Here is a 71,075-nt window from a genome sequence, read left to right as displayed (position 1 = left end):
ATAAGCTCGTTAAATTGGCTTATAAACACTTTTTGGCTTATCTACGCGTTTGGTAAACACCCAAAGTGCTTATAAGCTAAAATCATCCATAAGTGATAAGCTGGTCACCCCTAATTTTAAGCACTTTTAGTTTGATAATCACTTTTACTAATTTATCTTTATTAATATTTTCTAATTCACAAAATACTTCTTCCAAAATAAATTTTTTGACTTTCTCTTCATTCCATATTTGTTGTTAATTATTTTTTTTACAAAGAAATTTTTTAATTTAGAATCTTTTGAAAAAAATTCAAGGGTATTTTAGTCATTTTAACAAGAGAATAGCTTATCAACACTTTTTTATCAAACACATCAACTGCTTATTATAGTTTCAGCACTTTTATCCAAATACATAAATCAACTTATTTTAAAAATTAGTTTCAGCATTTAAAAAAACTTTTCAGCACTTCAAGCTTATCAGCTATTGACAATTAGCTAATCCAAACGGGCTATATAGTAACAAAAATACCTACAAAAAGACAATTTAAGTATTTTCTCTGCCAACTTATATAACTAAATAATTATTTTAATATGACTCTTGGTGTCTTTTAAAATAGTATTAGAAGGTCTAATAAAAAAAGTCTGCTAAATTTCCAATTAATCATATGTTAAATAATTCAAAACAAGGAAAGCAGCCAAGTTTGTTAAACTGTCACAGGTTGCGTTCTTAGCTACTTCCTTGTTAGAGCACGGTTAGTTTCTTAAAATAATATTTATTGCCAATTTGTCAATCGACATTTCTGGTCAAATGATATTCCATACCAGCTAGCAGCTAGAGATGTCCTTATATATATAGTTGAAAATCCTCATTTCACATTCCCCATGCATTTTAAGCATACTTAGTTAGGCTCTTTTGAAGAAAAAGAGTATTATAATATTATGATGAGTAGAGAGACGATGGCTGATGTTGATGAAGCTAGCTCTTTACCGAGCTCGTTACCGATAACGCCACGGGCGGTAACGTTAGCTCCAACGTTTCATTTTGATGATCAATTTGGCTCTTTACCCATAACTCCACGGACGGCGTCAGTAGCTCAAACGCCGTCCGTAGTATCTTTACCGATAACACCACGGACTGCGTCAGTAGCACCAACGCCGTCCATAGTATCGTTACCTCCTTCACAATTTCACTCTCCATCGCTTTCTCGATCACCGTTACTTAACGTGGGAGATCATGCTGCAAATCGAACCAGTAAAACCCCAAGATCACGAGGATTAACGCCGCGTTTCATCACTCCTTTGGGAAGTCCTCTTAGAAAGGCACTTAAAATGACAAGATTAGACCCACAAGATGCTTGGCTACCCATCACTGAGTCACGAAATGGAAACGCATATTACGCTGCGTTTCATACACTTTGTTCTGGGATTGGTATTCAAGCCCTTGTCTTACCTGTTGCCTTTACTATCCTTGGCTGGTAATTTCATTTACATACATATATACCAACTTTTGGTCAATAAACTTCTTATGTTATGATCGACTAACCTAATATATATGATGTGTTTTTGTAATTGTTGCAGGGCTTGGGGTATCATTAGCTTAACGGTAGCATTTGTATGGCAGCTCTACACACTTTATTTAATGGTTCAACTTCATGAAAATTATGAAACAGGAATACGTTACAGCAGATACCTGCAACTGGCATGCGCAACATTCGGTAAGCATCAATATAGATTCTTCATCAAATTTGAACGGGTTAAAACGGATCAAATTAATAAAAGGGGTATGACCCGATTCATCCAAAATTTGCTGCGGTTAAAATAGGTTGGTCAGTCCTGAAAAAAGAAAAATAGGTTGGGTCATGGTTGCCTCTTTGAGCCGAGGGTCTCCTGGAAACAGTCTCTCTGCCCCTGGGGTAGAGGTAAGGTCTGCGTACATATTACCCTCCCCAGACCCCACTTGTGCGATTACACTGGGTTGTTGTTGTTGTTGTAGGTTAGGTCATGGTCCATAATGGGTCATAGCAACTTGTCCCACATGATCCAATCTTCGGTCCTTTTTTATTTTGTTTTTAAAAGTAATTATTGAAATCTGGAATATTTTTCCTAAATTATTAGCTTAAGGTGCAGTCTCTAAATTTCTTTTGGATTTTTTGATTTAGTTGCATTTTTGACCCGGGTGAATACACTGAGTCATTTCTGATTCAATGTTGGGTCAAGTCAACAAGCTGATCATGATCCTAACTCGTTTAAATTTGGGTGGGCTAATAAAATATATTATGGGTTGATTTTGCCCCCTCTGTTGCAACATAATGAATTAAATACAAGGAGTAAGTACGTACTTGGACGGTTGAATAATTTTGTATAAATTTATATTTTGGTTCAGGTGACAACTTAGGCAAACTATGTGCAGCGTTTCCTATCGGATATCTCTCAGCGGGTACATGTTGTGCGCTGATTATAATAGGAGGTTCAACAGCAAAGCTATTGTATCAGACTTTGTGTGGAGCAACATGTAGTAATCCAAAGCCATTAACAACGGTGGAATGGTACTTGGTTTTCACTTGTGTTGCAGTGGTTTTAGCACAGTTGCCAAACTTGAATTCTATTGCTGGAATTTCCTTAGTTGGTGCTCTTACCGCCGTTGGATATTGTACAGCATTATGGACAGTTTCAGTTGCTGAGGGTAGACTTCCTAATGTGTCATATGATCCAGTTAGGAAGGGAACTCAAGTTGCTAGGATCTTTGATCTTCTTAATGCTCTTGGTATTATTGCTTTTGCTTTCAGAGGCCACAATCTCATACTTGAAATTCAGGTAATCATCGTCTTCTCCTTTCTTTCATTTCTTTTCCTTATAATAAGCTTAATTTCGTTGAATTCTAACAAAAAAAGGAAAGAACGGAAACACAAAAGCTTGTTTTGTTTCACACTCTATCTTGAAAAGACAAACTTCAGTTTTCACGTTAGAGCTGAACACGAAAATGATACAGGATTTAGCTTAAAAGGGTAGCCACTAAGCTCCCACTACGAGCGAGGTTCGAGGAAGTGTCGGACCATAACGGTCTCTTGTACGCAACCTTACCTTACATTTCTGCAAGAGGCTTATTTCTACAGCTCGAATCCGTGACCTCTTGGTCACATGACAACAACTTTACCAGTTACGCCAAAGCTTCCCTTTAGGATTTAGCTTATATATAATTAATAAATTTTATAAATTGACTAATTTAACTTATTATAGAAAGTAATTTGTCTTATTATGGAGTATCTTATTTTTGAAGATAGTAACATGCAGTTATTTTTTTGGTGATCTAATATGAAAAAATTCTTTTATAATACTATTAGTTGACATAAGATAAAAAAAATAAAAATAAAAAATAAAAATTGAAGATTAAAATTGATTGTTGATTAGGATTGAAGAGGTCACCTAATTAAGCCTAAAAGTAGTCGTAATAATAAGAATACATTTTTACTACTCTACATGTACGGTAAAAACTTATCCACACCGAGTGTTTACATCAAACTAATAAATACATGACTGTGTCTTGCATATGAACCTCAATCATTTAACCATGGTAAATTATATGTATTTTTATCTAATTAAATTAATTAACCATAGTGAATTAATATAGTTTGGTGTAAACACTCGGAGGTGGGTAAGTATTTACCCTGCATGTAGTTAGGTACCTCCGCATTGAAAAGCAAACAGAACAAGTTTGTTGTTGACTTTGACTTTCGCTGACCTTTTTAGTCCGACACTTTGATAGTTGTCACCAACTTTTGATTAAAAAAATTAAATTAAATCCAGCATGTCAAAAATAAATTGATAACTTTTGTTGTGACTTTAATAGATAATATTTTTGTTATTGGATGAACGCAGGCCACAATGCCTTCAAGTGAGAAGCACCCATCGCGTGTGCCTATGTGGAGGGGTGTACAATTCTCATATTTACTCATAGCAATGTGCTTATTCCCACTAGCAATTTGTGGCTATTGGGCTTACGGTCATTTGGTATGATCCCTTTCCCACTTTCAACTCTTTTATAAATTATGATACAACGTATACTTTGTAATTAATTAACTTTTAAATAATCGAAATAAGAATCTTAATATTCATCTCACACAATTTTATTTCAGATTCCAGCAAATGGAAGCATGTTAACCGCATTGTTTGCATTCCATAGCCAAGACGTTTCACGATCAGTGTTAGCTCTGATAAGTATTTTTGTGATAATAAACGCGGTGAGTTCCTTTCAAATCTATGGAATGCCAATGTTTGATGATATGGAATCAGCATACACAACTAGGAGCAAAAAAGCATGTCCGTGGTGGCTCCGTTCGATATTCCGGGCAATTTTCGGGTTCGTGTGCTTCTTTATAGCCGTAGCAATTCCATTCTTGGGTAGTTTTGCTGGGCTTATTGGAGGAATTGCACTGCCTGTTACTTTTGCTTATCCATGTTTCATGTGGCTTAAAGTCAAGAAACCCCACAAATATTCTTTAAGTTGGTGGGTAAATTGGGGACTTGGTCTATTGGGAATGGGGTTAAGTGGGATCTTGGTTGCTGCTGGTTTGTATGTTGTCATTGACACTGGTGTTAAAATTAGCTTCTTTAATCCTCAGTGAGTATAGTTTTCTGCAACAAAAAAGTATGGAGAAAACTGTTACTAGTATGAACATACTGGCCAACTTGGTGAAATATTGAAAAGGTTGGTGGGAGTAGGTTTAAGAAAGAATTTAATTTGTTGGTAGGTAGATTTTTTGTATTTCTTTATGGAAATTCAAAGGAATAAGTTGGTGAGATGATCTTTATTCCACGTGGACGGGTTCGAATACTTGCAGTTTTTGTTTGAAAATAGGTCCAAACTTCAAATGCAAAATTCATGGACATGATTATGAAGTAAAATCATCAACATCCTTAACTGGTTAATAGCCGACCTAACTCATGGATTGGTATAGTGATTAATGTATATTAGTATGGAATCACATATGTATGGAAATAAACATTAAGACTAATTACAGAAATTAGCGTATAAGCCATATCTATTACAGCCCATTGAGTAAGGCTCTGCCATTTCATGATCGTCCCGATTCTTGAAATAAATAAATAAACTTATCAGAGAAAAAGACTTTGGTGAAATTGTCTACTTGTTGTTTAAATTCTTAAAAATAGTGTATAATAACATTTTAATGAAATTGGGTAGAACGTACATCAAAAGAAAAAGAATGTCCTACGATTTTTTTTTTCTTTCTTTTGCGGTCAAAAGCAGAATTTTAATTAAAAACATAGAAGGCTTAAATATTTGTGACATTAACAAAAGTGATGCAAATTGAAAAACATAACATTATGTGAATTGGATTAAAGAAATATGACTACCTTGATTCTTCAATTTGGGGAGTTGTGTTACTCTAGTGGTCACCGGTTAGGTTCTATTTTTGTAGCAAGGGGGTAAGACCTGCAGTCGCTTCAATCGCCTCCTTCCGGGTGAGTACTTTGTACACTGGATAAAGTTTTCTTGTGTAATAGCCTGCAAATCACACGAGGGACGTAAACTGCACTAGGTAAGGTTCTATTTTACAAAGATAATTTACTGACTTTTAATACAAACATCAAATTAATGAGCGACACATGGCTTCCAATTTTAGATCCAATATTCTTCATCAACCAGTAGTATCAATGAATGAGGGGGAAAACTTAACTCCCAAAAGCCATTTTATTAATCTCTCTTTTTTCCCTTGTTTCCAAGCAAAAAATCTCATTCAAATCTTCAACAATATTAAAATGTGAAGCCGAGTCGCCCAATACATTGTAATTGTTTGAACCATTGAATGTGTTCCCAGTCCCAACTCTCAATTCCCAACCTGGTCGGTGCAAAGATTCTTTAAATTTCTTCATCCAATAAGCATTATTCCATAATTACTAGGTGACCTCAAGATTGTTACACTTAATACTATTTCTTAAGCAAATCTAAAAGGCTTTTGCTTTACACAATATACGACCTGTCATCGGGACGGAGCTAGAGAGCTGAGAGCGAATTCGATCGAACCTAGTAGCTTTGGTTCGAATCCTGTATTTATCTTAAAAAATCGATTGAATAAGTATAAATTATTAATCTAGAACCCACTAACTTCAAACGATTAGAATCCCGAACTCATAAGCTTCAAATCCTAGATGCACCTTTGCCTGTTATTACATAAATCTCAAAATCACTAAGAACACTGAACACTAAGATAACATCTCAGTTTGCGTAAACCGTCCAAACCGACATTTCAGTACTTTCCTAGTACCAATAGCCGACACATGAACACATAGCTCGCCAATCTCCAAATCTCATTTCCGCACAATCCTAGTATTTGTTTCACCTATATAAACAGAGTGTAGAACAAGGCTATAAGCACAAAAATTCACTAAAAGCACGAGCATTTTAAAAACTTAGCTTAAGTTTCATATATATACTACTTGTACTTGTTAATTCTATAAGATGGCAGAGCAACAAAGTCAGTCACAGGAGAATGTTAACAAAGGTGCAGCTCCAGAGAGTAGTGACCGTGGATGTGGATTGTTCAATTTCATGGGAAAGAAAGAAGAGAATAAGTCCCAAGATGACACTGTCATGATTGATGTTGTTGACACTACTACTCCCAATCCCAATGTAGAACCACCAAAGGAGAAGAAAGTAGAGGAGGAGAAGCACACTAGTCTTATGGACAAACTTCACCGCACTCACAGCAATTCAAGCTCGGTAAGCTACTTAATTAATTGCTCCTTATTTACTTAGCGGAAAAGGTCAAATATACCTCTGTACTATTACAAAAGATTTAAATATACCTCTCGTTATACTTTGAATCCATATATACCTTGTCGTTATACTATTGGTTCAAATATAATTATTTTCCGTTAAGTTTGTCCAAAATGGACATTCAATCCTACGTGACACTGGCATCTGATGAGGTGGATGTCACATGGCTTGCTACCTCAGCGCCCCTACCCCATTTTACGCTTCCCTTCTATTTTTTTTCCACCGCTAAGATTTACTTTCCCTCCACCACTATTGCCATCATTATCGCTATCATAAAAAATATTGTATTTCAAATTTTAGTCTTTTATATATGGATTAGGGGCGCTGAGGTGGCATGCCATGTGACATCCACCTCATCAAATACCAGTACCACGTATGATTGGATGTCTGCCTTCGATAAAAAAAAATTCTCACTGGTGTTGTTACAATTTTCTTTGTTTCGCTTCTAATTATTTCAGTCAAGCGATGAGGAAGTGGACGAGGTAACTGGAGAGAAGAAAAGGAAGAAGAAGGGACTGAAAGAGAAGATCAAGGAAAAGATTTCAGGTGATCATAAGGAAAATAGTGAGCAAAAAGTTGAAATGGAGAACTGCAGTACTGGTCATGTGGCTGGAAATGCAAATTATGCAGCAGGAACACAGGAAGATCAAGAAAAGAAAGGAATAATGGACAAGATAAAGGACAAACTTCCAGGTCACCACAACAAGACTGATCAAGAATTCCATCCCACTACTCATGCTACTGCAGATGAGCAAGTCCATGGAGGTGATCAAACAAAAGAGAAGAAAGGATTACTTGACAAAATCAAGGAGAAATTGCCTGGACATGGCCACAAGAATACTGAGGACCATGAGGAGAAGCACAAGTCCAACTGAAAATCATGAGAATCACCCTAGAGATCTGTCGGCATGCTGACCAAACTTGTTTGGTACGGAGGCGTAGTAATTATTATTGTTGTACTTTGTATGAATTTGCTTTTAATTAATATTTGTTCATTTGCTTAGTCTTGTTTGGAGTAGTGATGTGATCCTTGTAATTGGCATCACGTGCCATTGCTTTTTTATAATTATTGTATGTTATTTGAGTTCCTTTCATATTTTCCTTCGTTTTCTTAGTGAAACTCTGTTGCATGTTTTGGTCAAAACTAGCCATTGTCTTGGTGTCTGTTTGTTAGAGCAACTTAATCCATGAAAATGGAACTCCAAAAATTTAAATGGATATCTTTAAATTTAAGATAGCTGCAAAATCATGTTGCATGCTAGAGGTATGTCATATACGCAATTTACAGGATAGGTGTAGAATACAGTGACCTTTCTTAAGCATGTAACGGATTGCCCTCTTTGTCCTAGTAGTAATGCTGAGTATTTTTTTTCTTTTTAGAACCGATATATGTGTACCTAGGGGTGTACAAAAGAAACCGACAAATCCCACCAACCCGATAATCCGAATCAAACCGAGAAAAAAAATCCAACTATGGTTTGGTTTGATTTGGTTTGGTGTTGGAAAAAAAAACCGACCTTAATTGATTTGGTTTGGTTTTAACTAATGAAAGTCAAACCGAAACCAAACCAACCCGACATTACATATATAGAAATTTTAGATATATTTAATATATAAATATACTTATTTTTAATTTATAAATATTTCTTAGAAAAATTCATAATTTTATCTTTTAAGGTATTATTTCAAGGTTGGACTTAGAACTTTTGAATGTTCCAATAAGTTTTATAGCCATTAACATTAGTAAATTAAATAATGCTAACAAAAGCCCAAACCAAAATTAAATCAATAATAATGCTAAAAAAAGACATTCAATTCAATACTACAAACGGGAATATATTGAATATCTATTTTTTGTTTTGCAATAATTTAGATAAAAATGCATACCTTTTTTTTTCGCATTTAGTCATGTAACTAATACTCCCTTATTAATCTACTTATTTTAGCATGACTTAGTACTTTTAGATTATGTTTATTTTTATTATGGCTTTTTAATTAGTAATATTTATATTACATAATTTTATTGTCTTTATTGTTGAATATTTTAGGATAATGCCATGAAACATCTCATATTTTGTATTATTTTCTTGTAAAATGCTTTATATAATTGTATCTTACTAGGATTAAAGAAATATTTTGAGCACAATTTATATATTTTGTTCTACGAAGATTTTACCGGGGAAAAACCCCCCGAAAAAACCCGAATAACCCGAAAATCCGAGAAAATCCGAGAGCGAAAAATCTGAGTTTTATTGGTTTGGTTTGGTCTTTAAATTTAATAACCCGATACAATTGGTTTGGTTTGGTAATTGTAAAATCCGGACTAACTCGACCTATGTACACCCCTATGTACGTTTCATTGTGAAGTGAAATTGTATAGAAGTTAAACTTTTTGATATCCTCACAACGCAGGAGTAAGATCTGCATATACATTACTCTTCCCAGACTCTACGGTGTGAAATAATACTAGGTATATTTTTTGTTGTTGTTGTGTTGTTGTTGTTTTTAAACTTTTTGATAAAACTTGAAAATATATGATTCTCTAAGATACTATTTTGGGTGGGTAATCTGAAATTCTGAAGCCTATGGATAACGGTCCAAATATCCCTTTTTATGATCACTATTTAAATGTGATCTCTGTTTTAAAAGGTTGCAAATATAGTCCTCAAAAGTCCTCAAATATGTGATCTCTAATATTTACACATGTAATTTTCAGTTTGCTCACAAAATATTGGATAGTAGTCTAAATTTGCAGCAACTAACATAATTTTAGATCGTAATCTAACGTTTTCTTGTAAGGTTTTCAATTTGGTCCAAGAAAATCTTTGGACGAGGGGTAAAAGGTCTATTAATTGCAAAAGAAATAATAAAAGGGTCATTTTTGAAAAAACTGATGCAAAAAGAGAGGGGGAAGTGCACGGTTGGTCACTAATAACACATGTATTTACCTTTAAGTCACCGTTTAAAATGTCTTTAGTCTTTAGCCACTGCTTTAATAAACTTTAACTGCCCGGACGAAATAACACGAGCAGAAGCTCATGTCCTTAATTTTTGTACTTAACTTCAGGACTACATATCCTTAACTTTTGAACTTGTAACTCTAAGTTCAGGACTTCAAGGTTACATGTCCTTAACTTTTGAACTTGGAACTCAAACTTCACCAAGCGTCCTTAACTTTTGAACTTGTAAGTCTTGTCCTTAACTTTTGAACGTGTAACTGTAAGTTAAGGACTGTTTGTCCTTAACTTTTGAACTTGGAAATCAAAGTTAAGGACAATAGTCCTTAACTTTTAAACTTGTAACTGTAAGTTAAGGATTGTCTGTCCTTAACTTTTGAACTTGTAACTATAAGTTCAGGACTGTCTGTCCTTAACTTTAGAACTAGTAACTGTTAGTTAAGGACTGTCTGTCTTTAACTTTTGAACTTGTGTCCTTAACTTTAGGACTTCGGGACTGCATTTCCTTAACTTTTGAACTTGAAACTCTAAATTCAGGACAATGTCCTTAACTTTTGAATTTAACTTTAGGACTTCAGGACTACATGTCCTTAACACAATTATCTTTGTCCTCAACTTTTTGGCTTTTTACCATATTTTTCCTACTTATCAGTTGTTTAAGAAAATCTATAAGTCACTTCTTTTAGAAAACCAAAAGTCACGTCCTCCCACGTCTGTGATTATTATGAGTGAAACCAAGCAATTCAACTCCTGAAAGCAGACACAAAAGAAAATGAGAGGCTTATAAAATTTATATGATTAATGTATTTCGTTTCTTCTGTTCAAAATTGGGTTTCATATATGAAAATAATGGAAACACTCATACGGACCCCAGAACGCCATTGCAGAAGGAGAAGTGGAGCTGTAAGGAATGGATCTGAAAATGGCGTATTTCTGTTTGGGAAGGAAAGGGTAATACTGCCTTTTCATATTAATTTTAATAGACTAGTGGCTACTTTTGCTCAGCATTAAAAATGTTGGATAAAAAGTAAATACCACTTTAAAAAGTGGCTACCCCACACAATTTTTACAAAAAGATAGAACTAACGAAAATTTCACTATCCCTCCATTCACTAGCCCACTGACTTATGAGCTGATAAATAATGGTCTGGACCATCATCTAATTTTAGCTAAATCGTGAGAGGCTCAGACGACCTTGCAACAGAGTGGTCCAAACTTAAGTCCGTTATTAGCCTCTTAAACTGGTTTCAGTAGGCCGATGGCCCAATTATTCATAGGCCGGACCATCAAAAACTTTTCCTTCTTCAAGATAATAATCCTTCAACGAGAATTTTCTGTTGAAATTCAAAAATAGCTAAATTTACAAGTGGTAATTGAAAAATAGCCATAATTTTAGAAATAATCGAAATTTAGCCACTTTCCATGGAAAGATAAATTTGAACGAAAATACTAAATCTGAAAAATATTCCAGCATAATTGTAACACCCCATAAATCCGGATTAGTTGTGGATGTGTTAGATGACTATTTATGTGATCTTTTAGACATGTGAAGCCCTATCAAGATGAGTATGGGTAATGTAATACTCCGTAAATATGAATCAACTGTGTACGGACAAGGACTATTTATGTAATACCCCGTAATTTGAATCGGTTATGGATGTATTAAACGAGTATTAGCGTGATGGTAATTGAGTGGTTATGTTAATAAGTGTATAAGTTATGTTAGAGGTGAATTGGAGTCTAAGGAGAGGCCTAAGTCTAAGCCAAGTTGGAAAATTTCAAAATGGACTAAAGCTGTGAATGAATACGCACATGACCTCACTTTGAACGATCATATCTCTGGTTGTGTAACGAGTTGTGTGATGCATAACCTATCAAATTAAATCCCTTTGAGTCTAGTTTCCAACGCAACAAACCGTTTGTCATTTGGAGGTGTATACATAAAGTTATGACTATTTTACTGGGCAGGTGTCACTAGCGCGAAGTCGCGCACGAAGTCGCGCGTTTTTGCTGAGTATTCTGCCTCGCGAGCGAACAAGGGCGTGAACAAGCGCGCGAACTCGCGCGTCTGGAAGGTTTTAAATACTTTAAAGGCAGGAAATAATAGAAATTGAGTCACTTCTCAAGCTTAGGGTTTCCTCTACACCCCAACTCGACCAAGGCATCCAATTGCACACCTAAGGTGAGTTTTTAAGTGTGTTTTCATGGTGATTTCACTTCTCAATCACTAGTTACAACATGATTTTGATTGGGTTTCATAGGATTTCTTCAAAATCTCAAGAACACCCCAAAAGTTGTCTTTCAAGATTTGGTCTACAAGAGATAATCCTACACCCTTAGACTTACATATATGGTGTTATTATGGAATCATGAGTATAAATCAAGTATTACAACTTATGGTATGGTGATTGGAAGCCATAAATTTCCAATTTAAATACATGATCATGGTAGGGATTTAAGGGTGATTATTTGATAGGATTTGTTGGTTGGGTGTGAATGGATGGTCATATACGTGATGTTGAAAGTTATAAATTGGTTAATCATGATGGTAGGATAAATTGTTGATGAATGGTGGTAATTAGATGAACTAATTATATGGTGATGAGATGTAGAGGTTTATGCCTACAAGGTGTTTGATAATATGCCTAAATGGCTTAAGTTATGGAATTTGTTACTAATATTGGTTCCATTGGATATTGCTATTGTAGATTGAAGGTTCTTAGTGTTGTGGATCATTGTAGTATCACTAAGGGGCGACATTGAGGTATGTGAGGCTAACTCTCTATGTTTGAGAATGTTAAAGATCCTCCCTACACTACGTTTCTTTTACGACGTATCAATTGCCTCAGAAATATAGTTAAGCCTAGTTCCTTGAGTAGTTGTAGAGCTTCTATTCTCTAGCTTCATAACTCGTTCATAAATTTCATTCCGAACGATGTGAGCTCAGTTCGTATTCAATATAGACTTGGGTTTGATGTCCCTAAGTCTCAGTATGGCTTACTCAACATGTCATAAACAGTTGAAGTTTCGGTGTTCATAATCAGTTCAAGAATACATATCTCATTTTAGTCCTATTCAGTATTCCAGTATTATATAGCTCAGTATGATTCAGTATTCTAGTATTATGTACTCAGTATGACCCAGTATCATGTAACTCAGCGTGATTCAGTATTTCACTATTATGTATTGCAGTATGATTCTCAGTTCCTGATTTTAAAATCCCTGAATGTTGAACACCTGTATTTGGGCCTGAGGCCGCAGTTTATGATTTATGCATCTTTGGGCCTGAGGCCGCAGTTTATGCTTTATGCATTTTGGACCTGAGGTCGCAGTTATGTATACGTATACTTGGGCCCGAGGTCGCAGTTTGTGCACATATATATATATTGGGCCTGAGGCTGCAGTTTATTATTCAGATAAACAGGTTGTTCATCATTCAGGAGAGGGAGTATTCATATCCTTACTTCCTTTGTTCAGTTCAATTATTAGTTACCATTTAGTTGCCAGTTATCAGTTTAGTTATCAGTTATCAGTTCAGCTATCAATTATCAGTTACCAGTTCAGCTATCAGATATCAGTTCAGTTATCAGTTATCATTTCAATTTCAGTTTCAATAGTTATCATTTCAGTTATCAATTATCAAATCTCAATTATCAGCTTAATTTTAGTTTCAGCATTTATAATTCTTTCTTTCAGTTGCTTTACATACCAGTACAATTCAAATGTACTGACGTCCCTTTTGCCCGGGGCCTGCATTTCACAATGCAGGTAATGATTTACAGGTTGATGATTCTGAGCGCTAGGATTCTCGTACCACCTATTTGGTGATCCCAGTTCTTTCGGGGTATTTTCATTACCTTACAGTCTTCAGTATTTTTTTGTTACAGTCAGTGTTTTCAGTACTTTTTAGAGGCTTCATAGACTAGAGTAACAGTTAGACAAAGTCACGGGCTGTTCATATTAAGCTATGTTGGCTACAAATATGTTTTAGAATTGTATTAGTATTTCCGCACTTTGATTTATATCATCCAGACTTTCAGTATATCAGCATGTGTTAGTTTATCTTCCGCATTTAGTATGTTATGATACCACATGTTGATTCAGCCAGCCAGTTGGTTCGCTCGGTCACATGTAGTCAGGCACCGAGTGTCGTGTTACGTCCAGGCCCAGGTTCGGGGCATGACAATAATATACTGGAATTCAAATTTTTTACATGTGAAATCCAGCATACTGGAGTTCCAGTATATTATGCTGGAACTCCAGTATATTATGCTGGAACTCCAGTATATTATGATGGAGCTCCAGTATATTTATACTGGAGCTCCATCATAATATACTGGAGTTCCAGCGTAATATACTGGTCCAGCATAATATGCTGGAAGTTCATACACAGGTGCTCCAATCTCCAGTATATTATGATGTGTTGTAAAATAGTGGCTATTTTTTATTATATTTGATCGCTCGATCAAAATACTTACAACTGTTAGTCAATATGCATAATTATAGTCGGCTAACTTTTCTGGCAGACATCTTTTTAAGTTAACTTCTCAATTTTCTCCGGCATGTATAACTCACACTACTAGAAATCCGAAAAAAGTGACCACACAAAGCGACCAAAGTTGGTCGCTTATTGGCCAAAAAGCGACCAAAAAGGCCTGGTCGATAGTCCCTTTACCTTAGAGACCAAAGTTGGTTGCTAATTAGCGACCAACTTTGGTCTCTAAGGTAAAAGGACCAAATATTTCTGTAAAGAAAATAGCGACCAATGTTGGTCGCTATATTATTTTAATAATATAATTTTGGCGACCAACATTGGTCTCCACATGTAAATTACGTTTTTTTATTTATTATTAATCATAAAAAAGCGACCAACTTTGGTCCTTAAAGAAAATATTATATTTTAAAATCTGGAAAATAGAGACCAAAGTTGATCGCTTTATTATTAATTTTTATAAAAAAATTTTAAATAAGCGACCATGGTTGGTCGCAAACTTCAAGAATTAATTTTTTTTTAAATTATAAGCGACCAACTTTGGTCGCCATATTTCCAAAAATTATTTTTTTTAAATGAAATAGCAACCAAAGTTGGTCGCTTTTGAGAAATCTGGGTTAAATAGCGACTAAGGTTGGTCGCTATTGCCCAGAAAATTATTTTTTTTAAGTGAAAAGCGACCAACTAGAATCCAAAGTTGGTCGCTTTTCTTGGTATATTTTTGGCAAAAACTGTCTGTTTTGGCAGCTACACCACCTGCCAGCTTACCAAAAATCCTAACAACAACAACAATAAACAACAACAACAACAAAAAGCAACAAAGTATAAAGTTTATTAGAACTAACACATTAAGCTAACAAAACCAAGTTAACGCTTATTACAAGCCCATTCGAAAACTGGTTCTATTGTCTAGTTCAAAGTATATAAAGTACTCAAGGAGTGTTCTTTCAGCATCCTCGTCCGAAAGTTGGATTGCCTCGCCCGATTCATTAGGTGGCTGACTGCGTATGAATTCCCCCACATCAGCTGTGAAGCGAATCTATAAGAAAACTTATATTGAATTAGTATTTCAAAATTTATATAAAAGTAAATCAAAATACTTAATGAAAAGTAAAAAACTTACATGTATAGGTCGAGGCTCGACCCTCGACCCACCTTTCTAGATCAGTCTTTTTCTTCTTCTTTACAATACGAGTCTCATTGAATAGCTCATCTTGCTTCATTGGCATCATAAAGCTGTCTGTGGCTTTGGTGATTATCCTCGTGGTACTATTACTCGGGATGAACTTGGATACAGAGAATAGCTTGGATACAGTACCTGACAGGGTGTGTCTTTGGTCAATTATTATTCTCATTAGCGACAGTGATGATGAGAAGGTAATGGCATGTATTTCAAACAGTGATGGTGTAGGTAGGAATTTAACATTTCCTAAGTAGATAAAAGAAGAGGTTATAGAGGAATTCTCTACTTCATTTTCCAAGATCGGAAAAGAAGTTTAATTGAGAGTGACAAGGTTGATGGTAATGGAAAGTTGTCCGTTGCTCATGGCAGTTCCCATAAAACGGGGATCATAAGACTCTATGATGACAAAGACGAAAGGAAGTTTTATTCTCAACTTTCTTCCAAATCTGATCCATACAAGCTTAATGAGATTGGTGATATTTATTCGCATTCAGACAATGATTTGAGTGACAAAAGTATGGAAATGCTAATAAAAAGAATTAAAGGTAAAACGATTTTCTTGGAAGAGAAGGATGCTGAACTCTGCATGAACGTTTTTCTTGGAAGAGAAGTTTGACCAGTCGCTAATCTGAGTATTTCTTTGACCAAGCAAGTTTGACCAGTCCGGTCAACAGTTTAACGAAATTATTGACCAAGTAGCGACCAGCCTTGGTCGCTAATGTATTTAAAATTATTATTTTATTATTTTCACCAATTTAGCGACCAACGTTGGTCGCTTTTTACGGGAATTCTAGTCGTGTCAGTTTTGATCCATCCGTGACTTAATGAATCTTATGACCAACTAGAACTGTAAATGGTTAGTAATGGGTTAATTTTATTTTTCCTATATTATGTCTTCCACATTTATTAACGAGAAAATTCAACATGGAAAAACAAATATCAACAATAAATTTAAGGTTTATACATATTAAGTTACAAGAAAGTGCTATACTTAACCAAAAAGTCAAAAGTCTAAAACAGCTCGAATTGAAGTCGACTTCACTTCACCATAGTGTTAAATTGAATCATTAGAATTCAGAAGTGTTATATATACAATGCCTAAGGACCAAAAAAAAGAACAAAAAATTAAAGGCAGCAATAGCAAAAGAAGAAGAGAGGAAGGGAGAAGCTTCCCATGTATTAATAGTACTCTAATGTACGAATATATGACGAATAGAATACCAACCCAACTTCTCAAACATGAAAAACAGTTGTAGTATTGTTGAAAATAAATATAAAATTACAGAGGCGCAAAAATTCCGTGTGTCCCGTCAATAATCACGGATACACCGAAGTAACCAGCCTAAAAGAAAATTAAAATAAAGCAAATTTACGAGTACAATTCAACACGCTCAGGATTTAGAAATAATGAAATTAAAAATAAATAAATAAGGTTGCCAGCTATATGTTGATTTGTATGGAAAGTTACGTGTCCAAAGCAGTAAAAGATAATTAACAAAGGCAATATTTGTCATGAAGGGGTCGATACTCATGCGCAAATTGCACAAGTTTTATAAATTACTCTATTTTATGAATTCCCTAATTAATAAGTTAGCTTGACGCAGTCCTAAAAATTTCCTTCAAAGATATGAATGTATTTTGTAATTATGCAAAGTCACTCAAGCTCCACTTTAGGATAACGCACTGTCGCGGTTTTATACTTTTCTTTTTTTTGGATGTGGGTTTAGCTTTTACTCATATAAATAATGTAAAGGATTTCTTCTTTTTTTTATTATACATCTAGCAAGCTAATAATAATAATAATAATAATAATAATAATAATAATAATAATAATTACATAAGCATATAATAGAGAGAGAAGACATCTATTGGTAAACTAACTCATATGTCTGAAGAGTTGTGTCACTTCATAAAGACATAAAGGAGTTCTAATGTTTTTAGGAACTCTTAAGTCCTAAATTATATTAAACCCATTGTTTTTCACCTACAAATTGAAGAATAAAACGAGAACTTAACCATCTCTCTCGAAGAAAAAGGACTCCTAAAGAGAAAGAAGCAAGCAATTATCTTCTACTGGATACGAGAACAATCTTTTATAACTAAGGTGCGATTTAAATAATAAATTTTTTCTTTTTGCAGTCGACGTTCATATATGTGATTTTATTCATGATTAGTGAAACAAATTAATGAAGTAAGACTTCATGAACGCATAAATTGACGTTTCAAGTTGTAGTTTCTCGAAACTTAATTATTGCGCAGTCACACCCTCATCGGTAAAAAGAAGCTTGAGAATGTTTTGTCCTTTCATCTTTTACATAATTTTTTGGTTATACTTCACATAAGAATTTTGGATTAGTAGTTTTAGACAAAGTCATAAGTCTAAATATTAGAGAAGTTGGTCCCACTAGCACTTAGACTAGGGGATAGTTCTATGAAATTCACAAGTGGAGGGTGTAGGATCTTAATTTTACATATATAAACCAGCATGACAAAGTTCCCTTTTACGGCTCTTTTTTTGTATAGTTATCTTAATTATAAGTATTCACACTATTGGCAACCTGCTGGCATATACCACGGAGTCACGGATGCGTGTTTTTCTGTTGCTAACAACAATTATTCATACTTTTACGACGCTTCCTTTGTTTTTCCTTCAATTCACTTCCACCTACCTATATATACAACTCTCTTATCCCTCTGTGCATTTCATATTCTAATATACCAATATATATATACATACATACATCAAAATTCTTCTCCATCAGATACTACTAACTTATTTATTTATTTATTCGTTAATTAAGAATGAGGTTGCTATGGGAAAATGGAAGAAGAGGGTGTTGGTTATTTGCGGTTGTAGCGCTCTACATGCAGACAGTTTGTAGAGTAGTAGTTGCTGAAGATCCATACAGATACTTCGACTGGAGAATCAGTTATGGCGATATATATCCTCTTGGCGTCCGCCAACAGGTACCTACATATATATATATATTCAGGATGTGTTTAGTACGTCGAACGTTAATTTATTTTATCAAAATTCTAATGTTTTATGTTGGATGATGGGCACAGGGAATTCTGATAAATGGACAATTTCCGGGTCCGGATATAATCAGCGTTACGAATGACAACCTTATCATTAACGTCCATAATGACTTGCCTGAGCCATTTCTTCTTACCTGGTATATCTCGTTTTTTTTTTTGTCTGTTTGCATGCATTTACTTAACTGATATAAATTTTCTTTCTTACATTCTAATAATGAGTATATAGCCTAGTACATGTATGGGTCAAAATATGTCTAAGGATGATCGACACGAAGTGATATTATCAAAAGTGACACATAGTTTAGTAGCAGGATCTTTAAAAGAAATATTCTATGTGCTTGCACTTTTAGGGTTAATGGGGGCATGTCCCTTATTGGGGGTAGGTAACATTATCTAATAAGAATACTCTATGAAAAACAACTTTCTCTAGATAAAATACAAGCATTACCTTTCTAAATAGATTCGATCTTCTATTATTCAATACCTTTTCCACCAGATACGAGAAGGGTCCCAATATTCTGATATTTGTCTATTATTTATCATTGTCAGAAGGAGAAATCATATACACCTCATTCTATATTAGGTTAAACATTCTCCTTATTTACTCTAATGCCGTTTATTGTTATTTATTGCGTTATATTCCCTCCTCATTAATGGTCTTAAAACATTGAATGCACCTTGCACTGAATCTTCTTTTATCGATTGCTTTACATTATCCACATTAATCGGTTACAAATCTAAAGTTATTATTATTAACTAGGTTTAACCCCTTATTATATACCTTTAATTGGTTTAATCAAAGATCCATATTTTTTGGTCAAACAAGAGTGTGTAGTTCATCGTTTTTCTCTCTTTTTTATCATCTGTAATAGTATTACACAGTATATATATGGTTAAAAACTTGTTACCTTCTGACCATGCATGAAATAAACTTTTGTTTTTTCAAGAATTCCCTACTTGACCACGACTTAGTTCCAGTAATACGCAACTAATAAATGAAACATATAAATCATTCATTCAGTGATGTGGTTTGTTAGAAAAGTAGTCCAAGACGAAACACCAACAGCATAAATGAAGAAACAAAAGAGAACCACCTTTTCATCTGTCCGTTTATCTCGAATTTTCCTTCAATATCTACTACTCTCCGCGTTTCATATTAGATGAGATATTTTGTTTTTTAGTTTGTTCCAAAATAAATGACACATTTCTAAATTTGGAAATAATTCAACTTTAAACTTTTTATTTTACCCTTAATGAAAAGTTTTTATAACCACACAAATATTATGGCTATACAAAACTTTTACCCATTAAGCTTTTAAGACCACAAGTTTCAAAAGTCTTCTTTTTTTTTTACTTAAACTTCATGCCGAGTCAAACTATCTCATCTAAATACGTGACTTCCTCTTTTTCTTTGGCTTATTGTTGGGTCATTTTCATTCTCCTTCAACTCCCTTCACCTGAATTTTTTTAGTTTTGTTGCTCGTATGGTACGTTAATTAATTTGATCCAATTATCCCAAATGATTTTTTTTTTTTGGATTAGTAGAAAAAGTACTCCCAAAATGCTTAACTTAGACATACCAAAATGCTTAACAAAATTGTATTTGACTTTTCCAAAAAAAATAGGGGAGAAGTTAATTAATGAGTAATAAAGGGATGCCAAGAATGAAAGTCAAAATGGGACAACTATAATAAAATATGTCAAATTATTCAACATAAATAAACATGTTTTAGACCGTCTTTTTTCTTGATAACTAAATCAAGATTCATAAACTTGTATCCGCAGAGAGCACTGATAATATGTTAACAGTGTGTAAATTACTGGAAATTTACAATGCAGGAATGGGCTCCAACAAAGGAAAAATTCGTTTGAAGACGGTGTATATGGAACAACATGTCCCATCCCTCCTGGAAAAAATTTCACATACATAATGCAAGTGAAAGATCAAATAGGAAGTTTCTTCTATTTTCCATCTCTCAAATTCCATAAAGCCGCTGGTGGATTTGGAGGAATTAGGATTCTCAGTAGGCCAAGAATTCCAGTCCCTTTCCCTGAACCTGCTGGAGATTTCACCATTCTTATTGGAGATTGGTACAAAACTAATCACAAGGTAATTAATCCAACATCGTGTTATTTCAGTCTCATTCTTAGCAGAATTACTTATTAATTATCACAAGTAGTGCTGGAAAATGTGCGTGTTAGATCAAACTTATTCGTGTCAATTGTAAAAATACATAAAATCAATAAATGGGTCATGACTTAACCATCCAAAATTTGGTTGTGTCAAAATGGGTTGGCTAAGATGAGTCAAATACTTGGTGCTAATCCAACCCGCCCAATATGATTCAACCTGCCATCCTTTTAACTTTGTTTCTTGAAAAAAATAAGTGAGGACTAATTTTTTTAGCTTTAATTTTCCATAATTACAAAAATTCTCAATCTCCATATTTTATTTTGTATGTTCAGTTTGGGTTACATTTTGAGTTTTTGAAACGATAGTTTGATAGGTCATTTCGGGTTCAGCTTGTTGAGTCAAGTCAAAAGACCAATTACTACATAACCTGTTTAAATTTGGAATAGTTTGGCGGGTTCCTAAAAAATGAGTTTATTTTGTTGCTTATGATGTTGATTTTGGATTTCCAGGCATTACAAACAATTTTAGACCGTGGAAAGATGCTTAAATTCCCTGATGGCATTCAGATCAATGGCCTTGGTCGTGACGGTGCAAAATTCACGGTTGAATCAGGTATACATTATAACAAAATGGACCTGTTTCGTTTTCAAGAACTATTTGTTACAAGTAATAACCTGAAATGGGTAATATTCCTTGCAATTTTCCAGGGAAAACATATAGGTTAAGAATATCCAATGTGGGACTTCAGAATTCATTGAACTTTAGAATTCAGGGACACAAAATGAAGTTGGTTGAAGTTGAAGGAACTCATACAATACAAACTACATTGTCTTCTCTTGATGTACATGTTGGTCAGTCCTACTCAGTGTTGGTCACTGCAGATCAGCCTGCTCAAGACTATTACATTGCTATTTCCAGCCGCTTCACTACTCAAATTCTCAATTCCACAGCCATTCTTCACTACAGCAACTCGAGAAAACCGGTTTCAGGACCACCTCCTCCAGGGCCAACCACTGGCATTTCTTGGTCCTTAAATCAGGCTCGTTCTATCCGGTATGATACCTTTTTTGAATTTTGCATTAAGGTGTGTGATTATCTCAACTAAAAGCTTAAATTGTTAGACAAAAAACACGTTTAATTACTTAACTATAGAATGTCTCAACACGCCCACGCGTGTGGACCTCATTCTTTCAAGGGCCACACATTGATTTTTTTTGGAAGTGAGATTTGAACTCAGGATCTCTGCCTGCTCTGATATCATATTGACTTATGTGATTATCTCATCCACAAGCTTAATGAAGTAATACAAAGTTCTCTCGAAGAACTTAAACTTTTAGATGAGACGATCATGCACTTCAACATTGTTTCAATAATGCGTGTATTTGCTTTATTCTTGACATAGAAGTACAATATGAGACGGATTCTTCTATAATTTCCAGGACAAATCTTACAGCCAGTGGGCCAAGACCAAACCCCCAAGGCTCCTACCATTATGGCCAAATCAATGTCACTAGAACAATAAGACTAGCAAATTCTGCTGGCTTAGTTGATAGAAAACAAAGATATGCAGTTAATGGCGTGTCCTTCATTCCTGCTGATACGCCGCTTAAGCTAGCAGACTATTACAATATCACAGGAGTATTCGAAGTTGGAAGCATCGCTGATCAGCCTACAGGTCGACACATACACCTTGACACGGCAGTTATGGGAGCAGACTACAGAGCATTTGTGGAGATTGTTTTTGAGAACAGAGAGAACATTATGCAAAGCTGGCATCTTGATGGTTACTCTTTCTTTGTCGTCGGGTAATTACTCCTTAACATCTCATTCTATTCATAAAAAGCCACATGCTTTAATTACTTAGTTAAATAATGATGTTTTTTTAATTTTTCACAGAATGGATAAAGGTAGATGGAGTCCTGAGAGTAAAAAACAATATAACCTTATCGACGCAGTTTCACGTTGTACCACACAGGTTAGAATTTAATGATGAACTTATTACCCAATGTCATTTTGCTACTGTTGAATATGAAGTACAAAATGTGATGCCTGGTGAATTTTGGTATTGGCTTTGACAGGTTTATCCAAGATCATGGACAGCAATATATATACCCCTGGATAATGTAGGAATGTGGAACCTGAGGACTCAATTCTGGGCAAGGCAATACCTCGGGCAACAATTTTATCTGCGAGTATATACACCAGTTCAATCATATCGCGACGAATATCCTATTCCAAAGAATGCTTTGCACTGTGGCAAGGCCAGGGGTAGAGCCATAAGAACATAATAGTTCTATCAAGACACCAGGAAGCTGAAGAGGAAGAAGACTGACTTCTCGTCATCTTTTTCTTGCTGCTAATCATTTCCAATTGTTTTACTAATTCAACCCCATTCTTTATTGCTTATTAGGGATGTATTTTGGTTTAGTATTCATATTCCAGTCACTAATTATGTACTATAACAGATGGTTTAAAGTTACCAATTACAATTAACACACTCAGAGAATTTATACATGTCGTTTTCCCCGTTAAGAATCCTAAATTGGTCCATAGCATTGGTCACTGTCACAAATATAATTAAGGGCGTTTTGTTTGACTCCTTTTACGAAGGGGCCCACACGGTGATACAGATTACATGATCATTTCTTGGAAACCTCCCAAACAAATTTTTTTTCTATGAAACAGTGTCTACCGTGTTTATTATCGATTTGTTAAATTGATTCCTGTCACAGGAAGTACATGAATAGACTGATTATATTTACCGTTTTTGAGAGGGCAATTTTATTTTTATGATAGTTTCTGATTATTATTAAATAGGCATGCTTTCTGACTTGTCCCCAATTAAAAACGGTTGTGGTTAAGAATTATTACTCATTGAGCTAGCGACTTACTCCCCGCTTTTTTTTTTACAGAGACAGCAGTCGACGCGAACGAGAATTTTGTTAATTAGAATACACAATTTGATAGTTTCTGGTGAGCCCCGTACTTGTTCGCGTGGGCAAAGAGTTTATTTATTTGTTATCGTCTTTTCTCATGGACTCTTAGAGTCGCTCCATAGTCATTTTTATTAGTGTCATGGGCATTCATTCGTTATATTGGACTAGTTACTAGTATTGTACTTCTTTCCGTATTTTTGATATGAGTTTAGTATTATTATGTTAATAAGGTTGGTAATATTGGTGAAGACTCATTTTTGGTTAGTTGGTAAATATTATGATTGATTTAAGTGAATATGGGTTGGTTGTTATTTGTTTATGAAAAAGAAAATTTTTTGGATAGTCCTAAATAAGGGAAAACTTCGTTCAATTTTCTGTAAAATACCGATGAGGCTTACTTGGGGGCAGTTGCTCTCAAGCGCCGATCATGATCCTAAATTGGGCCGTGACAAAGTTGGTAACAAAGCCCTAGGTTATTCTTGTGACTAATGGAGCACATGTCGGTAGTAGAATCTCAATTATGGTTATGTAGCCAGCCATTCCCATAATCGTGATTCTGCGAAGGCGTGATAGGGTGTGTCTTATTTTTCTTCTTATTCCTCCTTACGTGTGTTGGATTAGTGTCAGATAACTCAATATGTCACCTTTTATCTTGTTCCGATTTGGCTAGGACCAATCATCCAATAATAGAATTTGGCTAAAGGTTCAAAGACACATGTATTGCCGGTGAACAATTAATCATCTCCGAGCAAAGAAAAGTGACAGAACTAATAGAAAGACCAATAAAAAGGGCTATTGTACCGCAACAAGGGGCTTTCATACTCCTAATATGTGTAATAGACTACATTTTAAAAAATAACACTAGTTCACTATTATAACAGTTGAATAGAGTCATCACAAGTTACTTACCATCATGTAATGTAATGGATATAATGGATAAATAAGAGAAGGATGGAAAGAAACTGAAGCTTTAGAGGCCTTAGACACCTAAATTGGTAAAGATTATAAAAAATAAAGATGTATGCTTAATAAAGTTCCTAAAGTTGAAACTGCCAAGTTTAACATTTCTGATAGTTTGGAGGATCCTCAGATAATTTAAGGATTTTTTTTAGCGTTATGGGCTCTAGAATATACTAGCAAAAGGTCTGTTTAGGTAGAGTTTACAGACCGGAGAACTAGCCAATTAGTGGTATAATATCGTATTATTTAGGAACATCGATAGGAGCAACACATTTTACTTGGGAATGAGTTCTCTAAACTATTTATGAATCGCTTCCTTCATGTAAGCCAAAAGCGTGAATCTACTAGGTAAGAAATTGGTTAACATAATAGAAGTACTGATATATGTCATTAGACTTCCTCAGCTTGCTAAATACACGTTATCTAAAGTTTAAGGAATTGTCTAAGGGGTGATTAACTTTTTAAATAAGGCAATAATCTCATATCCGAAGAGTATGATCTATTTTATGGTAATTGAGCTTGCTAAAAGATTGAAAACATGGGTGTGATAGATATGCAACAAAAAATTTATGAGGGAAGCACAAATTGGGGAATTCATTAGGTGAGCATTTTAGAGGGGGTCAAATAATTGGAAATATGGACTATGAGATGTTGAATGATCCCTTTGGGTTTTTACTCATGTGGGAGGATTTAAGTTAACTGAATATATTTAACGAGCTTGCCAAATTTAAGTTGAACATAGGGATATCTTAGTCGACTTGATATTAGTAATATGGGCTACTTGAAATGGATTGGTTATCTTCTTGCCATGCCACCCTCGATTACATGAAAAGGAAGTTGAGTTTGAAATACTGAACTAACCCAATTTTGTCCTAAGAGGAGAACAATTTCCAAAAATAAATAAGGTTATATCATGTATCAAGGCTCAATGTTACTAAAGAAAAATTGTTGGGGTCCTAGCTATGATAAGATACATAAAGAGACAAGACACCTAACTCGGAAAAAGGTACCAATAGCTAGAAAATTCTTTGATATATTTTTGAGAATTTACCAGGACTAGCTAATACGAGAATAGCCTTTGGTATCGATTTGAAACCTAACATGCAACCCATATCGAAACCCCCTATTGTATAAAACCAGTGGAGCTAGATAGAGATAAAGGAATAGTTGCAAGACCTACTGATAAGAATTTTATCAAATCAAGTATATATTCATGGGGTGCGCCAATACTGTTTGCGAAAAAGAAAGACGAGACCAAAAAAAAGAAAGTTGTGCATAAACTACATACTCTTAACAAGGCATAAACATATAATAAATATTCATTGTCTCGTATAGATGGCTTGTTTGATCTGTTACAAAAAAGCCATTGATCTTCAATCTGGCTATCATCAGCTTAGAATAAGAAAGGAATATATTTTTATGTCCGCCTGTAGAACTCGGTACATACATTAAGAGTTACTTGTGATACATTTTAGACTAGTCAATGCTCCAGCTATATTGATGTACATAATGGATAAGGTTTTCAAGTTGGCTTTTTGGAGGAAAAAGAAAATTTCATAGTTCTTAAAAGCGATATTCTTGTATATTCTCGTAACCAGGAAGAACATGAGGATCACTTGAAAAATGTGTTAAAGACGCTGGAGAAAATCAGCTTTTTACCAAGTTCTCGAAGCATGAATTTTGGCTAGACTCAGTGGCATTCCTCGGGCATATTGTAACTAAGGATATGAGTACGGTAGATCCCAATAGGATAGAAGTAGTTAAAAGGTGGCAAGGATCAACTATTTCTATGGAGATTCATAACCTCTTGGGCTAGGGAGGCTACTACAAGATATTTCTATAGAATTATTTATAGTAGCGGCGCCATTTACCAAGTTAACATAGAAAAAAAAACATCAAAGTTTCAATGGACGAAAAAATGTGACCAGAGCTTTTCGAAGCTCAAGACATGCTTGACCACTAACAATATTAGCCTTACCATCATATTCTAGAGGATTTACAGTATTATGTAATGCTTCGAATGTCAGATTAGGATATGTTCTTATGTAGACTGATCATGTGATAGCTTATGCTTCAACACAGCTAAAGAGGTACAATCCCATATATGATTTGAAGATTTCCGTAATTGTATTTCTTTGAAGATTTAGAGACACTACTTGTACCCTGAAACTTGCGAGATTTTATAGACCACAAGAGACTGAAATACGCCTTCTAGCAGAGACATTTGAATTTTTAGCAAGGTAGATAGATAAAACTATTTAATTACTATGATTATTGCACTATTCTATATCATCTCGGAAATGCCATTGTTGTGGCCAACGCATTAGGTAAAAAAAATAAAAATTGTGGGGTAGTTCAGCACATGTAGCTCCTATAGCGAGACTTTTGGCTAAGAATGTGCATAAACTAAATGGTACAAGTGTCAGATTTAGTGTGAAAAATTTCAGAGCCATTGTTGGCTTGTGATCAATTAAAGTCTTCATTAGCAAAATGCATAAAGGCCACTAAATATATAGATGAGCGATTATGTAAATGTCGAGATGAGGTTCTAGCTAGTAAAAGAATGATATAACTATTGACAGAAATTGTATTCTCGACTAGGTGACTAATTATGTGTACTAGATGTAGATGTGTTAAGACGAGTTATTCTTGAAGAGTTCATAATCCTAGATACGTTGTACAACCGGAGTCTAGTAAAATGTACCATGACTAGAAGAAAATTATATTTGTACAAAAAGAAAGGGGGAACATTAACTTAACCTTGTTTCTAAAAGTTTAAACTTGTTAGCATGTCAGCATTTGTGACTCGCATGCACGCTACAATAACTCGAGATTCCAAAGTGAATAAAATAGAATCAAAGTGAATTTTATGACAAAACAACCTTAAACAATTAGAAGTTATAATTATATGTGGGTAATTGAAATTGGCTTACATGGTATGCACACTTTTACCAGTCAAAACTTTACACACTAAGGATAAATATACTCAAATATACATGAATGGAAAATTATCGAACTATACAGGGTCTATTGCCCATCATTTCTGATAGAAGATCATAATTTACTACATGATTTTGACGATCTTTCCAAGAAACATTGGTTACATGAGTAGATAGATCTTAGTACCCTATTTTATCAGCCGACAAGCGGTCAGTCTGAACGTACTATGCAAATCTTGAAGTATATGTAGATAGTTTACATTTTAAGTTTGGAGATAACTTGTACTCTTATATATCTATAGCTGAATTTGCCTACAATGATGGCTTTTAGTCTAGTATTTAGGTGGCATCATATGAAGCCTTGTATAGTATATGATGTTGTTCTCCTATCGGATGATTTGAAACCAATGAGACTAACTTATTAGGACCTCACTTAGTACAAGAAGCTATTGAAAAGGTCCAGTGATCAGATTTCTCATAGCTCATAATAGGCAAAAGTTTTATGCGGATCAGAGGAGAATGGACTTAGTTTTTACAATTGGGGTAGAGTGTCCCTACGAGTTTTCCCTATGAAAGGTGTAATGTGATTAAAAAAAAAAGAGGTAAGTTGAGCCCGAGGTTTAAAGGGTCGTACGAAATACTAGACCAAGTGTGAGTCGTGGCATATTGTTTGGCACTTCCTCCCGAATTGTCTTTCATAAATCAAGTATTTTATGTTTTTGTGCTAAGAAAATGTGGAGCAAGACTCCTATCATGTGATTGAAGTACCGATTATAGAGTTAAATGGAAACTTATTATACGAGGAGTCGGTAGTTATTGTTGATAGAAAAGTAAGAAAGTTGTGGTCAAAACAAATTGTGTTCGTTAAAGTTTTATGGAGGAATCATACCATTGAAGAAGCTACTTGGGAAGTAGAAAAAGATATGCAAACGAAGTATACCCATTTATTTCAGTCTACAGGTACGTACTAGAGTTAAATTCGGGGACCAAATTTCATAAGGTGGGAAGGATGTAATACCCCAATATTTTAAGTGAGGACATATTGGACATTTAGAAAATAATTTAAGTCCAAAGAAAGAAAAAAAGGGAAAAAAACTAATAAAACAAAACAAAAAGAAGAAACCTAGTCAAATTAAAAGAAGGAGCAAAGCCCACTGGAACTAAAAGAAAAGGGAAAAGGGGGAATGCAACAAGCTGCGGCTAAGACAAAGCAAAAAAGGGGGGTTGAAAAATAAGAGGACATCCCCTTTTGGCTAACACTCAACGGAAAAGAAAAAAAACGAAAAGGGGAAAAAGTTTTTTGGTGTTGCCTCGTACAAAATACTGTTTCCATTCAAACCATTGGCATATAATCTTATCTCAACGATAAGCCCCAGGTAATTACATATATTTTCCTTCTTTCTGAAATAATAGTAATTTATATATATGATTCCTCGCGAGACTAAGTAAATATAATGTGAGATTTGATTCTGAGTTAGAAGAGGAGGTTAGGAAACTGAGAGAAATCCATAAGCCTTTTCATGAATTAAGCAGGTATACTATATGGATACGCTAAAAAGTTATTGATTATGGACTAATTGAATTACTCATAGTATGGGTAAACACAATTCAGCAATTATGGTCAAACATGAACCTCTGAGGGTTAATATATTTTAAATTTGTTATGAATTAGTTTAAACTAGAAAATTGACACGAGATTGATATGACATGATTATAGATTGATCGGAGGAAGTTGTACAGATCGCTCGAGGTGGCGAGTTTGGTATTTGACACGAATACTGTGAGTAATAATCGTACCGCAATTTGTATTTTCATAACTTGCATGGTTTATACATTATTTTGAAAATAAATGTGTTACCGAATGTTTGAAATTGCATGTGGGACAAGTCCTTTACTTGATATCGTACTGAATAGTATACTTGAGATGTTTACGATTATTTAATATGTTCTCGCTGTTACTAGACATGTTTTACTATGATTTGAGATATGATTACCGTTACCGAAATTGGATTGCATGATTTGATAAGAATTGAAATGCCCTGTACTATTTTGAAAATGCTTTCATATGAATATTTACTAGTTACGAGAAAAAATATAAATGAGAGGAGATTTTGAAGGATCACGTAGCTAACGGCGGGTGCGTTAGACCTGATGCACCTTGTACATACAGATTACAGATTACAGTTATAGCCCGCGCTAGTGGGAAGGTAGAACTAACATACAGTTACAATTTTCCCTCGAGTAGGGACCTACAAGTTTTATTTGACTCCTTTTACGAAGGGACCCACACAGTGATACAGATTATATGATCCTTTCTTGGAAACCTCCCAAACATAAAGATTTTCTATGAGACAGTGTTTATTATCGATTTGTTAAATTGATTTCTGTCACAGGAAGTATATGAATAGACTGATTATATTTACCATTTTTGAGAGGGCATCTTATTTTTATGATAGTTTCTGATTATTATTAAACAGGCATGCTTTTAACTTGTCCCCAATTAAAAATGGTTGTGGTTAAGAATTATTACTCACTGAGCTAGCGACTCACTCTCGACTTTTTTTTTTACAGAGACAGCAGTTGACGCGAGCGAGAATTTTGTTTATTAGAATACACGATTTGATAGTTCCTGGTGAGCCCTGTGCTTGTTCGTGTAGGCAAAGAGTTTATTTATTTGTTATCGTCTTTTCTTATGAACTCTTAGAGTCGCTATATAGTCATTTTTATAAGTGTCATGGGCATTCATTCGTTATATTGGACTAGTTACTAGTATTGTACTTCTTTCCGTATTTTTGAGATGAGTTTAGTATTATTATGTTGATAAGGTTGGTAATTTGGTGAAGACTCATTTTTTGTTAGTTGGTGAATATTGTGATTGATTTAGGTGAATATGGGTTGGTTGTTATTTGTTTATGAGAAAGGAAAATTTTTGGATAGTCCTAAATAAGGGAAAACTTTGTCTGATTTTCTGTAAAATATCGATAAGGCTTACTTGGGGGCAGTTACTCTCAAGCGCCGGTCATGATCCTAAATTGGGCCGTAACAATTAGGGATGTATTTTGCTTTGGTATTCATATTCCAGTCACTAATTATGTACTGTAACAGATGGTTTAAAGTTACCAATTACAATTAACACACTCAGAGAATTTATACATGTCGTTTTCCCCGTTAAGAATCCTAAATTGGTCCATAGCATTGGTCACTGTCACAAATATAATTAAGGGCGTTTAATACATTTGACCGGTAAATAAAAAAATATATAGTTTATAGACAATATATAAATATAGTTTATAGAAAATATATATATTGTTTGGCTATTATTTTTGGAAGCATATACACTATTAGATTACCCTATAATAATTAGTTGTTGACCTCATCAGGCCAAAATAGTAATTCATCTGCCATTTTGTACTAACACGAAAGTAAGGCCAATTTTAACTAATAGGTCGTTGGTCAAGTTTCTAAAATCAGTTTATTTGAAGAGTGCTTTTTTAAAATTATTTTTCAAAAAAAAGTATTTTTGGGAAGAAACAGTTTGTGCTAGCTAATTAATTTAAAAATCACTTTTAAATAGCAATTAGTGTTTGGTCAAGTTTTTAAAATTTATTTCTAATTGTATTTTTCTCAACAGTAAACATCAAACAACAACAACAAACTCAGTGTTTTCTTATAAATGGGGTATACAGAGGGTAGTATGTATGCAGACATTACCCCTACCTTATAAAGATAAAGAAGTTGTTTCTGATAGACTCTCGGCAGTGCTTTCCAACAAACCTAGTGTTTTCCCACTGTTGTATTTATAAATGCTGAATTACAAGAAGGTGCTATACTTATAACCAAAAGGTGAAATTCTAATATAGTTTTTTTTCTCACTTCATATTGAAATGCCCAAGAAAATTAAAAAAGAACAGAAATTAATTAAAGACACCAATAGCGAAAGGGAAAGAAGGAAGAAGCTTCCCATGTTTTATTTGACTTACATCAATTGTATGACCAAACCAAAACATGAAAGGCAGTTGTAAGGTTGTCCAAAATAAATAAAAATTACGGAAACGCACAAAAATTCCGTGTGTCCCGTCAATAATCACGGATATACCGAAGTTTCCACCCTAAATCAAAATAAAATAGAATCAAATTTACGAATACAATCAACGCGGTGTAGGACTAGAAACTAGAAAAAATGAAAATAAAAAAAGTTGCCAGCCTTTTTGTGTTTTTTTTAATTGATAATAACGTGTTCAGACAATAATATAAGATTAGAAAAGCAATATTTGTCTCTAAAGACTATGACCATGCGCAAATTGCATCTATCTCCTATTTTATGATTTTTATTTAGTTCATACTTAAGTAATAAGAATTTTTAATGCGTAAATTGAAATTTTAAGAAATATTTACATGGTATAATAAGAAGAATTAATTACCCGGGAATTATTATGTGCTCACGTCCTCATAGGTACGGCTCACATACATTAAGAAGTTTGAGAGTATATTATGTCCCTTTTTACCTAATCTTTTGGTTAGAATTACAGAGACTTATATATTTACCAGAATATGCATGAGCTAAGAATTTAAATTGGCTGATTAATTTTAGACAGTTTAATTAACATATACTAGGAGTATGGGTGTACGAAAAAAACTGATAATCCGAGTCAAATCGGCAAAGAAAATCCGATGTGGTTTTGTTTGCTTTGGTTTAGTATTGAAAAACAAAACCCCGACCATAATTGATTTGGTTTGGTTTTAACTAAAGAAAGTCAAATCAAAACCAAACCAATCCGACATTAGATTTATACAATTTTAAAAAATATTTTATACAACAACATACCTAGTATAATCCCATGAGTGGGGTTTGGAGAAGGTAGTGTGTACGCAAACTTTACCCCTACTTGGAGAGGTAGAGAGGTTGTTTCCAATAGACCCAAAAAAATTAAAAAATATTTTATACATAAATATATATTGTAATATAATTTATAAATATTTCTTAAACTTTTTCACAATTTTATCTTTTAATGTATTATTTCAAGCTTGGACTTAACATTCTTGAATGGTCCAATAATTTTTATAGCCCATAAATGTAGTAGTAACTCAAATCAATATTGATGCTAACAAAATAAATTCAATTCAGCACTATAAATGACAATAATGTTGGATATATATTTTTAATTTTGCTTTGGTTTATAATAAAAATCCATATCTTATTAGACGTACTTATTTTAGCATGACTGATATAGTACTTTTAGATTATGTTTATTTTATTTTTATTGTGGCTTATTAATTAGCAATATTTATAATTTATGCGATTTTATTATCTTTGTTATTGAATATTTTAGTACAATTATATAACTCATCCCATATTATTACGTTAGTTTCTTAAAAAAAAATTAGTACCATTAATTTGGTTTGATAATTAAAAAATCTAAACCAACCCGACCTATTTCCACCCTGAGTATTTAGTAATGTCCGTCACTATTCACCGGACCATAACTCCGGCGTCCGACAGTGGAAAATTATAAGATTGGTGTCAAAAGAACCTCCTACTCTTTGCGCACAATCCCCAATTGGTTTCATAGTCAAAGTCATAGCCAATTGTTCTAGATCTTAATTTCTTTTTTCGCATGCACTGTAGCATCGAGAATTTCCAGAAATTCAGTTCTTCATCAGATGTTTTGACGAGAATTGAGGCAGCCATGGATGCTGCGAGCTCTCCCCAGCCTTTGGTTGTGGGAGAGACAAATCAAAATACTAATGAAACAAATCCAAACGTGATGCCAAAACAATCCTATGCTGCGCTGATTCAAAAAACGAAATCTGTTGCAACCTCGTCAAAACTGGAGTTAACTCCTGTCCAAATGGTTCGTGGAGAACCAACTGTAGAATTCACAGTCGAAGAGGTGAACACTTTCACCATCGAAGAAGGACTGCATTAGGCAGTAATTCTCAAATTTTCATATGGCAAACCAGATATTCAAGAGTTACGACAGTTAATTCCGAAACAATTCGACGTCAAAGGTTATTGCAACGTTGGACAACTAGAATTTCGTCATATCTTGGTACGTTTTGATCTCTTTGAAGATTATGTTCAGGTTTTGTCAAGATCTACTGGGTATGTAAAGGCGAAGGAAGATGAATTTTTCTTTAGGACGTTTCCATGGACGTTAGGATTCAATCCTCGTGAAGAAACTTCAAGAGCTGTGGCATGGATTTCTTTGCCTGATTTGCCTGCAAATTTTTTCGCAAAGAAATCTTTATTGTCTATAGCTTCAGCAGTAGGGAAATCTCTTGCAATTGATAAAGCGACTCAAGATCGAACAAGACCAAGTACAGCAAGGGTTAAAGTCTTGATTAATTTATTAAACAAACATCCTAAGAGAGTTCGAATAAATATCGTTGACAAGAATTCTGGGAGAATTGTGGAACATTATCAGCAGATAGTGTTTGACAATCTACCAAAATACTGTACTTGTTATAAGCACCAAGGGTATGATGAAAACTCATATCGTAGGAGGATCGAGGATGGTAAGGAAACTGTTGCTCGAGGAGATGTAGTGGAAGGCTTGGGCAGTCTTGACAAATTAGCTGGTGATGCCAGGGATTACCTTAATGCCAAGTGAGCTGTGTAATTGAGGGATCAAGAGGCAAAGAAAAATCCTATAGAAGAGGTGTTGAAGTTGGACAAGGGACCTCTTAAACCCTCTAGAGATGTCCCTGCCTTTACAATATTTGCACGAATGTGTCTAGCTACTGCTGGTGCATTGAAAACTGCTGCAGATCGAGCTATAGGTAATGCACCTCATGTGAATGAAGCAATTGATAGAGCAGCAGGAGATCAGCATGATGCAGGAACTGGTAATATGGATATGGGATCAATGCCTTCGGGTGTTAAATATGGGGTTAAGGCTAATTCACAAAATAATGTTGAAGGTGAGCAACAAAAAAAATATACAGGGCAAATCTCTGACAAAGCAGTAGCTGCCCAGATTTTAGGGAATAACAAAACTGGGAAAAAGAGTTTGTTAATGGAAAATAGTACTGGGAAGGTGTTTGAGGATAGTAAGAGAGGATATATGAACAAAAAGGAGGGAGTTTGGAAGGTCGTAACAGGTAGAAAATCCCCTTCAAAGAAGGAGGCTTCACCAAAAAATCAGACCCAAGATTTTCGACGAAATGACCTCGGCAATGGCTCCAGCTCAAATTCATTCGAAATTCTTATTGCTGCTGGAGATTCAGAAATTGTTGCAACAGGAGTAAATGAAAGTGGGACGTGCAAACAAATTGTTCCAATAGCCAATAATGAACAAGAAGGCCCAGGCAGTGTTGATTTTGGAAAAAAGTTGGGTGTTCGACATAAGGATTCAAAGAACAGGTTGGGGGCTGAACTAATTGGTATTCAAGCACACATTTCCAATGCACCTACTCTACATTTCTCCAACCCTAATGTAGAACAAATAATTAAAGATGCACAGAATGAAATGATGTTGAAGTCTACTTTGGTTAAACAGCCCTTGGTCACCTTGAATACCTCCGTATTTGATGTTCCCTCTAAATCAGTGGAATCCTTTGGGGAGTTTGAGGGTGAATCTGGACAGTTAATGCTAGCAACTGGAAACAATAATGATGTTATACAAGCAAAGGTGAGGGAAACGGCTATTAATTACAAGTTTTGGCGTGACCAGCGTGAGGAGGATGATGAAGAACATTTGGGAGATGGCTTTATTGGATACTCATCGGAAGAGGCAGACAAGGAAGAAGATCATTATAGTGCAGGTGAAGAGATTGACTCAACACCATTTTCAAAACCTGAAGGAGCAGCAACTTCCAAAAGCAAACTGAACGTTTATGCTCCAGTTTTTCTGCCCAGAAATTCTCCAGCTGGAAGCTCAAAGCAAGCTGCAGCAACACAAACAAAGCAGGTAGTTCCAGTTGCTAATGATCGAACAGCAGCAGCAGTGATAACTGGATAGCAGCAAATAGTTGAAACCAACCCAATCCTTGATGTAGAGCAGAAGCAGCTTAATCCAAACCCCTCAGCTACAATTCCTACTGATGATCGAGGAGCAACAGTAACACTAAATACTGGACAACAACAACTTGTGACAACCTCCACAGCTTTTTCAGTAGAGGAGAGACAACTTTTGGATGCAATGCAACAAAATGATGCGAACGCTCGGAACGATGTAGCTGGAGTTGTTACTGAATCTGGGCAGCAACAGCAACTCATTGCAAACACTGCAGCTGGAGGTGTTACTGAATCTGGCCAGCAATATGTGGTGACAACCAAACCAGGTATAATACAACAGAGGCAACAGGAATATTTGGCTAGCTTTGAATCTGGACAACAACTGCAGAATGCTAACACTACACTCCAACAGCAGCAGCAAATAGGGAACACATCAAGAGCAGTAGTCCTTTCATCAAATTCAAGAGAACAACAATACATTACTGTAAGCAATATGACTGGACAATAACAACAACTTGAAAGCACACCAAGTACTGCAATAATGAACTCAAATGCTGGACAGAAACAACAGGAATCCAGTACTCCTATGATTTCTGAGGAAGATAGAAAACTGCTTGATGCATTGGCAGACTCTACACATCGAAACTCAGTAAGTTCAATGCAAATTGTTAGTACAGGAAATGTGAGTAAAAACAGGAATAAAATGCAAGTCATAAAGCAACATCACAACACGACAGCTTTGGCAAATACACAACAAGGAAATGTTTTGATGACACAGGACCTCGTCGACAACTATCCGCATCCTGTGAATGTGGATAGAGATATGTATGAGGAAGGAGAAGAAGATACTGTTTTGAAAGAATGCCGTGCACATGCATCAAAACAAGGTGATTTATCTCCTATGCATAGCGGCAAAATAATGAAAGCACATACAAGGAAAAATAGTTGGGACGAGAAGGTCAGTGATTTTTTAAATGTTAGGCGACCTCCAATGAGAGTTGCCAAACAAAAGAAGGCTGTCCCAACTACCTCAACGAGGTCAAACCGTTCAAAAAAGAAGTCATGATTTTTGAAGACATTTTGAAGAGTTGGGACAGTGATGACAAAGAATTACAAATTGAAGAATTTACAAGTTTGGGCAAGAAGGGACAACAATTTAATTCCTTCTTCATTTTATTCTACCATTATGTTAGTATACTCATTTGTAATATCATCACAGAGTATGTTATAAACTCTGTGATGATCATTGAATATTTGGTACTCTCCAGTTCTTATTTTTTACATGCATGCTAGTAGGTGAGGCTTTTTTACGCGTCAATAGGATTAGTAAGATAAGGTCTAGCCCGGTTTGTGTTACCTTGGTCCTATGCCTTTGGAAATTATCCACACGGCTATGAGATTATATGCCCTCGTAAGACTTTGCAAGCAGCTGCACCATGAATCTTCTACATCAGGCTGTCATAGGTTTTGTGAGGCGCAGAGGAGTGATTATATAGCCAAGGCATATGGGTAACAATACCGGTGCTATTGTCCCCCTTATTTGTACTATTCCTAATTGTTGTATGTTCTTTTCTTTTTATTAATAAAAAACTAACCCTATGCGCTTGTCTAGCGGATTGCGGAAAAAAAAAAGAGATGTTGGGTCCCACCAGAATTGAGACTACGGAAAGTCTACGCAAAATAACAAGTGGAAGTGTAGGGTCAGTATTACAACTATAGACCAGCTCTCTTTTTTAGTTTCATTCATAATTTGTCTCTGGCAATACACCAAGATTTATGGCGCTTTCAAACCATGAGTCTCGGATGCGTGTTTTTCATTCTGTTATCAACCCATTAATTAATTAAACCATATCTTACGACGACGCTTCTTTTTCTTTCTCCTAATTCCCACTTCCATATATCTGTATATATAACTCTCGCATTTCATCTGTGCATTTCACAGTTCGTAACCTGTATTCATATATATACCTATATATACACACACATCAACTATCATCTTCATTTTAGATACTGCTAATATATATTACTTTGTATTATTATTAGTTGTTCTTGAAGAAACCGAAAAGAATGAGGTTGCTATCAGGGGAAAATGGTAGAAGGTGGTGCTATTTTGCCTTAGTGGCTCTCTACTTGGAGATTTGTATAGTAGTTGCTGAAGATCCATATAGATACTTCGACTGGAGAATCAGCTATGGCGATATATATCCTCTTGGTGTCCGCCAACAGGTACCTGTTTGTTCACTATATTTGTTGTGTTTGATACTATAAAATTCATTTTTCATAACATATTTTTCATGAGGAAGTCATTTTCTGTTGTCTAGTTACTGTTTCATCTAGATTGTGAAAATGACTTCCTTCACCTGTGGGCGGAAGTCATTTTCCTTAAACATTAGTATATGGAGTAATCTATATTACTCTTTAATACTTAGAAACAAGTTTGGATTTGTTTCTGTTGCTTCCTTAATTCTAATGATTACGCGCGATAAATGGTATTGGACAGGGAATTCTGATAAATGGACAATTTCCGGGTCCTGATATATACAGCGTTACCAATGACAACCTTATCATCAACGTCCATAATGATTTGCCTGACCCATTTCTTCTCACCTGGTATGTGCTTCACCTTTTTAATTAATAATTTCTATGCACTAACAATGTATTCTTTTTTAAACCATCAAGGTCAGATGACCTGTAATAAAAGCTCATTTTCTATAGTAATTCTAACTTGATAATTTAAGAATTCAATAAATAATCTGTTATATATAACTGGTTAAAAGATACTAAACATGCATAATTCAAACACACTTTAGTTCTCTATTACATGCATTTACTAAACTGATGTAAAGTCTTGACACGTTTTAATAAAGTGTATATAGCCTGGTAAAGTCTATAGTTTCCTTTTTTAACTTAACTCTATCTTTATCACACAATCATTAGAAGTGTTTACTTTTTGTGCTATCAAATGGACTTCTCTTTTTCAAGAATGCCTTATTTGACAATTCCTCTTGTGTATAACTAGTAAATGACACATATAAAAAATCACTCATTCAGTTAAGTGGTTAGTAGAAAGTAGTCCAGGACGAAATGCCAATAGCATAAATGAAGAAACTAAAGAGAACCACCTTTTTATCTTTTATATATACTATATGTTATCAATTCCTTTTTTTCTTGGCTTATAGTTGGGACTTTATTTCCCAAGTGTATTTAACAATGAGTAATTTACTGGAAATTTATAATGCAGGAATGGGCTCCAACAAAGGAAAAATTCGTTTGAAGATGGTGTATATGGAACAACATGTCCCATCCCTCCTGGAAAAAATTTCACATACATAATGCAAGTGAAAGATCAAATAGGAAGTTTCTTCTATTTTCCATCTCTTAAATTCCATAAAGCCGCTGGTGGATTTGGAGGAATTAGGATTCTCAGTAGGCCAAGAATTCCAGTCCCTTTCCCTGAACCTGCTGGAGATTTCACCCTTCTTATTGGAGATTGGTACAAAACTGATCACAAGGTATTCCAACTTCATTTCATCTCAGAGTGCACATTTGGTATGACAGAAGTTATTTTCCACGAAAAATATTTTGCTCTAAAAGAAATGTAGTGTAAGAGCCGGACCATCGAGTCTATTTTTTGCAGTCTTACCCTGTATTTCTATAAGAGGCTATTTTCACTGCTCGAATACATGATCTCCTGGTCACATGGTAACAACTTTACTAGTTACGCCAAGACTCCCCTTCAAAATTATATATTGAAAATTAATAATTATATTACCAAACCGAAGAGCGTCTTTACGAAATTTTTGAGTAATAGAAATTAATGATAATGCCTAACTGATAGTTGATCAAGTAATATAAAGTGAGAAATTAACATAGTTAGAAAAAAGACTTCTAGGAAAGAAGAAAATAAAGGAAGATGACTTCCGCCTAAGTAAGGCAATCAAACACCATAACATAACTTCAACGACAACATACCTAATATTCACAAGGTGTAAGGTCTGGAGGGTGGAGGGTAATGTGTATGCAGACCTTATTCCTATCTCGTGGAATCCTCGACTCAAGAAAAGCTGTTTTCATAACATGACTTCCTTATTAAAAATATTTTCCAGAAAATGACTTTCGGCGTACTAAACACACTCTTAATCTTAGCATATTTCCTTATTATACCACAAGGACTAAACATAATTTGTCTGACAATGTTGGAATTATTGATTTTGCGTTTCCAGATATTACAAACAATTTTAAACCATGGAAAGATGCTTAAATTCCCTGATGGCATTCAAATCAATGGTCTTGGTCCTGATGGTGCAAAATTCACTGTTGAACCAGGTATACATAGTAACAAAATTCAGTCTTTCTTTTTCAAGAACCATTTGTTAACTTTCACGTGGAAAGTAATGACCTCCAATGGGTGATAATTTTCCAGGAAAAACATACAGGTTAAGAATATCCAACGTGGGACTTCAAAATACACTTAACTTTAGAATTCAGGGACACCAGATGAAGTTGGTTGAAGTTGAGGGAACTCATACAATACAAACTACATTGTCTTCTCTTGATGTGCATGTTGGTCAGTCCTACTCAGTATTGGTCACTGCAGATCAGCCTGCTCAAGACTACTACATTGCTGTTTCCAGCCGCTTCACCACTCAAATTCTTAATTCCACAGCCATTCTTCATTACAGCAACTCTAAAAAGCCGGTTTCTGGACCACCTCCTCCAGGGCCGACCACTGACATCTCTTGGTCCCTGAATCAGGCTCGTTCTATTAGGTACTCCCCGAAGCTATTTGGCTATATACGAAATTTAAGAAAGAAAAAAAAAATTGGAACTTGTGGTCTTAAACATGTCAGGACATTTTGTGGCTATTTTCTGGAACAAACTAAATTCAATGACACCTTTATTTACTTTTAGACAATGCATGTACTTGGGTTATTCTTTTTCTTGAATTGAAAGGGCAATGTGAAACTGATTCTTTCTATGATTTACAGGACTAATCTTACAGCCAGTGGACCAAGACCAAACCCACAAGGCTCCTACCATTATGGTCAAATAAATGTCACTAGAACAATAAGACTAGCAAATTCTGCTGGCTTAGTTGATAGAAAACAGAGATATGCAGTTAATGGTGTGTCCTTCATCCCTGCCGATACGCCGCTTAAGCTAGCAGACTATTATAATATCAAAGGAGTATTCGAAGTAGGAAGCATCCCTGATCAGCCTACAGGTCGACACATACACCTTGACACAGCAGTTATGGGAGCAGACTACAGAGCATTTGTGGAGATTGTTTTTGAGAACAGAGAGAACATTATGCAAAGCTGGCATCTTGATGGTTACTCTTTCTTTGTCGTCGGGTAATTACACATTAACATCTCATTGTATTCATAAGAAACTATATGCTTTTAATTACTTAATTAAACAATGAAGTTTTGTAATGTTCACAGAATGGATGGTGGTAGATGGAGTCCTGCAAGTAAAAAACAGTACAACCTTATAGACGCAGTTTCACGCTGTACCACGCAGGTTAGAATAATATAATGAACTCATTACTCAATATTATTTTTCACAACTTCATATTGATAAATGTTGAATAACAAGTATAAATGTGACGCCTTGTGAATTGGCTTTGACAGGTTTATCCAAGATCATGGACTGCAATATATATACCCCTGGATAATGTAGGAATGTGGAACCTGAGGACTCAATTCTGGGCAAGGCAATACCTCGGGCAACAATTTTATTTGCGAGTATATACACCAGTTCAATCGTTCCGCGACGAATATCCTATCCCAAAGAATGCTTTGCACTGTGGCAGGGCCAGGGGTAGAGCCATAAGAGCATTATAGTTCTCTCAAAAGAAAAATAAAAAATGACCTCTTGTCATCTTTATATTGCTGCTAATCATTTTTCACTTGCAATTATTTTACTAATCCAACCCCCATTATTTCCACTGTAATTCGTATTATCGCTTATTAGGAATGTACTTAGCTGTGGTGTTTGTATTCTGTCACTAACTATGTATAAAATGTGGTTTAAAGTTCTCCAATTACAAATAACAGGTCTCAAAGAGTTTTTACATGTTTTCCTGTCAAGAAGCAAAGATTTGTCCATTACGGAGGCATGCGTCACTGTCGAAAATATAATTCATTGATAACCTCATCAGGCCAAAATAGTAAACATCTCCAATATAGAATGGAAGTAAGGCCAATAATATGGAACAAATATATAAGACATTTCTCACTTGCTTTCATCGTAGTAACAAGAACTTTTCAACTCTTTTGCATAAAGAAATAAGAAAAATTTCCTCAAAAGAACAAGATTCAATAATTAACAACAACAACCCAGTAAAATCCCACAAGTGGGATCTGGGGAGGGTAGTGTGTACGCAGACCTTACCTCTGCCCCGAGGGAGTAGAGAGGTTGTTTCCGGTATACTCACGGCTCAAGAAGATGAAAAGAGAGACAATATATCAGTACTACAAGATTCAATAATCCAAGTAGATAAATACGCATGCAAAAGAGGCATTTTGACTGTTTCATCAGACTGTGAATAATTAATTAACAGTGTGATTATCACCACAAGTAATGCAGGTTAGGGACAATATTGAAAGATAAACATACCAACTATTGTGCAGTCCGCCCAATCTTGTGCTTAGCTGGTAAACTGTCTTCTTCTGCTCTAGAAAGTAAACGCATAATCCTCTTATGCTCAATTGAATAGCCTATAAATTACCTTCTCTCCCAGAGGAAAATATTGCATCGGTATGTATAACTAACGCAAACATACCGAGAATTTAGGTAGAGGGGACAGAAGGGAATTACACTAAAACAACCTCATTTTCGCCATGGAAAAGATATGTCATTTCTCTCTTCTTATTGTCCTGAGTCTATCTACATTCGGCCCCAACTTAGTCAATGCTGATGCACAGCGGCCAGCGCCACCGCCTATTTTCATACTAGGGGATTCAACAGCAGATGTTGGAACTAATTCTTACATCCCTGACTGCCATGCAACAGCTAACTTTCCTCATAATGGCATTGATTTTGTCCACTCAAGGCCAACTGGAAGATTCAGCAATGGCCTAAACAGTGCTGATCATCTTGGTTAGTGATTACTAAAGTTTTAGCATTAGGTCTAAGGAACATAACCAATAAGATTTTGAGAGGGCATTCCTACTTGTTCTACATCATGTCATATATAGAGTCATTTCACTATCTTTTGGTGCGGTGGAGTCCGAGCTAGCTTGAGCGCACCTCGACTATTCCATCGAGTACCTACTACCTCCAAACAGCACAGGTATCAGGTAACTTTGCTCAGTGTCAGCTATGGCTTAGACAAATGAGAAGAAATCACCAAGTGTTTTTAGTCTTTAATGGAATTTGACCAGTGGTCTCGTATGATTTTCGCTCATTTCATTGACCACTAGGTCATACTGTTGGGTACAGTCATTTCACTATTACATGTAGAGCGCTAATGAAGGATCTTGCACTTTCTAATTGCAGCAAGGCTTTTCGGATACAATAGCAGCCCGCCCCCTTTTCTATTTCTTCACAGCCTGAAATACGGTCTTCAGTTGGGAATATATCGAGGTGTAAACTTCGCCTCAGGAGGTTCTGGTCTCCTCGAGGAGACTGGTTTACAGCTGGTAAAGCTTTTTACTACTATTACTTCAGATTCCTGAATAATATGCTCAATAATCATCTCTCACAAAAGAAAAAGAAATTTTTTTGGATCACTGCAACGTCTGAATTTGTATTTTTACCTCTCTCTCTCTCTCTCTCTCTCTCTCTCTCTCTCTCTCTCTCTCCAAACAGAATGTCCTGAACTTGCCACAGCAGATAAACCAATTTGTCACTGTACGCAAGAATCTGACTGCTGCACTTGGTCATGAATCAACAAAAGCATTGCTCGCGAGATCTTTATTCTGCATCAGTACCGGAAGCAATGACATTTTTGTTTATTTCAAGACCAGAAGTACAATGCCTAAAGAAGAGTTTATCAACCTTCTCATGGAAGCGTACGAGAACCACATAAAGGTTGGTGTTCTACTTAAAATTCTTCCTTCAACATGCATATGCAGAAACTCGAAAATGGCATTTATCAGAAGCTAACACCACATTTGCTATATAACAGACTTTGTACAGCCTCGGAGCACGCAAGTTTGGCATCATAAGCGTGCCACCAGTTGGTTGTTGTCCAGCCAACAGACTTTTGAACGCAACAAAGTGTTTCGAGCCTATGAATGATTTTGCCCGATGTTTCCATTCAGCTCTTGACAAGTTAATGTGCAACCTAAGCTCAGAGCTGCACGGGATGAAGTATGCGCTAGGGGACACATACAAAATGACCATAGACGTTATAGATAATCCACGTCCCTTCAGTAAGCACTTCTTCCCTTGACAAAATAACAGTGTGTTAAGGATTAACAGTTCTACAACTAAGAAAGAATTTGTGATTATACTACTCTAGATTATCTGTGCTAATTTTAAAAGTTTTAAACTACAATTTATTTTCATATAAGTCTAATACTCCTTTTGGTAAAACTGATAAATATGTGGGTTTCTCCTCTTTCTACTATGAGTATATGCAAAGTAGTAGAACTAAATGTGAGAATGTTGTTTTTCTTGGATTTCAGACTTCTCAAATGTGGACACAGCCTGCTGTGGACATGGAACACTAAACGCCGAAGGAATTTGTAATCCAACAGCTAATCTTTGTTCAGATCGCAGAAAGTTTATATTCTGGGATTTGTTCCACCCAACACAAGCTGCTGCACAGTTGGCGGCTAATACACTGTATGGTGGTCCAACACAATATGTTTCTCCAATTAATTTTGCTCAGCTGGCTGCAGAAAATTAGTTTCATTGAACCAGCCAAGTCAATGTCACAGATTGTTACTTTCTCCTCTCAGTCTCTCCATTACACTTCCAATAATGTCCTACTCGTGGTTCCTCTGCCTTCGAGTATTTGGAATTTTTTTTATTATGTGTGAAGTTACTTGTAGTCATTCCATGCATCTCAATACTAGTTGAGAGGACAGAAACAATGTTTCTCTTGTTCCGTGATGTTTTATGAAATTGAAGGAATAAAAGCCATCGCCTTCAGGCCGAGCTCATATAACCCTCTCCAATCCCCCAGAGTAACCAAAAAGGAGAAAAACAATCAACATGATGTCTTAAATTGGAATCAGCAAGACAGAAAAAACAAAAGATAAAGAAAGAAAAGAACTATTAGGGCTACAACATAGAGTTTACACTTGAGGAATAATGTTTGACAACATAATGAAGACATGTCTATTGGTACTCAAATATCACTTTGACATAGAACTACAATCTCCTAAAGAAATGGTTTCTTTAATTCTCTTTTCTTCCTTTTTATTTAGTGACCGGGTTGAGAACGAATGGTGGTATTGGCGAACAACAAAAACCCAGTATGTACATTCCAATATATCAAGGAAAACTCAAGAACATGTGATTAGCCATCCTCTATCAACATGGTCTCATCAGAATCTGATGCGTAGCATCTGCACAAGCAACTTTCATCTTTCAAACCAATTCCATCCAGAAGCTCTTCTCTCCTTCTCTGCAGTTCTAACCAGTGCTCTGGCTCCTCAAATAAACGCAGAATCTGCACACCAGCAAATTCAAAATCTTCCATTCTATTTCAGCACCATTCGTGTTATTTTTAGCATCACTCATAAACTTCGATAGATGCAACTAATTTAGGTTTCCATCATCATGACTTCACAAACTTAAGAATATCTCTGCTAGTTTATGCCACTTTTGTATGTTAAGTTTGTAAATATGAGAAGCAAATTTAATTATTTACATTTGCTTTCTTTTGGTGTAGAATGCGATTTGTAAATGAGGCTGAAACTTTGTCAGATCTTAGAATCCCTACAAAGATAAATGGAATATGTCTTGTTTTGCATTGTGCTGTAATTGTTACAGCGCGTTCTTATAGCTTGATACAATTGATAAAATTTTACTCTACTGATCAAGAAAATTAGAAGCAATATCAAAAATCTTTGCATGCTGTTGAAATGAAGTCAATATGAAGGAAATGTCTAAAAAGGAAGTACAAAACCAAAAAAAGGACTTACTGTTTTCATCGTTGGCCTCCTTGAAGATGAATGCAAGAGGCAGAGCCGTGCTGCAAGAATCACTGTTTTCATCTCATCTTTGTTGTAGTTCTCGCTTAAGTCAGGATCAACAAGAAGATCACAAAGACCGCAACTGAGTAGAGACCTCGCCTGCAATTCACATTATGAGTCAAAATCATTGAAGAAAATAAACATCGTTTATCTTTTGAAGTAGGCATACATTCTTCGTATTATTACCCACAGCACTAAGCTTTCATGATGAGATTCCAGGTCTGTTTGGATGGCCTCTTTCCCTGTGATCAATTCCAACAGGACTACCCCGTAAGAGTATACATCTATCTTTTCATCAACTTTGCCATACATAATGTACTCAGGCGCCAGGTATCCAAATGTCCCAACAACGTGAACTGGTTTCACAAAAGCTGAATCTTGCTGAGTTTGCTGGTGTACTACTGCTGCTCCAAAATCTGATAGCTACGTTTCAGCTTCAAAAATCATCAAGTGTAACAAAAGCGGATGTAGAAATTATATCATCTACAACTTATCAAATTGAGTATCTAGGCAGTGGACGTGCATAAATTTTTTTTGAAGTCGGGACCAATCCAATCTTCACTAATTTGGCCTAACGCAACTACTAGGTTTAGAATTCACCAAGTAATATATTCAAGCACCATTCCATCATTTTTAATCTTTAACAACAACAACAACTACGCCTCAGACCCAAACAAGTTTGCGTCGGCTATATGAATTCTCGCTTCTTTCTTTAAGATCAACTCATATCATCGTCATTATTTATCTTTAAGGGTCCAAAATATGCCTTAGGTATGCTTAAACGGTTTATCATAGTTATGAGGACAAAAACCAAAAATAAAAAAATAAAAAAAAGGAATTAGATAAACCTAACATCTCTTAGACTAGTCAGCGAGCATCTTCCTATAGCATAGTTTCACAATGGCAATCAGTGAAATACAAAAACAGGCTAATGAATATGAGAAGCCATCTAATGTAGGAAACCGAGCAAATAAGATACTTACTTGTGGGTGGCAATCGCCAGATAAGAGAATGTTTGATGATTTCACATCTCTGTGAATGATAGGAGGGGTTTGAGAATGGAGGTATTCTAATCCCCTTGCCACTCCTATAGCAACTTGCATCCTTGTGTTCCAATTAAGCTGTTTTAGCCTTTGCTTTAAACTGTCCTTCAGTAGATTATACACGATTGCTTCCATGTCTTTACTGTAACAGTAACCGACAAGCTGAATTATGTTCTCGTGTTTCAGATTGCTCAATATTTCAACTTCCCCGAACAGATCATCTTCGGAATATTGTGTGTTTTTAAGGACTTTCACTGCTGCAACCTGCCCGTTGTCGAGATTAGCTCGATAGACTCTACTATGACCACCCTCTCCAGTCAACAGATTGGGACTGAAGTTATCTGTTGCACATCTAAGTTCATCAATTGTGAAGCGTCTGGTGCAGCAAATCATCTCTAAGTAAGCTAACCTCTGAAACAGATTCTTAGCTGCAGTATTTTTGTGCTGCAAATACTTCCTGGTCCTAGGAAAAGTTGCATTTTCAGTCGGCTGTGATGACGTTGATGTTGAGGAACACGGCATTGACAAAGATTTTTGAATCTGATACTTATTTCTCGATTCTGTAGAGCTGCTGGAAGCTGACAGAGAGGACTCAGATGAATGTAGAACTTTAATTGGAGCGCCTTCTTGTGAAGTCCCCGACTTCTGGAGTAGGACTTTTCCTCCCTTATCCATTACAAGAAGTAAGCAAGTAGGAGGCAATTCTTTCAAAAGTTTGCCAACAATCTGATCACTGGACTTGAACATCAAAAGTCAAAATGAGACAAATAAAGGGAGAGGAACCACCAAAACGGTCCCTGTAAGCAAATAAGAGAGGAACTATGTATACCAGGGGCTGCTGCATCCAACGGCAAGCATTGTGGCAAAGTTTATACGTACTTGATTACTCAGCTCACTTATATACGACTCTCCTACACAAACCTTGATTTGAAAATCCACCTAAAAAAGAAAATTGTACAACTATGGAATTAGCAATTTAGCAAACAATTGGTGGGAATAAGCAATATGTCAAGTGTAAAATGAAACTTGGGAATGAAAAATAACCTGCTTTGATTTGCAGATATCCTCATGTCTGTGAAAAGTATTTGGATCAAAAATATCATTAGGTTGTTGTACATGAACAGCCAGAACATAGTCTCCGGGCATTACAACTGAAGTGAGCAAACGAAGCAGCATTTCTCTGCTGCTATTGTCGGATTTGAGACCGACCACAATTGTTCGCTTCTTGGCCTTGGGCACTCTCCTTCTTCTCAGGAGTGAGGAAATTCCTCCTTTGGCACTTGAACTACCAAACATTGTACATACTCAGGGCCAATGCTGGCATACCATTGCCAATTGATCAAACGTTGCTAGAGAGAGGTGGATACAATATATACTCAATACAGTCAGACCTCTCTATAACAGCATCCCTATATAACAACACTCCACTATAAAAGCCAAGCTTCTCCGGAACCAATTTTTATGTTATGTTATAACAGCGCTTCGCTATAACATTCAAAAATATTCAGAACAAACGAGACTGTTACATAGAGGTTTGACTGTAGTTCGAATCTGGCATTTTTGTCTGAGCATGAGATATATATGTGAAAAATCACCGAATTTCAAGAAATATTAAAATCTAAACCTATTGAGAACATAAAAGTTGAGGGCATCAAGTTTAAATTTTGAATCGTTGTCAGAGTGCTCATGGAGGTGCTTTTAAGTTTTAAGTTACCTATCAAAATCTGAGAAACAATGAACTAAAAGCACAAGTTCTGGCGGTTGATGGTGATTTGTGGACCTTCACAATAAATTCCAGTAGGTTGGTATTAACATTTACTATAAGGTTGATAGGTACAGAATTAGACAAAATTCAACTCGCTCGCAATGTGCCGACACTTCATTATAAGAGTTTTAACGAACTTCCAATTTTATAACTTGTGAACCATTACCCCTTTGTGAAAAACAAAAAAAAAACAAAACAAAACAAAAAAAACAAAGTAACCAATGACAAGGCATGAAATTTTGAATGCATTCACCTTGGTGCCATAGTAGCATACTTCTAAATTTTATGTATAAATATCAATATCATTCTGCAACCAATGATATTGAAGACCAAAGCCAGATCTAATTCTAGACAAATAAAAGTTTAAATAATTTCTTTCTATTTGCCTAATTCTTGGTGGACAAAGTTATATGCGCCCAAGTTAATGAGACATCATCATTATCACAAAAGTAAATATCGATATCATTCTCACTGATTTAAACTAAAAATAGTTTGCTCCCAGAAAAAAGAAAAAAATAGAGAGAAATATTTCAAGTCGTTTGAAATTGTCGTTCTCGGAGTATTGTACTACCAAGGATTAAAAGATGAAGCCCTTCAAAGAGGTAACGAGACAAAACCTCTCAATTGCTCAAACACGTGAAAGATGTTCTCCAGGCATGCATAAAGGAATATTTCATTCACTTGTTACTTCGGCAAATTCTGCACATATGGCAATAAAGCAAGTTTGATATGCACCAAATGTACGTTGTTTATCAAATCGCACAAATGCAACACGACAATGGCTTACACCAACTCCTATACGTGAAAAGCACCAATTGGGCTCTTACTACCCACTTATGTGATACATACCGAACATAGAAACTCTTTCTAATATGAGTTTCTCTAACCCTTTCGTGGTTTGGTTGGAATACGGATTATGCGGATAAGTTATGTTGGGATTGTTGGTTATTCATTGTTTGGTATGTTGTATTAAGAATGACAATTGCATAATTTCTAAGAAGAAGGTACAAGTTAAACCGATGTTAATTACCCATCCTCTATAAGGTATAAGTTATACCGATGTTAAAATTAACACCAAGATAACTTATAACTGGTTTTCTAACCAAACATAATATTAAAATGGTATTAAATTTTTACACCACCCCTATACCTTCTTATACCTAATACTAAACGACCCCTTATTTGATCTCAAGCATCGACTCCACAAAGTACTTTATACCAAAAGAATCAAGATTTACACCCAAGTAAAGATACCTTAACCTTTAATCTAGCCAAGCCTAACAGCAAAAACACAATGATCCGTACTCCTCTCCGGATTTCTGACTTCTTTGACTCCCCAAAGCAAAATCAAGGGAAATAGGCATTTCACAACTTTCCTCAAGTGTCCACTGTTTGAGCAAAAAGTATAAAACTCATTTGTCGAACTAATTATTGGTAATAAAGAAGGTAAATCTTAGCCATAACATAATTAATTCCAAATCCAAGCATATAAAGTGCGAAATAAAAGAAGAATAAGAACGTATAAGATCTATTAATATAATAATCGTACATCAAACATGAGAGATGAGCTTACATCCAGCGCAGAGATGCATCGTAATCATGAGAGCAAAGAAAGGGAAGAGAGGTAACTGTTGATGAACAAGAGATTTCTCTCAATTCCTCTATTGTGGTTGCTCTCCTCCGAATCCCCCCTTCTCTGGGCTCCCTCTCCATATATATAGTTCCTTTCCCTTTTTCCCTTTTACCCAATGGTCTTTGACCGGCATACTTCCTTACGACTGTACCTTTCGTCGTCTGCTCGAACACAACGCTTGTTTTATGATGTACGCTTTCCGACAATGGCCGTGGTGCTCTTTGCTATCTCGCCCCATGGGCATAATTACAGCTTCGTCGACCCCTTGTCATTCCTCTTTAGGACGCCCAATATGGTCAGATTTTGACCCATGCATCCACCATCAACTAATTGAATACAAGTCAATTGACCACCAATATGGTCAGATTTTGACCCATGCATCCACCATCAACTAATTGAATACAAGTCAATTGACCAGAGTCATGTCTACTTGAAATGGAGAGATATAAGATATGGGAAATATAATCATAGAGTTGAGCATTCCGACTACTAAACAGGAAATTATCTGATGGCTTCGCACATTTTCCCTTCATACATCCGATTACATTCCTTTCTTTTACCCTTTGCTTCTAAAAAGGATCAAAAACTTATCAACTGTATTATGCACTGTCAAAAACCGAGGACTTATTAAATACTAGTACGTTATTTACAGTTAAATGACAGAAAAACATCATGAGTACTGTGGAGCAGACATTAATTTAATAATTATACACAGGAGTATAGTATCTAATTAGGAAGCGTTACACTTGCAACCAGAAGCAACATACTATAAGCACACCCCAAACATCTGTGGCAGAAGACTTTCAACACCAATCAGGTCACACTATATACCATCAACATATTCCCACAGCTGCAGCACCTTTCTCAGTCCATAGGACCTATTGCCGCCGCATCAGCACAAAGTGCACCTAAGATTTATCTGCAATCTGCACAAATTTAAGATCAGATCAAGCAATACTCTGTTATAAGGACTGCAAACAATTAAACATGACAACATATTAGGAGAAACTTAAGAACCCCAACTACGTGAATTATCCATATCTATCGCCTGCAAATCAAAACTGTGACCATTGACACTTGATCATTCAACAAAGCTCTTCAAATGCCTCTTACACAGAAATTAAAGCTTTAACAACAACACCCACAAGTGGGATCTGGGGAAGATAGTATGCATGCAGGCCTACTCCTACCTTGTGAAGGTAGAGAGGCTGTTTCCGGTAAAATTAAAGCTTTGAAAAGTCAATTTATTATATACCGATCTACCTCCAATTTAATAATCAATGCTGAGGGAAACATAATCGAGGGGTTTAGCTTTTCCCAAAACTATTTATACTCCTTAATATCACTAGAATTGTTGTTACGAAGGTAAAAATAGACCAGAGAAAGAAATTCAAAGCTTTTCGAGATCAGAAATGAATCTGCATTATAGTAAAATATAGATGTATATCGTTCAATTAATGATGTAGAAGCAATGGTTGATTTGTTTTTAGCACAACACATAACAAGTAATGTAGCTTACCATACATGCTGCCCAGCATACAGTTAATGCTGCTAATTAATAAAATTACCCTTTACTGATTTAAAAAAAGGTTAAATAAACCAGAGAGCCAAGACCATGATATTTGTAGGAATTTTTCTACTTCAACTTCTTTTACTTTAGCATTTAAATACATGACACAAAAAGAAAGCGACAAGTAATCAAGTCATAAGAAAAATATGAAGTCCAAGCAATACTATGTACCTATTAGTTTTACAGCCAATTCTCATCATGTAAACATTTTTTAGTTGTCACTTTTCTGAATTAGCGACCCCAGTCCTCCTTAGGTTCTAAACTGGCAGAATCATGAGACATCATAAGTGGTAAGTTGATTTTTGGCCTTTATTCCCCACTATCACATAGGTTAACTTCGTTCATTCCATTCTTAGGGATAGGATGGATCCACCGGAAAAACTGGAGCAGTATGTCCATTAGCCGAAAGGAGTTACTCTCCTTTAGTGTCATTTGAAGAACAAACACAGATATTCTCCTCTAGCCAGCTTCTTGTAGATTGAACTCTCTTCTCTTTAGGCTCTGAGTTCTTTGTCTAAGATGGTCTTAGCTTAAAACTATGGCAAAACCTACCCACACATGGTGTTTACACCAATCCAAGAAATACATGACATGTCTTCACACAAACTCTTATATCTAAACCATATCTCACAATAATTTATGACATAACCATGTACTAATTTGCCATAAACATGATACATCTCCACATAAACTATTATCACTAAACCATATCTCACCTTAATTTATGGCTAAACCATGCTAAATTAGTACTCCCTCCGTTTCAATTTATGTGAATTTATTTCCTTTTTAGCCCGTGCCAAAAAGAATGACTCATTTCCATATTTAAAAATAATTCACCTTTATGCAATAATTTATAGCCACACAATACATGTGCCTTATTTTACGCCACAAGTTCAAATGTCTTCTCTTTGTTCTTAAACTCTGTGCCCAGTCAAATAGGCTCACATAAATTGAACGGACGGAGTATATTTTAGTGTAAACACTGGGTGAGGGTTAATTTTTACCTTAAACTACACCTAAAAGTAGAAAATGCACTCATGCAAAAATAAAATAAAATAAAAATACAATAAAAATGAATAAAAAGTTGATAAATAAATGAGATATCAATTACAAAGATATTCCAATATATGTATGCTACATCACATAAATAACATCTATAGACATAAAAAACGTTTGTTTATACCTCAACCTATTTGGTTTTTTTATGCATATTGATTTGTTCATCAATCATTTTCATATTCTTAGTTTCTTATATTATTTATATTTCAGTTAATCTATTAAATGAAGCTTCGGTCACGTTAAAATAAACCTACATATCATATCGTCAATATGTAAACATGCAGCCAGATGCCCTGCAAAATGATTATTTCATCTCAAAGATCCAGCAATATTGTCCAATGAATTCATGTTTCCTCAAGTGTGATTCGATGTTTCACTAGAAATGAACTCCGCACATCCAAACGGAAAAGCAATTAAACTTTAAAGTAGCCTTGAAGCTAGTGATAGAATGAGAACATCCAGAAGCTGGAATGACAGATCCAACCACCACATCAACCAAATAAAATTGATAAAACACCGGCATACAATTTGGAAATGAACTCGGATCAATTTGAATAATCAGTTGCATGAGCCTGAAATTGTTAATTGAGAAGGTGGTGAACATTATTTCCATCTAAAAAACTCAGTCGAAACATTTAGCTTTGGCTGTTCCTACTTTCAGTAATCAAATCCAACGTCAACCTTCACAAGCTCCTGGAATGTGTTGGGAACTTCAAGATTGGCCAATGTCACATAATTAATAGAGAAGATTTCGTTAAATACGCTAACCTTGGTATGGGAATCACCCAACGATTCATCAAGGATTATTCAATTCTGACCTACACTACTCGTGTACTGTAGACAAATACCAGGGAACTACGCATAAAAATCGTTTAGAAAATGAAAACAAACATAAAGATTATTCGGAAAAACAGTCCAAAATTATGACCCCTCTATTATCAATGTAATCCAAACTTCATGAAGCTAAAGTACCTGGTTAAGAGGATTATCCGGAGACTTCTTCCATAGCTTCCAAATCAAGTCTTTATACTGAGTGTGTGTCAGACCTGGTTTTTCCTCCTTTAGAACACGAAGCTCAGCCTCCTCAAAAGCCTACAAGTACCAGAATTAACACCCGAAATAAAAATGTGCAATATAACCTTAATTATGCTAGTGCAAAATCAGAAAGTAACATACTGAGAACATTTTATACAATTATACACATAAATAAAATAATCATCTATTGCCTAGAAGATCCAGCAGAAGATTAAGTTGTACATGCTAAAGAAAAATTGCAAATAAGAGGGATCAACTTCTATTCTTACAAAACTACTATAACATAAATCCATATTCATCAACTACGGACAATCCAAACTAGTTGATATTACCAAAAAGGTTGTGTGGGTGATAAGTATTCTTCTACCCTTAACCAGAGGTCTCGAGTTCAAACTCTCGGAATAGAGTTGCCTTCGGCAGGGAGCTTCACTCCCAAAGTTGGACTATTCCGTATTAGTCCGCCCAAAGCAAGTACCGAACACCGGGTGGGTAACCATAAACAATTAGCTGATATTCGGTATATGTATCATACCTCTATATCATTACGCTTTATTCGTCCATTGCTTTCCAACAAAAAGAATGATATTTTTCTTTTTTTCCGGGGTACAATGAAATGCAATCAGCATTAAGCGGAGACTCTTTATCATTAAAATTATAGATAAAACCGCAAGCAAAAAGCTGCTATGAAATACCTTAAAGGCAGCTCTGAGTCTCTTCTCAGGATGCCTATCAGGTGGCAAACTATCTGAAATAGCCAATGAAGCAATGGCATCATCCACAGTACTAGCCTCAATAATTGAATCATCACGATTCCTATTAGTTACAAGAACCGTTTTTTCATACTCCCCCTCCGCCGCCATACGGCTCTGCCTCCGCTTCTCCTCCTCCGCCTTCTTCGCTAACGCCACTTGCTCCTCCTCCTTTCTCCGCCGTAGCTCCGCCTCGGTCACCTTCGGTACTGGAATCGAGACGCGATTGGCTTTCTTATCCGGCTTCTTCATCGACTTCTCGAGCTCTTTCTCCTCCAGCTCGGCAAGCCTACGCGCCTCCGCTTTCTTTGCTGCGGCCTCGGCTCGCTTCTCGGCTTCTTCTTCGCGTTTTTTGGCGGCACGTGACTTCGCTCCCTCGGCTTCGCGCCAATACTGCTCTTCTTTTTCCCGAGTTTCACGGTCTTTGCGTTCGGATTCGGCGGCGCCCTTTCGAGCCCTAGCCGCTTCGGCTTTACTGTTTACTCCCATTTTCTTCGGCGGCATGTTTCTTTGCCGATTTCACGATCAATCTCCTCTTTTTCTTTTTGAGCTCAGCGAGAATTCCGAATCTAGCTATGCCCCTGTTCCTGCTCGTGTGGATGCTTTTGTCAAAAAATAACCGAATAGTTCGTGTAGATGCTTCTCATTACCGACTCTGGCGAAGTTGCAGATGCTATTGGGCCACCAAATGGGTGGGCCTAAAAGTGAAAATAATTGGGTGGACTCGATCCACACTTGATTGATTTCGTTTCGTAAAAATTGCAAGGGCACCCTATTTGGCCCCAATTAATTTAGAGAATTTTTCATAAAGCACCATCTTTTAGGCCTAAATAGTCATTTATAGATACTATTTGCTATATTACGTGTTATAGATATCATTTATGTTTTTATACAATGTATTTCATGTATTTAAGATGTTGTATTCAATAATACAACAAAAAAAATAGGCGTAAAAACAGGAATGCCAGCTAATGTAGATATGTATTTAAGTGTATTTAACCTTAAATGTAGTGACGTAACTGCGCAATATCTGAAAGGTTAAACGGAAGGAAATCAAATCACACGATTCTCTCCTAATTTTACTCAACTCAAATAATCCATCATTAATCTGTATTCTGCACTAAGAAAGAAACCCAGAAATGTGGAAAAAAAACTAAAATACAGAGCAACAGCTGATCGATTTTCTTCCATTCTCTTCTCCTCCTTTTCTATTGATACAAATTACATACAAGCGAAGGTATAACTACTCCATACATATGGCATGTTTAACAGTTTTGTTGCGTCACTCTGACAAGTGGAGCGATGAGGGCAATTACATCGACTTTTCAATTGAGGGAACACTGATAAAGGAGTATGCCTCCTTTAATAATTTGGTTGCTTCAATTTCTAATCAACTGGGCATCGATTTGAGCTCAAAGATGATTAAAATACAATACAAAGTAGAGGAAAATTCCACGCCAAAGAAAATACACAATGATATGGGTTATAGAGTATATGTAAAATTGAAAAAGGAGAATAGAGAATTTGGGATGTATCCTTTATGCATAACAGCTATCGAAAAAGATCTTATATCCGGAGGCAGTTTAAATCAAGGGGATATTGTGCTAATAGATGAAGCAGTTCAAAGGTGCGAGTCTGATACAGATGATACAATGGCTCTAGATGTTTTCAATTCAGGTGAAGCGATCGGAGTGTTCGAAATCCACAAAGATTTGATAATTTCAAGAACTGATCAAAAGTAGGTTTTTGTTGGACAAGTTTATAAGAATAAGGCTACATTGAAAGAGGTGATGGAGAATTATGCTATAGCTCAAAGGTTTCAATTCCGGGTTGACAGGTCTAATGCTGTAAGCTTTGTACGTATTCAAAAAAAAATTCCATTGAATTTTCAATCACTAGATGGTGCTGTAAGTATTACTTTTTGTATTTATGTGTATTTGTATATTCTCAACATCGTGATCACATTTGAAGTAAACATGTGTGTGTTAAGGGTCCTTAAATACATGTATCGAAATGTATGTTACTGATATAAAAAGACAACAGTGATGTTTGGAGACTTGCCATGTTGCGATATTTCAATTTTCAGAAAAGTTCCATTATTTTTCTCTAAGCTGAACTGCTGGAGGAACAAATACTAAGAGCAAGAAAGCTTTTTGGGTTACTGAAGGCGGTAGTAACATAGACTTCCCAGTGCTAAAATAAATAAATTCTGTACATCTTATGAAGAAATGGCTTCTCGTTCTCTTTAGGTTCTATTCAATGTGTCTTTTCTGTTAAGGCCATGTGATTGCTATATGAATTTTCACAAAAAATTTCATACTCGTTTTACTGGTACATATGATGTTTTATGTTACTGATATAAAAACATAACAGTGACTCTAATATAATGTAGAATGGTTAATTGTTTGCAGCTATGCATTGTTATGTATTTCAGAAGATTGTCAATGAATGTTTAAGGCTTCAAGCATTAACAAATCAGAACTATTCAAGGTGAGGGAATTTAATGATAACCATACATGTCCGTTGAAGGACAAGGTGTATGAGCAGCGGCAGGCTAGTAGCAGCCTTATCGGTGGTATGATAAGACCTAAGCTTACAAACCATAAGAGGAAATACATGTCAAGGGATATTATTGATATGAAATCAGATTTAGGTGTGGATGTTCGCTATATGTTGGCGTGGAGGGCTAAAGAAAAGGCAATAATTTCCTCGAAGAAGTTAGAAAGATGTTTGGACGTTAGAATTGTAGTAACCGCAAAGAAGCTACACATACATACACGACTCTTGGGAAAAAATACCAGGAGATGCTGACTTTGAATGAGGGATTGTCTACACGTATGACTGTAAGTTATATTTTAATGTAATTGCTTGATATATCTTAATTGTTGTATGAATTAACGAAATGAATACAACTGAATAAAATTAGTTTTAATTATTAATACAATCTGGCATGTTTTTAATACATATGAATACGTATATTCTAAAAATCATGAAAGACAGATTTTTCCATACATCTGTGTTAATTTAACTAAAAACTGGATGGCTACACTTTTGGAATACATCAGAATACAAGGAACAAAGTTGTATGTCAAAGAAACTTTAATGCTTAATGTCAATATATATGATTCTAGTGGATCTGTTTGCATAATCTTGCATAAAGTAGGAACATGAGAGTTTCTACAGTTTCATTACATTATATGTAATGTTTGCATCATGGATACAATATATGATGTATTCGTATATATGCAAATATTTCAGTTGTGTGTAACTTATTAATTCAGCAATATACATTTGTTAATGCTCAAAAACTTATATTTTTATTTTAAAATATAGGTGGTACCATCAACTGAATACTTACATACGGTTAACGATGGTGGGAGGAACTACACGGTATGCTTGTTAGAGAGAAAATGTATTTGTGGGAGGTTCCAAGTTGATGAATTGCCATGCCCACATGCTTGGGCTGTATTGGAGAGCAAGTTTCTAATGCCAGAAGAATATTGCTTTAACTATTACAAACCAAATACAATTGTAATGACATACGGTGTGCCAGTGATCCCGCTACCGGACAAAAATGACTGGAATATACCACAACATGTTGCAGATGAGGTTGTACTACCTCCCAAATGGAAAAGACCTCCTGGAAGGCCAAAAAAGAAGCGAGATAAAACTTTAAGTGAATTGCTACAGCCGAAAAATCAACATTCATGTAGCATATGTGGTCAGGGAGGGCATAACAAGCGAACTTGTAGAAATGCTCCCCGTAATAAATAGTTTATAATTTGACATGTATTGGTGCTTGAACGATTTGTCAATGACATTGTCAAGTATTATATTCTGAAATGGATTGCGTGAATTTTTTTCTGAAATATATCGTTGAAGTATTTTTATACAGTAAATGTTTTATGAAATATATAGTTGAGTATAACTGAGTATAGATGATTAATTAGCGTAAATATGACTGCATAAATATTATAATAATTGACTACGTACAACCTGTGGAATACAAATGAAATGACGTTATATAATATGTATTTTCTGAACTTGAAAGGTATATGTGAATATATGCTGCTGAATACAACTGAATACCTCTTAATTTGACAGCTAAATACAGTTGAATATACCTGAATACACTGACTAATACAACTAAATACAACTGAAATTAACAACTAAATATAATCGAATACAACTGAATACAACATAATAATATACTTAAATACAACTGAAAACAGAAAGAATGAATACATCTGAATTAATTCTGCTTACTACAACTGAGTATATCTGCGTTTAACAGCTAAATACAGTTGAATACATCTGAACCCAGAAAGAGATACAACTGAGTTCTTTTATAAACAACTTTCTTTGACAGTAACATGTTTATTGCATACAACATGTGCAAGCAAAGTTAGTTTGCATTAATACATACTTGACTCCTGTAAGATAAATATCTATCAACAGATCAAATGCGTCTATACCCCAATGATATTCAGAATAGCACCCACTCTCTACCAAGTCAAAATGTAGCCTTGGTATAGTTGCACTATTCTTCTTAGATGAAAAAAATAAAGGTGTGTATGAAATACAACAAAGATATCTTCAAGGCATCACCATCATTGTAGGGACCCCATTTCTTGCCATCGAAGCATTGTATCAAATGTTTCTTCTTTACAATATTAGCACCCCCAAAGTAAGTCTCAATAAGCCGGTTAGGAGTAGTTGCACTAAACTCAAAATCTTCATCTTTACCTACATATTTGAGGCCAGTCACAAGCCGCAAACTCCCTTAATGTGAAATGTAATTTAGTACTATTGACATGTACTGCAAATACATTGTTAGGAGTGCCGTCTAACTGGAGAGCCATGAAGCATCTGAAGAGTTGTGTTGAACATCACAACGCTTCATTTGAAGAAATGATCCAAAGCATGTATTGCCGAATTGTTGGTACTGAACGGGAGTAAGCTTATCTTTTAGCTGGGAGACTATATCTGTGTTAGTGTAAGCACTAATATGGGGTGCTAATTTTGGCTGGTGTTTCACAAAAAAATTAATTCCCTACAATTAACAATAAAAGATACATGTTAATACAGTTGAATAAATTGCAAACACTTACAGAATACTAAATATAGTGACAGGGCTAAATATGAATACATATGAATACAAGTAAAACTTAAATTAAAATTGAACAGTTAGAAACTACCAAAATACACATGAATACATATAGATACCATATAAAAAACAGAATACAGTATACCAAAAAGTACAAAAATACAACCCGATACATATGAATACAACATCATACATGTGAAAAGGATTGAATACAGTATACCAAAGTTTGACATGCTTGATTTTAATAAAAATGCAAAGCAAGTGATCAAGAAATTCCTAATTAGCGAGTTGTTCTGCAATTTTTCTATCATAGAGCAGCTAACTAAAGATTCCTTAAAACCAATCCTTCTCAATTGCACAGGTAATTCTCTTGGAAAGCTATTACACAATAAGTAAAGAGTACTTTGTATAAGGCAAGAAGTTAAGAGTACAAAGTTAGCAACAATCTTCCACTCACAAAGTGAGGTTTCTTTCCCAGTAAATGCAGATGTCTACAATATGTTTCAGGAGCTAACACAACTATCGTTATTAATTGCTTAGCAGACGAAAAATTTATGAGTTTAATCTAGGTAGAATATCCAAAAGAAACCTTCATGGTCCATATAGCTTTAAAATTCTGAAAGCAACCAGCTGATTATCAAAAATATTGACCAAGACACGATGTTATACACATATAGGGTGCCAAACTAATTACTCTATCAAATCACATTCTGGTTTAGCAAGACTAGGCCTTTTTGATGGACAAAGTCATGTCTCAACAACGGCATGTTCAATAGCTCCACTGGACTAAATATCTCTACATGTGTTCATAGTATTTGACGAGTTAAGATGGCACATAAAATAGAATACACATGAATACATATAGATACTATAGAAGAAACAGAATACAGTATACCAAAAAGTAAAAAAATACAACAAGATACATATGAATACAACATCATACATGTAAAAAGAATTGAATACAGTATACCAAAATGTACAAAAATACAGTTAGATACATATGAATACAACATCATACATGTATAAGATTTAATACATTATACATAAAGTACAAAAATACAACTACTTACATATGAATACAACATCATATGATTGAATACTTATGAATACAAATAGGTTTATTTGAATGCATATTGATACAAATAGCAATTACCTTTTGGATTTGTGAATCTTTCATAGGTTTTTTCCTCTTTGAGCCAACTGGATTTTTGGTTTCTTTTGAAGATTTATCAACTTCGACTTCTTTCAACTTGCCATTGTGTAATTTAGTTCTTCTCTCATCAACTGCGGATGCTGATAAACCTGCAAAATCTGACTCCGCTTGAGTTATTTGCAACGAGAAAGAGGGCCCATCAAAATTGAGAATTTTGGTGGGTATACCTCTGGGTACTCTGTTGAGTGGCGTTGAATCAGCCATTGGAGAGAAAACTCAAAGATTCCTGATGATTAACAATACAAATGGTTAGTGTTTCAAAAATTTGTGTAAAATCGGTATAGAAATTAGAGAAACAAAATAAGGACAAAGCAATTTTGAAGAAGATACATTACCAGGAGTGTAAAAATCGGAAATAGAAGAGTGAATCCCTGATGATTTTGAACTTTGTTTTGATAATGGCGGAGAAATAGAGATTTAGGGTGATTTTGAACTTTGTTTTGATAATGACGGAGAAACGTGTGTTTGTGGAGAAGATGGTAAAGCGTATGGAAGAAGAGAGAGAAGTTGGTCAGCGGAGATATACGGTAATTAGGTGAGAGAAAAATACAAAAAGGGGAGAGAAAAAATATTTTGTAGCATATAGGATGCCTTAATTGTAGGATGGTGCTATATTTAGATTTTTTGTTATAAACTATAAAAAGGTATTTATAGGATGTAATATTTTAAAATGGTATTTATTTAATATAAATAGGGTACTAAAGTATTCTATAGGTTGTAAAATTTCCATTAATTTATATCCACTTTTTTAAAAGTTTTAACTTGTGTCCACTGTTTAAACAACTTCAGGCCTCTTCCTCCTTCGTTTTCTGAATACTGAAGATTGAGATATTATTATGTGTTCTAGTCTAATGATTCATATATATTTGCTTGTCCCATTATGTGTGTGTGAGAGAGAGAGAACGACTTATATTTGTTATTTTAGCTCTTTACAGCTAGGAATTAGCTTATGGACCGTCCAGTTCGGAATTCTAATTTTAATTGCTACTGAAACATGAAACCACGACTTGATTCCATGTGCATTAGGTGAAGATGTTACTTTTACTAATGATCTTGTTTTATAGGAGTATTGCTTTTCAAATTTCCCGATAATTCCATTATTCTAAGGCTAAAATATACAATAAATAGTAGTTAGCAACTGGATCTTAATGACAACTTGTCATTATTATTTTAGAACTTCAGCTCTAAGAATGCTGAAGTTCAGCAAATATAAACAAAAACTTCAGCTCCTAGAATGTTGAAATTCAGCAAATACAAAACAAACTTCAGCCCTGAAGTTCATTACAAACATAACAAAGTTTCAGCTAAAACATGTTGAAGTTCAGCAAATATAGAACAAAACTTCAGCTAAAACATGCTAAAGTTCAGCAAATACAAAACAAAGCTTCAGCTAAAACATGTTGAAGTTCAGCAAATACAAAACAAAACTTCAGCTACTAGAATGCTTAAGTTCAGTAATTACAAAAAAAACTTCATCCAACACATGTTGTTATTTTATTGAACTAAAGTTTGCCATTTGCACTATGAATTGAAGTTTGTATGTTTGCTACACTTCAGGCCAAAAAATTTCCTACTTTAGGTCTATATGCCTGAAGTTACGCGAAAAGTGGGTACGCTTGTAATTTTTTTGCAAAGCGAATATAAGTTAAAATGTGACCCAAAAAGCGGGTATAGTTGCAAATGCCCCTTTGGTTTCCTTTTTCTTTGCAAAACTTAGCCCGGATGGCCGGATGACTGGTTTTTTGATGCTTGTTAATATGTAGCCACCACTTGGAAATGTAATTGAGAAAAGTAATTCTTAATATGGAAATAAATTTTGAATTCAAAATCCCCCTTGATACAATACGAAAAAAAACTCAACACATTTTGCTAAAGTTCAAGCTTTTACAAGTAAAACTCCTGCACAATATACTGAAGTTCGAGAAGTTCATAGAGTAACAATTGTGTTGTTCAAACTTCAGGAAAAATTCATAGATTTTGAACTGTCCTCTCATGAACTCCAAGATAATATTGTAGAGCTTCTCTGGAGTTCAAATTTTAATATTTCTTTTTTGGATTTGAATATAGCCAACATAGGATCAAGTAGGGAGCCTTAACGGAAGATAAAGTGCAGTAGTTCGGGGTTAAGCTGTTGACTATAAGGGCTTGGAGAAGTTGTGGGGACGCAAGCACTATGTGGACCACGATTGCGCAGTACATTAAGGAAGCCGAGAGAAGTATTAGGGATCTCGTAGGGTTACTTTGGTGGTCATAAAGGAGACTGGTGATGGAATGGAGAGGTGCAAGGAAAAATATAAACCAAAAAGGCGGTGTATCTGAAGCTATTGGAAAATGTAGACGAGGAAGAGAAGAGGGCGAACATGGAGCAGTATAAGTTGGCTAAGAAGGAGGAGAAGTTAGCAGTTACGGCGGCAAAGACTACAGCTTTTGGTCGTTTTTATGAGGAACTGGAGGGCCAAGATGGGGATAAAAGGTTGTTCAGGTTAGCCAAGGTGCGAGAAAGGAAGGCTCGTAACTTGGACCAAGTGAAGTGCATCAAGGACGAAGAAGGTAGAGTTTTGTTGGATGAGGGGCTTATCCGTCGGAGATGGCAAACCTACTTCCATAGTCTCTTGAACGAGGACAGGGACATGAGCATTTCTAATAGGTGATTTGGAACTCTCCGGGATTTATTGTGATTTTGGGTATTGTAGGCGGATTAGAGTTGGAGACGTTGAGGGGCCTATACGCAAGATGAGCAGGGACAAAGCTACCGAGTCGGATGAAATTTCGATGGAGTTTTAGAAGAGTGCGGGCAAGGTAGGATTGGATTGGCTCACTAGGTTATTTAATGTCATTTTTAGAATGAAGAAGATGCCCGACGAGTGGAGGTGGAGCACGATGGCTCCTGTATACAATAACAAGGGTGATATCCAAAATTGCAATAGCTATCGGGGTATCAAGCGTTTGCTTAGCCATAATATAAAAGTCTGGGGGAAGGTGGTAGAGCTAAGGCTGAGGAGGAATGTGTCGATTTTCGAGAACCTTTTCGGGTTTATGTCGGGGCATTCGACTACAAAAGCCCTTCACCTTGTTAGGAGATTGATGGAGTAGTATAGGAAGAGGAAGAAGAGCTTGCATATGGCATTCATCGACTTAGAAAAGGCGTACGATAAATCCCCGAGGGAGGTTTTATGGAGATGTTTGGAGGCTAGAGGTGTACATGTGCCTACGTTAGGGTGATTAAGGATATGTATGATGGAGCAGAGACCCGAGTGAGGATGGTGAGATAGGACTCAGACTATTTCCCGGTCATGATAGGGTTGCATCAGGGGTCAGCACTCAGCTTTTTTTGTTTGCCTTGGAGATGGACGTACTGAAGCACCACATCCAAGGGGAGGTGTCATGGTGCATGATATTTGCAGATGATATTTATTGATTGATGAGACGCGAGGCGATGTGAACGTGAGGTTAGAGGTATGGAGGCAGAAATTGGATTCTAAAGGTTTCAAGTTGAGTAGGACCAAGACAAAATACTGAGAGTGTAAGTTCAGTGGTGGGACTCATGAAAGGGAAGGGTAGGTGAGGCTGGACTCGCAGCTCATCTCTAGGAGAGGAAGTTTTAAGTACCTTAGGTATATTATACAGGGGGTGGGGAGATTAATGAAGATGTCACGCATCGTATTGGGCGGGATGGATGAATATGGGACTCGCTTCCGGTGTTTTGCGTGACAAAAAGGTGACATCAAAACTTAATGGTAAGTTCTACAAAGTGGTGGCCAAACTGACTATGTTGTATAGGGCTGAGTTTTGACCAGTCAAGATCGCTCATGACCAGAAAATAAATGTAGCAGAGATGAGGATGTTAAGATGGATGTACGGGCACACCAGATTAGATGGGATTATGAATGAGGTTATTCGCGACAATGTGGGTGTGGCCCCTATTGAGGACAAGATGCGAGAAGCAAGGCTCAAGTGGTTTAGACATGTGAGGAGGAGGAGCACAGGCGCCCCGGTGAGGAGGTATGAGAGGTTGACATTGGAAGGCCTACGGAGAGGTAGAGGTAGGTCGAAGAAGTAGTGGAGAGAGGCGATTAGGCAAGACATGCCGCAGCTTTTGACCGAGGGCACGACCCTTGATAGGAAGGTGTGAAGGCCGGGGATTAGGGTAGTAGGGTAGATGGTCTAGAATGTTCATACCGGTAGTATTGGCGCACATTCTTACATTCTGTTTGCAATATGCTTTTATGACTAACCGTTGTTTTCTTTCATTGTTAGTCATCTTATGATCTTGTTGTTTTCATTCTGCTTTTATATGGTTTTTTGGTGTTGTCCATTCTTGTCTATATTTTAATTATCGTGGTGCTTATACTTTCCTGAGCCGAGGGTCTATTGGAAACAACCTCTCTATCCTCACAAGGTAGGGGTAAGGTATGCATACACACTACCTTCCTTTGAACTCATAGTGTAGAATAGTACTAGGTATGTTATTGTTGTTGTTGTTGTCGTCGCTTTTGGAGTTTGAAATTCCACAATTCAAACTTCATGAATTTTCCTTGAAGTTTGAATTGATAAAATTCAAATGAAACCAAATATAGTTAGTTTTTTATTTTATTATTTTGAGTTTTTCTTTTACATGAAATACAAGTTAGTTTCCTTCAATCTATTAGAAATAAACTCATATGTCGTTATATGCTTACATGAATCAAGCAAATAAATTAATCTATTAATTATCTATTGAAATATCTATATGTGAGAAATTTCACTATAAAACACAATAAATTCACTTTAATAAATCAAATATGTTTCTAGCTTACCTAACCTCAATAATATGTGCCAAGAAGAAGATGAATCTTGAAAACGGGAGTAGTAACTTTTTAACATATCTTATGAAGAACAGAATGTTACCTATGTGGTAATATATTGGTGCCTGAGATGGTTTTGGAAATGCCTCGAATTAGTTCGAATCTACAACGATATGTGTGGTCAGGATGATCGGAAATGGCTTGTCAAATAAGGAGGAACTGAACATAACCATGACAAATCGAGCTTACAAGAGTAGGAAAATTCGAACAAAACGATGAAAAAACCACCTAAATCTTCTTGTTAGCTCAGTATCTCTCGCAAAGTGATTAAAAACATAAAATATTTAATTCCGATGTTCAAGTGAGTAATATATACAAAGTTAAAAATAGGAATTTTTACCCCTGTAGCAAAGGGTAACACCTTATTTATTTTAAATAAATACCATTTTAAAAAATTATATTCTATAGATACCTTTTAATGTTTATAGCAAAATATCTAATTTTGGTTACCTCCTAACCCTAAGCCATCAAATACGTTATTCAGTTACACTATTTTCTTTCTCTCTCTCTCTACTTTGATACATGTCATTCTCTTCCCCTATTCCCAGAAAACACGATGCTCAATCTCAAAATTTCACTCACTCACATCACCTACCATTAGTCAAAAAACCCACGCTCTCTCCTCCCTTATGCACTTTCAGATGACCCTTTGTTAGATCTAATTTTAATGATGTAAATAATATATCTGTGCAGGAAATCAATTACAGAAGAACAAGGAATCAAGGAGCTACTACAAGATTGTTGAAGTCAATCTTGATGCTTAAGGAAAGAAATCAATCCGCAAATCTGGATGCTTAAGGAAAGAAATCAATCAGCAAAGATCACGCGCAGCTGCGATGGAAAGAATCAAACAAACCTAAACTTAAAGCATTAATCAAGGCCAGCACATTCAAATTCGTAAGACTGAAACAATCAAAAGGCGTCAAAGATTCTGTGAGAAGAGTAGCTGAGCGGCTAATTTCGGAAGGACCAACAATCAAGGAGTAAACCCTCATCATTAACTACGTAGAAGGGAAGCTGTTAATTTTCTCTCGTCAAGGAAGAGCAACGGCAAGCAATCTTATTCTTGGAAAGAATCAATCTCTTTCCAAGGATCAAATCCCTTAGGTTGTCAAGTCTTGTCAGCAAACGGTCTTCACCAAAGTATTTATACTCAGCATCAAGCCTTAGACATCCTCTCTTTGTTCTACTGCATACAAACATTGTAGTTCTTTAAGATCTGCTGTGTAACAAGTCAGAGAAAAAAAGGAGAGTACAACACTGGTGAGGTATTGTATCAAAAGAGACGAGTGTTATAGGAACTGAGCTATCACGTCATTTCCATTGTACTAGGAGAAGCGCATTTAGTAAAGAGAACGCTCTTGCAACCCAAGAGGACTGGACTAGGATTCACATTGAATCCGAACCAGTATAAAATTTCGATGTCTTTAATTCCTGCACTTACTTTATGTGTTTTACATTCTGCTATATAACTGTTAGGTTATTGCATCTAGTCGACTAATTGACAAACCAGTCAACTAATAGAGATTAAGTTTAAAAATATACAATTCACCCCCTCTCTTGTACTTTCACCCTTTAGATCTTCAAACTATCAGGCCTACCATTGACAACACAATTGAATTACTCGTCAATAAGAGAACAAAAATCGGGTTTGTACAAAGGATAAGACTCATCTGTAACCCAATTTCCATCAAAGAAGTCACAATTCAACAAAGACTTAACCAAATCTTCATCTCCTTTCTTCACTGACACATTCAAATTTGTCCCATTTCTCTGCATCTTCACCAAAGAAGAAGTGAAATTTTTCTTCACTTCATTATCTATAATTCCCTTTTCTCCATTCACATTTGTAATTTTGTCCCCAGATGAGGACTTTGGTGTTGAATTTTCAGTTTGATTTACATTAACTAGAGACTTTCTAGCCTCAATTGTACTCTGATTTGCCTTCAAAATTCCAACTTTATCATCATTTTTTTTTACTTTGAGTCTGATTCACATAAGAGAAGGGAGGTCCAAAACACAAAAACAGAGAGAAAAAGAGAGAGGACGCAGTAGATTTCGAGCCATATGAAGATTCATCTTCATTATTATTTAGTAAATAGATGAAGAATCAGAGTCAAAATCAAAACTTGGAAACAGTGAGCTTTGAGCCAGAGGAAGACAATATACTAGACGAAGATCTGCTGGGTTTATGGTTTTTGCGATGAAAAGAGTTGTTGGTTCTTGGTTTATACGCTGTATTTTCATGTATTTCATTGTATTCATTGTCTTTTTTTTTTCATTGTAATTCAATGTATCTCGCTGTATTTCATTGTATTCACTGTCTTTTTTTCATTGTATTTCAATGTATCCCGTTGTATTCTATGTATTTCATTGTATTTACTGTCTCGCTATATGCCATGAATGTATTTATATATTTTTTTTAATTAATATAATTCAGATGTATTTTATAATTTCTCTAAAAATTGCTATATTTTTGGGGTATTTTTGGGTTGAGAATCTTTTTTATAACTTAAAATACAAAATTTGTGTGTTATAATTGAGTTTGTTGAGTTATATTAGGAGTCTGTTATGTTAATTGATTCACTTTCTGTTTAAAAACAATGTAATCCCCTGTTTCACACCGTGAATACAATCGAATATAATAGTCTGTCCAGTTGTAATCCCATGTTTCACGCCATGAATACAGTCGAATACGCTCGAATACAACAACTGATTAGCTGGACTTCCCCGATTCATGCCTATTTTTGCTATTGTATTCATGAATGCAATAGCTTAAATACGTCTAATACATCTTATAACAACAAAAAACGTATCTACAATCCGTAATATAACAAATGATATCTATAGATAGCTAAGTACCATTAAAAGATAGTGTTTTATGAAAATTTCTCGTATACGATAGATTACTCATAAGCGTAAGCACGAACAATTCACAAGTACTAGTAGTAAATAAGGCGACTTAATTCTTACTAATTTGGACAAGTCCAATAAATTTAGAGCCTGTTTGGCCAAGCTGCCAAAATATGCTTATTTTGAAAAGTATTTTGTTTGAGAAGTACTTTTTCAAAAGTACTTTTGAAAAAAAAAAAGTTTGTGTTTGGCCAATTCATTTAAGAAGTACTTTTTGCAACATTTGGTAAACAAATTGTGTTTGGCCAATCTTTCTAAAAAGTACTTTTGAGTGTCAAATTACCAAAAAAGATAGTACCAAGATCTTATAATTCTTTTAAAGAGAAAAATGAACTCAAATATTTATTGTAACAGACTTTTACTATTTTTTATTTAATTTAATTAAAATATAAAACATAAAGTAAACAAACATATTAAAGATTTAAATCAATTTTACATATATAGTTATACCAAAGCATATATTATTATCTAGTGTAATTACTTTTTGTTACAGATGATTTGAATCATCAAAATATATCATTTAGTATAAATTAGAAGTCTATTCTACAAATTACTATATATTGATAATCTACCATGAAATAATAAGTAAAATCACTCACATATGATAATATTTCTCAACAATTTCATCTCTACGTCTATCACACAACGCCTCCATATTAGTAGAAGAATTGCCTTGCATTTCTAAAGGAATATCAGAAGGCCCATATCCTTCCTCAATTTCAGCAGTAATGTTTTCATTAGCATAATAATTGAATTCCTTATCGGTAAAGAATGTCATCGGATGAAATTATATATAGCCATGGTAATTGTAACTAGATGATTCTAAGTGTCAAACTTGAAAGATGGAATTTCACGTAAAATAGAAATAATTTTAAATATATAAAAATAATTTTTTTGTAAAAAAATACTTAAATTTAAATTCAAAAAAAGTAACTAATTATTAACAACACATAATATATAATTTTTTTTAAATTTAAATTCAAAAAGAAACTAATTAGTATTACCTAATCTTACTAACTTTGTCCTAAATTGTCAAATGGCCTTTTTTCAGGCTGCCACTTGGCTTAATGTGTGATGCCTTTTCTTCTTTTAATAATATATATATAGATATATAGATTATGCGATGGAATTGTAAATTTATTACCTATTTGTAGGTAATTTTCACAAATTAGATTTGATAAATATTTTAAAGATTCGGGAACTAATAGCATATAAAAGAAGAAATTATAAATGATTATTTTTAAGAAGAGATTTGATAATCCAAAGAAGGAGGTAAATAATTTGCTTTAGTGTGAAAAAAGAAGAAGATAATTTGGAAAGTTACAAGATATTACACAAAGAACAAATCAAAAACAAAAAAAGTCAATAAAGAAGTTGGAAAGTTACAATATGATTCATGTATATGATATCTTTAATTTTAAAAGAATGGTAAAAACTAAAAACAAAAATGAAAAGAAAAAACTTACATTTGTAAGTGATAATTTGAAAAATATAAATTTATGGTGAGGATAGTTTTGTCTTGAAGACATTAATTTGTCACTTCTGCTTATGCTTCTTGGAAGAAGCTAGAATTTTCTGCTTCTTCCCAAAAACAGAAAAATTGCTTCTGCTACTGGCCAAAAGTACTTTTCTGTATTGGCCAAACAACTTAAATTTTTTTAAAAACACTTTTTAAGACGAAAAAAATACTTTTGGCCTCCTAAAAGCTTGGCCAAACAGGCTCTTAGATTGCTGCTCAAAATAGTTCTACCTACTAAAAAGATCACTAGAGAGTAAACTCATGTACTTAGTGACCATTCTAATTTTTTTAAAATTTAGTAAATAATAGGGTAACTTTTAGTTTTAGTTGGATTGTGACGATAAAATTTAGGTTACACCTATTTAGGTAAATTTAAAGGAAGATATATGTAATTTACCATTATTTCCAATTCAACTTCTTATAAATTACATTTCGAGCAAAACTACCAAATATTCGATTAACATTTTATTAAGAGTTGCGTAAAGTTTAAGTAAGACTGTAACTTTGGAACAGACATAGTTAAAGTGGAAAATTGGCGGCGATTGGAAAATTTTATTTTGTGTCTCATACAACTGACACTAATTGTATGAGACAATTTTTTTGTCTCATAATTTTGTGGATCCAGATTTTTGTGGATCCAGAAATATAAGATTCGGGTTCACAAATTTATAAGACAAAAAAGAGTCTCATACAACTAAAATAAATTGTACGAAATACAAAATAAAACTTTTGTTGGATCAGAAAAAGTAGATCAAGATGGTTTAATGCACATGGGAATCAGCATCATTAAGTTCAGTCATCCAGTTGACTCATGTTTAATTTCTGAAGTAATTAAGTGCACCAAATTATTGATTGCACACCGAAAATAGCACGAGGCCCTCAAAATCAACAACTACAAGCCGACGAATGACCTTTGATTGGTAACCAACGACGTTAAATTCATTTACAATATTAGATTAAATCGTCATCATTACTAGATCCTTACTTCAACTTTACTGTTCTAATAGGATCTACAACTCTAATAATGCAATGGGGGTTTTGCTTTTCCAAAAATGTTATCTGGGAGTATTATTTTGGTCAAACTATTTGATCCAAATTA

The 71,075-nt window shown here is 35.1% G+C and overlaps 7 protein-coding genes across 9 annotated transcripts; 5 read left to right on the top strand and 2 right to left on the bottom strand.

Annotated features, from left to right (window-relative positions):
• Window positions 1-850: 850 nt before the first annotated feature.
• Window positions 851-4,792, top strand: LOC104211547 (lysine histidine transporter-like 8). The gene is made up of 5 exons (XM_009760617.2): window positions 851-1,454; window positions 1,558-1,694; window positions 2,363-2,793; window positions 3,856-3,987; window positions 4,113-4,792. Exons 1-5 carry the CDS (start codon window positions 919-921, stop codon window positions 4,599-4,601), a joined length of 1,725 nt encoding a protein of 574 aa, XP_009758919.1. The 5' UTR covers window positions 851-918; the 3' UTR covers window positions 4,602-4,792.
• A 1,322-nt stretch (window positions 4,793-6,114) lies between these two features.
• Window positions 6,115-7,871, top strand: LOC104211548 (dehydrin COR47-like). The gene is made up of 2 exons (XM_009760618.2): window positions 6,115-6,718; window positions 7,234-7,871. The coding sequence occupies exons 1-2, from the start codon at window positions 6,458-6,460 to the stop codon at window positions 7,648-7,650; spliced, it is 678 nt and encodes a 225-aa protein (XP_009758920.1). The 5' UTR covers window positions 6,115-6,457; the 3' UTR covers window positions 7,651-7,871.
• Window positions 7,872-18,114: 10,243 nt separating this feature from the next.
• Window positions 18,115-23,094, top strand: LOC104211549 (L-ascorbate oxidase homolog). The gene is made up of 8 exons (XM_009760621.2): window positions 18,115-18,374; window positions 18,474-18,583; window positions 20,286-20,556; window positions 21,090-21,192; window positions 21,288-21,633; window positions 22,020-22,385; window positions 22,477-22,555; window positions 22,659-23,094. The coding sequence occupies exons 1-8, from the start codon at window positions 18,210-18,212 to the stop codon at window positions 22,866-22,868; spliced, it is 1,650 nt and encodes a 549-aa protein (XP_009758923.1). The 5' UTR covers window positions 18,115-18,209; the 3' UTR covers window positions 22,869-23,094.
• Window positions 23,095-37,280: 14,186 nt separating this feature from the next.
• LOC104211550 (L-ascorbate oxidase homolog) lies at window positions 37,281-41,450 on the top strand. The gene is made up of 8 exons (XM_009760622.2): window positions 37,281-37,598; window positions 37,873-37,982; window positions 38,614-38,884; window positions 39,596-39,698; window positions 39,796-40,141; window positions 40,361-40,726; window positions 40,817-40,895; window positions 41,006-41,450. Exons 1-8 carry the CDS (start codon window positions 37,440-37,442, stop codon window positions 41,216-41,218), a joined length of 1,647 nt encoding a protein of 548 aa, XP_009758924.1. The 5' UTR covers window positions 37,281-37,439; the 3' UTR covers window positions 41,219-41,450.
• A 685-nt stretch (window positions 41,451-42,135) lies between these two features.
• On the top strand, window positions 42,136-44,499 carry LOC104211551 (GDSL esterase/lipase At5g55050-like). Its single transcript, XM_009760623.2, has 5 exons — window positions 42,136-42,476; window positions 42,876-43,018; window positions 43,188-43,409; window positions 43,507-43,753; window positions 44,009-44,499. Exons 1-5 carry the CDS (start codon window positions 42,218-42,220, stop codon window positions 44,230-44,232), a joined length of 1,095 nt encoding a protein of 364 aa, XP_009758925.1. The 5' UTR covers window positions 42,136-42,217; the 3' UTR covers window positions 44,233-44,499.
• Window positions 44,500-44,584: 85 nt separating this feature from the next.
• LOC104211552 (PTI1-like tyrosine-protein kinase 2) lies at window positions 44,585-48,314 on the bottom strand. Of its 3 annotated transcripts, none has more exons than XM_009760624.2 (6): window positions 47,614-48,309; window positions 47,399-47,508; window positions 46,510-47,302; window positions 45,713-45,949; window positions 45,476-45,625; window positions 44,585-45,000 (listed from the first exon to the last, which is right to left on the bottom strand). In XM_009760624.2, exons 1-6 carry the CDS (start codon window positions 47,863-47,865, stop codon window positions 44,848-44,850), a joined length of 1,695 nt encoding a protein of 564 aa, XP_009758926.2. In that variant the 5' UTR covers window positions 47,866-48,309; the 3' UTR covers window positions 44,585-44,847. The 3 variants fall into 3 exon arrangements, with proteins under 3 accessions (XP_009758926.2, XP_009758927.2, XP_009758928.2); XM_009760625.2 differs by having other exon boundaries at window positions 44,876-45,023; window positions 47,614-48,312; XM_009760626.2 differs by lacking the exon at window positions 44,585-45,000 and having other exon boundaries at window positions 45,478-45,625; window positions 45,696-45,949; window positions 47,614-48,314.
• Window positions 48,315-50,544: 2,230 nt separating this feature from the next.
• On the bottom strand, window positions 50,545-55,013 carry LOC104211553 (uncharacterized). The gene is made up of 3 exons (XM_009760628.2): window positions 54,324-55,013; window positions 53,569-53,688; window positions 50,545-50,893 (listed from the first exon to the last, which is right to left on the bottom strand). The coding sequence occupies exons 1-3, from the start codon at window positions 54,882-54,884 to the stop codon at window positions 50,876-50,878; spliced, it is 699 nt and encodes a 232-aa protein (XP_009758930.1). The 5' UTR covers window positions 54,885-55,013; the 3' UTR covers window positions 50,545-50,875.
• Window positions 55,014-71,075: the final 16,062 nt, after the last annotated feature.

This window comes from Nicotiana sylvestris, chromosome 1, assembly GCF_000393655.2.
Source record: "Nicotiana sylvestris chromosome 1, ASM39365v2, whole genome shotgun sequence".
NCBI classification, from domain to species: domain Eukaryota; kingdom Viridiplantae; phylum Streptophyta; class Magnoliopsida; order Solanales; family Solanaceae; genus Nicotiana; species Nicotiana sylvestris.
The sequence above is the reverse complement of the archived record's forward strand: the minus strand, read 5'-3'. Positions and strand labels throughout refer to the sequence as shown.

What these genes read in the sequence shown, in the direction of transcription:
- LOC104211548 (XM_009760618.2), top strand. Translation starts at nt 6,458, where the DNA reads ATGGCAGAGCAACAAAGTCAGTCACAGGAGAATGTTAACAAAGGTGCA. An exon ending in CTCACAGCAATTCAAGCTCG is followed by an intron (nt 6,719 to 7,233) that starts GTAAGCTACTTA and finishes TAATTATTTCAG; the next exon opens with TCAAGCGATGAGGAAGTGGA.
- LOC104211553 (XM_009760628.2), bottom strand. Translation starts at nt 54,884, where the DNA reads ATGCCGCCGAAGAAAATGGGAGTAAACAGTAAAGCCGAAGCGGCTAGG. An exon ending in GACTCAGAGCTGCCTTTAAG is followed by an intron (nt 53,689 to 54,323) that starts GTATTTCATAGC and finishes TGGTACTTGTAG; the next exon opens with GCTTTTGAGGAGGCTGAGCT.
- LOC104211547 (XM_009760617.2), top strand. Translation starts at nt 919, where the DNA reads ATGATGAGTAGAGAGACGATGGCTGATGTTGATGAAGCTAGCTCTTTA. An exon ending in ACTGGCATGCGCAACATTCG is followed by an intron (nt 1,695 to 2,362) that starts GTAAGCATCAAT and finishes ATTTTGGTTCAG; the next exon opens with GTGACAACTTAGGCAAACTA. An exon ending in ATCTCATACTTGAAATTCAG is followed by an intron (nt 2,794 to 3,855) that starts GTAATCATCGTC and finishes GGATGAACGCAG; the next exon opens with GCCACAATGCCTTCAAGTGA.
- LOC104211550 (XM_009760622.2), top strand. Translation starts at nt 37,440, where the DNA reads ATGAGGTTGCTATCAGGGGAAAATGGTAGAAGGTGGTGCTATTTTGCC. An exon ending in CTCTTGGTGTCCGCCAACAG is followed by an intron (nt 37,599 to 37,872) that starts GTACCTGTTTGT and finishes GGTATTGGACAG; the next exon opens with GGAATTCTGATAAATGGACA. An exon ending in AATCAGGCTCGTTCTATTAG is followed by an intron (nt 40,142 to 40,360) that starts GTACTCCCCGAA and finishes TATGATTTACAG; the next exon opens with GACTAATCTTACAGCCAGTG.
- LOC104211552 (XM_009760624.2), bottom strand. Translation starts at nt 47,865, where the DNA reads ATGTTTGGTAGTTCAAGTGCCAAAGGAGGAATTTCCTCACTCCTGAGA. An exon ending in GTTGGATGCAGCAGCCCCTG is followed by an intron (nt 47,303 to 47,398) that starts GTATACATAGTT and finishes GTTCAAGTCCAG; the next exon opens with TGATCAGATTGTTGGCAAAC. An exon ending in CTGGCGATTGCCACCCACAA is followed by an intron (nt 45,950 to 46,509) that starts GTAAGTATCTTA and finishes GCTGAAACGTAG; the next exon opens with CTATCAGATTTTGGAGCAGC.
- LOC104211549 (XM_009760621.2), top strand. Translation starts at nt 18,210, where the DNA reads ATGAGGTTGCTATGGGAAAATGGAAGAAGAGGGTGTTGGTTATTTGCG. An exon ending in CTCTTGGCGTCCGCCAACAG is followed by an intron (nt 18,375 to 18,473) that starts GTACCTACATAT and finishes TGATGGGCACAG; the next exon opens with GGAATTCTGATAAATGGACA. An exon ending in TACTCTTTCTTTGTCGTCGG is followed by an intron (nt 22,386 to 22,476) that starts GTAATTACTCCT and finishes AATTTTTCACAG; the next exon opens with AATGGATAAAGGTAGATGGA.
- LOC104211551 (XM_009760623.2), top strand. Translation starts at nt 42,218, where the DNA reads ATGGAAAAGATATGTCATTTCTCTCTTCTTATTGTCCTGAGTCTATCT. An exon ending in AAACAGTGCTGATCATCTTG is followed by an intron (nt 42,477 to 42,875) that starts GTTAGTGATTAC and finishes TTCTAATTGCAG; the next exon opens with CAAGGCTTTTCGGATACAAT. An exon ending in AGGAGACTGGTTTACAGCTG is followed by an intron (nt 43,019 to 43,187) that starts GTAAAGCTTTTT and finishes CTCTCCAAACAG; the next exon opens with AATGTCCTGAACTTGCCACA.